General features: G+C 39.5%; 1 protein-coding gene and 1 non-coding gene across 2 annotated transcripts; one reads left to right on the top strand and one right to left on the bottom strand.

Annotated features, from left to right (window-relative positions):
• Positions 1-12,177: 12,177 nt before the first annotated feature.
• Positions 12,178-12,284, top strand: LOC140856795 (small nucleolar RNA R71). Its single transcript, XR_012140397.1, has one exon. It is a non-coding gene; the product is annotated as a small nucleolar RNA R71 (small nucleolar RNA).
• A 19,119-nt stretch (positions 12,285-31,403) lies between these two features.
• Positions 31,404-57,234, bottom strand: LOC105035057 (uncharacterized). Its single transcript, XM_010910451.4, has 7 exons — positions 56,986-57,234; positions 56,378-56,874; positions 51,656-51,839; positions 51,317-51,541; positions 51,034-51,150; positions 36,509-36,742; positions 31,404-31,711 (listed from the first exon to the last, which is right to left on the bottom strand). Exons 1-7 carry the CDS (start codon positions 57,064-57,066, stop codon positions 31,502-31,504), a joined length of 1,548 nt encoding a protein of 515 aa, XP_010908753.1. The 5' UTR covers positions 57,067-57,234; the 3' UTR covers positions 31,404-31,501.
• Positions 57,235-72,089: the final 14,855 nt, after the last annotated feature.

Here is a 72,089-nt window from a genome sequence, read left to right on the forward strand (position 1 = left end):
GAAAAGTCTCTAATGAAAAAGGATTTTCAATTCAAAATATTAGAAGTGATCATGGAACTGAATTTGAAAATCAAGATTTTGAAAATTTTTGTGATGAAAATGGAATTGGCCATAACTTCTCTGCTCCTAGGACACCCCAACAAAATGGGGTAGTTGAAAGGAAAAACAGAATCTTAGAAGAAATGGCCCGTACCATGCTTTGTGAAAGCAACCTTCCAAGATATTTTTGGGCGGAAGCTATTAACACAGCATGTTACATTTTAAATCGTGCTTTAATTAGATAATTTTTAAAGAAAACCCCCTATGAACTTTGGAAAGGAAGAAAACCAAATATTGCATATTTTCATGTCTTTGGTTGCCGATGTTTTGTATTAAATAATGGAAAAGAAAAACTTGGTAAATTTGATGCAAAATCAGATGAAGCAATCTTTTTAGGTTACTCCTCCACTAGTAAAGCATTTAGATTTTTCAACAAAAGAACTTTAGTAGTTGAGGAGTCCATACATGTTGTTTTTGATGAATCTAACGATCTTCCTTCAAGGAAGAATGAGGGTGTTGATGATGCTGAGCCACTAATAGAAGGTATGAAGGAGATCACTCTGAAAGACTCAGCAACTCCAGAAGACAAGGATCAAGAAGATAAACAAGATGAGAGAAGTGAAGAAATTCAAGAACACCCTCAAGGTACAAATGACCTACCCAAGGAATGGAGGTATGTTCACAACCACCCTAAGGAGTTAATTATCGGTGATCCTATGCATGGGGTAAAAACATGTTCTTCACTTAGAGATGTACTTAATCATTGTGCTTTTGTATCTCAACTTGAACCTAAAACTTTTGAAGAAGCTGAAAATGATCATTACTGGATTAATGCTATGCAAGAGAAACTTAATCAATTTGAAAGAAATAATGTTTGGACCTTAGTATCAAGATCTAAAGATTATTCAATAATTGGCACAAAATGGGTCTTTAGAAACAAATTAGATGAGCATGGAAATGTAATTAGAAATAAAGCAAGACTGGTTGCTAAGGTATATAATCAAGAAGAAGGAATTGATTTTGATGAAACCTTTGCACCTGTTGCTAGATTAGAAGCTATTAGACTTTTACTTGCATGTGCTTGCTTTATGAATTTCAAGTTATTTTAAATGGATGTTAAAAGTGTATTTTTAAATGGATATATCTCTAAAGAAGTATATGTAGAACAACCCCCTGGATTTGAAAATCATGCTTTTCCTAATCATGTCTTTAGATTAAATAAAGCTTTATATGGATTAAAACAAGCACCTAGAGCATGGTATGAAAGGCTAAGCAAATTTCTACTAAATAATGGTTTTTCAAGAGGCAATGTAGATACAACCCTATTTATTAAAAGAAATCAAAATGATATGCTAATTATACAAATTTATGTTGATGACATAATTTTTGGGTCTACTAATGAATCCCTTTGTCAAGACTTCGCTAAGCTTATGCAGGGGGAGTTCGAGATGAGCATGATGGGAGAACTCACCTTCTTCCTCGGACTCCAAATCAAACAATCAAAAGAGGGAATCTCCATCACCCAAAGCAAGTACACCAAGGAACTACTCAAAAGATTTGGAATGGAGAACTGTAAACCAATTGGCACACCAATGAGTCCCTCATGTAAGCTTGACAAGGATGATGAAGGTAAAAGCGTAGACTTAAAATACTATAGAGGTATGATTGGCTCATTATTATATTTAACTGCAAGTAGGCCTGATATAATGTTTAGTGTTTGCTTATGTGCTAGATATCAATCTAATCCTAAAGAATCTCATTTGAATGCTGTTAAAAGAATCCTTAGATACTTAAATGGTACTCAAACTCTAGGGTTATGGTACTCTAAGGACTCACAAATTAATTTATTAGGATATTCAGATGCTGATTTTGCTGGATGTAAATTAGATAGAAAAAGTACAAGTGGAACTTGCCAATTTCTTGGAGTTAACCTAATCTCATGATTTAGCAAGAAACAAAATTCGGTGGCACTGTTTACGGCTGAGGCCGAATACATTGCAGCCGGAAGTTGTTGTGCTCAAATCTTATGGATTAAGCAACAACTCGAAGACTTTGGAATCAAACTTAATGAAACACCAATAAGATGTGACAACACAAGTGCCATAAATCTATCTAAAAATCCAATTCAACATTCAAGATCCAAACATATTGAAATAAGACATCATTTCATAAGAGAACATGTTCAAAACAAAAATATAATTCTTGAATATGTTTGCACTGAGAATCAATTAGCTGATATCTTTACAAAGGCCCTTAGTGAGGATAGATTCTGTGAAATTAGGAGAAATCTAGGAATTCTAGATCCATTTGCCTAAAATTTTTCAATTTCCAAAGAATTGATTAGAGCTCAAGTTTCAACATCTATCCTGATCATAAAAGCTCAAATTTATCATTCTAAAAATTATCATTGAGCAAAATTCCTTCACTCAAAATTTCAAATTTTTTTGGAATTTATTCATATTTTTCCTGATTTTCTGAACTTCATAAGTTGACCCCCTTGAGTCGACTCAATGGCAAACTTGTAAATCCCACCAACTTTCAACGGGTTCATTGTTTTTATACTGAAACCCTGTTCGTGAGACGACTCATCTTCTCATCGTTCTTCTTCCAAAAGCCGTCTTCTCCAACTCTTCTTGCTCCAAATTCAAGGATTAATTTTGAGGCAATTCTCCCTCCTCCTCTCCACCAAAAATCGCCTCCTTCAAAAGGATTTTCTGTGCTTTCTCGCTTTGCTTGGCGCGGTTGGAACGTGCCCTAGCACTTTACCGAACTTCCAAAATCCACTTCTTTTCTCCACCAAAATCCTTCGTCACTCTCTTGTGATCCCTCCTCCACTCAATTCAAGTCTTCTTGTCTGCAACTTTAGTGGATATGGCTCCAAAGATGAAGCTTCCCCAAAGAAGGAAATAAATCCGTGAGCCTGAAGAAGTTGTCCGAAAGAAAAGGCATGCTCAGTCTTCAACTGCTCCCACTCCAGTTTCAGTACCTACTCAAGGTCCCTCTCAATCCTCCATAAGCCCCAGTGTAAATCCTCTTTCTGATAGAAAAGTAGAAACCGGAAAAAATATAGATTTTCGGTTCTTTGAGAGAGAAGGCTTTACTTTTGCAAGTAAAATTAAAAATCAAGGATGGAAACTCTATTGCTCTCTTAAGGAAGTCACCTATGTTGACCTAGTAAGAGAATTCTACCAGAATCTACATTATGGAAATGGGTCAGTGACTTCAATTGTAAAGGGAATTAATATCTGCATGGATTCTAGGATATTGGGAGAAATACTTCAGTTGCCTAGTGAAGGATATTCATATATGGAACTCTCAATTAAAGAAGAGGGGATCAGAATAATCTTAGGAGAAACTTATTCAGGAAGTTTAAACAAGTTAGAAGCAAAGATTTTGTCCATTGAGATGAGGGTGCTGCATCAGATAGTTTCAAAGCTCTTCCTTCCTAGGAGTGGTAGACATGACTTACTTTCCAGCAGAGATATATGTGTCATGTTTCATGTCATCACTCAGACCCCCTTGAACCTCCCTGCACTTATGATAGAGGCCATGAGAGAAACTTTGAACAGATCCAAGGCACACTTGCCTTATGGTATGGCCCTTACTAGAGTATTTAGGAGGTTTGGAGTTAGCTATGAGGGGGAGGCACCTACCAAACTCTCACATGTGGACACTTTCAACCAACACAGCCTGCACCGAATGAAATTACAAAGACTGTTGGTGGTTGGATCAAGGGCTCTGAAGAAAGAACTGAGGATAGAGCTGAAACAAGAGCTGAAGACAGAACTGAAGGCAGAGTAGAAGAAGAGGGTCCATCTTCTCCTGTACATGACTTCAGGGCAGCTTCACCAGATACCCAGTTCATTCCTGATACTGAGGCAGGCCCTTCAGAGTTTACTAGGATGCCCACACCAGTATATCAGCCAGAGAGCAGAGCACCTCATTCAGAGTTCAGACTGGCTGACGATCAGATCGAGCATATATCTCAGCGTGTGGCTTCTTTGCTGTCTAGTCAGTGGGGTAGTACTTCTTTTGCACCTGGAGCCACCTCTTCTGATCAGACCATTACTTTCCACATCTCCACTGTGTTTCAGATGATATCAGATCAGTCCATCAGGATCCAGCAGCTTGAGGACACAGTCTGGAGACTTACTGGCAGAGTTCTTGACTTGCAGGGGCAAGTCCTTGCTTTGGCCCATCCCCAGCCACAGGAGTCTACTATTGAGGTCACAGACCTCACTGCAGAGGCTGGCAGGCTCAGAGGAGCACTAGAAGGTGGATATGAATTACTGAGGAAAGAGATCCGAGGATCGAGTGCGCATGCTACCACTCAGTTCACTGCTCTACTTCAATCTGTTTCCAGAGCACTGAACGTACTTGATTCTATCAGACTCACCCTTTCTGTTCAGTCCTTAGCATCTTAGCGGTCTCAGCCACCCAGTTCATCTCGCTCTCCCACTCGTGGCAGAGGCAGACGGGGTAGAGGATGCACTTCTGATCCATCATCTCCTCACCCTATCTCTGATGACTCCGATCATTGACTTATCTTGATCTTTACTAGATCCTAGGTGTTAGTATCTTGTTCTAGGATCTATACTTTGGGGCCATGTATTGACAATTAGCTGGTTGAATTTTATTTTTAAGAATTATGTATTGAAATAATTATGATATTAATGGAATCATCTTTTACCTATATGATATTGATCATATTTTGGTTATATATATTCTCCTTGTTGAAATATTATCTTCTCCTTGTTGTTGTTTGCTGTTGATAATTGCTATATTAAGGGGGAGCAAACATCTGTGATATACTCTAAAAGGGGAGAAATTAAAGAATATTTCCAAAAAAAAAAAAAAAAGGGAATAGTTAACCATGTCTGATGATGTCAAAAAGGGAGAGAAAGTAAACAATTAAACAAAAAGCAAGCAACTCACTAAAAACAAAACCCTAAATTATGAAAGAAAAAGGGGGAGAAATTAAACAAAAAAAAAATTTAAACAAAAAGCAACTCATCAAAGGCAAAACCCCAAAAGCAAAATTACAAATTATGAGAAATTAATTGAAGAATTTAAAGTACAATGCTAAGTACAATGCAATTATGTAACTTTTAAATTACTTCTTTACATATGCTCTGATTTACCTTAAAAATTTAAATATGCTCTGATATATTTTAAAATTCAAACTTGCTCTGATATATCTTTTGAAATTTACCTTGATACATCTTAAGAAATTTAACTTACTCTGACACTCCCTAAAATTTTTTTTAACTTGCTCTGATACATTATAAAATTTTCTCTGATACATTACAAAATTTGTTCTGATACAGTGTGAAATTTTCTCTGATACATTACAAAATTTGCTCTGATACAGTGTGAAATTTTCTCTGATACATTACAAAATTTGCTTTGATACAGTGTGAAATTTTCTCTGATACATTATAAAATTTGCTCTGATACAGTGTGAAATTTTCTCTGTTATATTATAACATTTACTCTGATACATTGTAAAATCTTTTCGGATAACATTGTAAAAATTATTTTTTCTTGCTCTGATATATTAAAAAAATTTATTTTTCTCTCTTGCTCTGATATATCTTAAACTCAAAATGATCTAATACTCTTTTCAAATATTTATGAAAATGGATAAACTATTTTTGCATATGACCATTTATATCACATGCCAAAAGAATCATATTTTTCAAGCATATACACCTATAGTGCATTTTTTTTGAAATTAATGCATTCACATAAATGCTTTTGTTCAAGTGTTTTGTCATCATCAAAAAGGGGGAGATTGTTGCTCCTAGATTGATTTTGATGATTACAAAGCAGATTGAAGGGATACAAATAATTTTAAAATGAAAAAGTCCTTATGCTCTTCAAGGGCAAAATCATAATTTCACTAAAATCCTGATTTGATAGTACCATTTGGTAGAACAAATGATTTGAAATCTATTGGTGAAAATTTCATTGTGTTTGGACTTATATTTTTGAAGTTATGAAGGTTTGAAGTGCATGAGTCGACTCATGAGTCAACTCATGGCACTGTGAGCTGATTGGCACGCAAAATTTCTCCTTGGCACGCTAGTTTTCTGGCTTGGCACGACCTGTGAGTCGACTCATGAGTCGACCCACAAGGCATGAGTCGACTCATGAGTCGACCCCTGCTAATTTGAGCCAAGAATTTCCAGAAACGCATTCTCTGGTTTTTGCAACAGAGGTCGACTCATGAGTCGACCCCTGAAGCATGAGTCGACTCATGAGTCGACCCCTGCGATAGGAAATGTCAGCAACGGCTATTTTTTTGCCCGTTTTAATTGCCTTTTATGCTTCCTAAAATTGCTCTAACGGCTCTTTATCTGCCTAAATTGTTTTCTCTTGCTTCTAATGTCATAAAATGCTTTAAATGGTGAAAGAAATTGCAGATTAAATAGCAGATCAAACGTGAAATCAAAGTAGAGAAAAACAGAAGAAAGGATCCAAAATCTGCATGAAAAAGCCTGAGATCAACGAAATATCCAAAAAGAAAAAGAGAGAGGATCCACAATATACAAGAGAGATTGTGAAAGAGAAAAGCAAGAGCATTCAAGAGGATCTTTCAAGCCTATTGTTCAACCTTGATCTAGAGATCTTCCAAAGCTTTCAAGAGATCTTCAATCAACAATCAACCTCTTCTCAAGTATTTGTTCAAGCGTTCATCCACCTTGAGAAAATTCGAAAAGGGGTTCTTCATTTGAGTAAAGTTTTTATTGTTATATTAGCTCATTTAAAGGAGCTGTTATTGTATTAATCTGTGCTCAAAATTTTCTAACTCTTTGTGAGTTTTAGTTCTTGTTTTTGGAGGATTTCCAAAACAAGGAAAGGTTGATCCGAACCTGAAATCGGAGTGTTTTGGGTTTACTTGTACCCAGGAAACAAGTGATCTAGCTTGGGATAGCTAGTGTCGGAGTTTCCGACGTTTTGTATTCGGGTTGAATACAAAGTATAGTGGATTGAAATTCCCAAGTAGGAGCTTGGGGAGTGGATGTAGGTGCAAGGTTAGCACCGAACCACTATAAATCCTTGTGTTTGTGGTGTGCTTTATCGCTTCACTTTATTTCTTTATTATAATCTTGCATTCCTGCTTTAGGTAATTAATATTGAATTAAAGTCTTTGTTTTGTTCTTCATAAGTAATCAGTTGGGCTTAAAATTTTTAGAAACCCAATTCACCCCCCCTCTTGGGTTGCATAGCTGGGCAACAGATCACCTCACACCAGGTTGGATGGCAGGCTTCCATAGGAGGTGTGGTCTAGGAGGACAGTTGGGCTGGGCCATCTACAGGTACTTGGGTGCACGGCCTATGTGCACATTGGAGCTGGTGAGCGAAGCAAGCTAGATGCCAGATCACGCAAGATGGTATTTCTAGGCTATCCGTGAGGAGTCAAGGGATACAGGCTGTGGGATCCCTTTGAAAAGAAGGTCGTCATTAGTCGGGATGTGACTTTTGATGAAGAGTCAGTCCTACGGAGGTGAGCAGGCATGGAGGAGCAGGAGGAGGTCCAGCAGGGCACTGCTGGACAGCTTACCTCTTTGATTTTGCCTCTTGCAGGTACTACTGGAGGACATGACATTCAGACCTACCTAAGGTGTCTCCACAGGTGGAGAAGACTCAGATGGATGATCGAGGCGGAGAGGTCCAGCAGGAGCGAGCTGGATCGAGGACTGATATCAGTGTTGCCCTACATAAGCCCAAGAGGACCATCAGGCAACCAAACCGATATGGCTTCGAAGAGATGCTATCATATGCCCTGGTGACAGCAAATGGAGACCCATATACGTATCAAGAGGCTATTGAGAGCTAGGACAGAGAGCGGTGGGTCCAGGCGATGTCCGAGGAGATGCAGTCTCTCCACCAGAACCAGACGTGGCGATTGGTGCAGTTGCCACAGGGGAAGAGGCCCATTGGCTGCAAATGGGTCTACAGTCGCAAGGAAGGGCCTTCAGAGCAGGGAGGTATCAGATTCAAGGCGAGGTTAGTGGCCAAGGGATACTCCCAGAAGGAAGGCATCGACTTCAGCGAGGTCTTCTCTCCCATCGTCAGACATACTTCCATCAGAGTGCTGCTGAGCATTGTAGCAGCTCAGGATTTAGAGCTGGAGCAGATGGATGTAAAGACGGCGTTCCTCCTTGGACATTTGGAGGAGAGGATTTACATGGAGCAGCCACCCGATTTCAGGGATCCAGGATCAGAGGAAAAGGTATGTTTGTTGCAGAAGTCACTGTACGGGCTGAAGCAGTCGTCGAGGCAATGGTACAAGTGGTTTGACTCCTATGTGCGCAGCATTGGACTTTTCAGGTGCGAGTTTGATCCTTGTGTTTATGTTCAGTCTCTTGAGGATGGTTCTAGGGTGTTCCTACTCTTGTATGTGGATGACATGCTTATAGCATACAAGAGTAGGAAGGTTGTGCAGGATCTAAAGGCATCCTTATCTCAGGAGTTTGAGATGAAGGATTTGGGCCCTGCAAGGAAGATCCTAGGCATGGAGATTTTTAGAGACCGAGCCTGGAGGGTGCTGCATCTATCTCAGGGGGGCTACATACGGAAGGTCTTAGAGAGGTTCGGGATGGAGGGAGCAAAGCCGGCGGAGCTGCCACTTGTCGGTCACTTCAAACTCTCGAAGACCATGGCGCCACATACTGAGGTGGAGGCTCAGGAGTTGGAGACGGTTCCTTATGCTTCAGGAGTTGGGAGCTTAATATATGCGATGGTCTGTTGTAGGCAAGACATCACTCATGCAGTGAGTCAGGTTAGCAGGTTCATGATGCAGCCTGGCAGGGAGCATTGGAGAGCTCTGAAGTGGATATTCAGATACCTGATGGGTTCAGTTGGAGTTGGCATCTACTACAGACAGTGAGGAGGTGCAGTGGGATACTCTAACATGTCTAGGGAGGCTCAGGGGCTGATTGGCGGTTATGTAGATGCAGATTTCGATGGAGATGTGGATATCCGGAGGTCTACAACAGGCTTCATCTTTAGCCTATATGGAGGTCCTATTTCTTAGAGATCGATTCTGCAGCCTATCACGGCCCTATCCACTACAGAGGTAGAGTACATCGGGCTGACAGAAGCAGCTAAGGAGGCAATTTGGCTGAAGGGTTTGTTGACGGAGATGGGCCTTACTCAGGAGGCTATTAGAGTGCACTGTGACAGCCAGAGTGCACTTCTATTAGCACAAAACTCAGTCTATCATGCAAGGACAAAGCACATCGACATTCGATATCATCGGATCAGGGAGCTTGTGGAGGATGGCGAGGTGGAGCTGGTAAAGGTACACACCAAGGAGAACCCAGCTGATGCACTTACGAAGGTACTTCCACAGGACAGCTTTCAGAGATGTGTTGAGCTGATGCGGCTGATGGACAGAGTGGAGCTGGTTGAGGCCTTGGGATACCAAGATGGAGATTGTTGTGATCCAGGTGGTGTGCCCAAGGCCCAGGGGACCAAGGCTAAGGCCAAGGTCCATCATTCATGAGGGCTTCATGGAGGCTCTAGGGCTAGTTGGGCCCTAGGTTGAAAGGCTGTGGGCCTTTCGGGTTCTTGAGGTCTAGGTTATGTGGGCCTCAAGGGACCAACTCTTTATAGGCCAGGTCTGGGCCCAGGATAGGTGAGATTAGGTCGAGTCATGGGTGTATATGGACTTGGGTTAACCTAATCTCCCATAGAGTTGGTCAAGGGAGTTTTGGGTTTGGGTCACTTGACCCTGTATTTATATATACATGTACTTGTATAGGTTTGATCAAGCCAAGAAAATACATAACTCTTTCTCCCAAGTCTCTCTCTCTCCAGCTGCTCTCCATGCCCCAGGAGCAAGAAACCCTAGGGTTTCTTGCCGCCAGTCCATAAAAGGAAAGAAAAGAAGGGGAGGTGCGAGCCCCCTTCTCCTTTGTGCCGCCAACCAGATTTCTCTCTCCCTCTCTTGCAGCCACCCAAGCATCAGGTCCAGGACCTGGAATCCCTTGAGAAGAGGTTGATACAAGTTCCTCTTAGATTTGGAGTTGATCTGAGGTCGTTTGAGGCACGGGTGAGATCTCCATCAGCAGATCTACAGGAAAGGCTGCAGCAGGACAGATCTACGAGGTCTATCTTCATCTATCTTCTTTCCTATCTAAAATATCTCGATTTGAGATCTACAAATTGAGAGACCTCGATCTTGGCCTGATCTAGTTGGGTACCAGATCTTGAATTTTTTAGAGGTGATTTCAGAGGCATTCTTCATCTGAAACGAAAGGCTGACGAAGAAGACAGCAACCAGGCTGATTTCGTCAAGGGCATTAGATCGTGTCCAGAAGTCTCCAGATCTGTTCGTTGCTGGTTCTGCTGCACCCAAGGTCCGTGGGAGGAGCCGGGATCATGCTCCAACATTTACAACCTTTGCAACCTCCAAGTTCTCATCCTTAATTGTTGCTGCCTGTACTATACAAGTCTCAAGAGGTTCTTTAGGATGTTCAAGCTGAAAAATCTTTCGGATTAGCTCATCAACACAATCAATTTGATAAACACTATCAGTAAATGAAGGATACTTGGTTGTCCTACTCAAATTAAACTCTATATCCTCTTCACCCACTTTCAGTGTCAACTTATCATTTTTAGCATCAATTACCGCTCCAACTATGGCTAAAAATGGTCGACACAAAATGATAGGAATTTTTACAACTTCCTCCATTTTCAGGATAATGAAATCTATAGGAATGTTAAACTTTCTTACCTTCACTAAAACATTCTCCAAGATGTCCATAGGATACTTCACTGATTTGTCTGCTAGCTGTAAAGAAATGGTGGTAGGCTTGAGCTCCTTCAATCTTAGCTTTCTAGAAACAGACAAAGGCATCAGTGAGATACTAACACCCAAATCACATAAAGCTTTACCAAAGTCAACATTATCAATAGTACAAGGGATAGAAAAATTTTCTGGATCTTTAAGCTTTGGTGGAAGCTTGTTCTGAATTATTGCACTACACTCAGTCAAAGCTATGGTCTTATAATCCTCCAATTTCTTCTTATTAGACATATGATCTCCTTAAGAAATTTTGCATAGGCTAAAATTTGAGCCTAAGCATCTGTAAAAAGAATATTAATATGAAGTTACCTAAACGCTTACAAAAACTTCTCAAATTATTTATCTAGTATATTTTGCTTAAGTCTCTACGAAAAAGGAATAGGGAGAACATAAGGTTTGACAGGTGGTGGTGTAGACTCGATCTCAGCCCGGTTTGGTTCTTTGTCACTTTGTTCACCGAGAGCTGGGTTGTCAACTTCTTCATGCTCTATTTTATTTTCATCACCCACCATAGTCTCACCACTTACCTAACCAAGTTGCTTACCACTTCTCAATGTGACTGCTTTACAGTGCTTTTTTGGTTTCACCTCGATCTCACTAGATGGATTTTCTTGTCCACGTGAATTGATTGAACTTACTAACTGCACCATTTGTATTTCCAAGTTCCTGTTATAACCAGCCAACTGATCTATTTTGGCCTCCAATTTCTCAAATCTGTCCGAAGTCACATTGGCTAATTTTTCAATAGCCAATTCTCAAGATTGCTTGCTCTCAGGTTGTTGTACAATTCCTTAAGGTCTTGGCTGAAAATCAGGGGCATTAAGAGGTTTGAAACTGCTACCTTGATTATCTTGATCCTTCTAAGAGAAGCTGGGATGATTCCTCCATCCTGGATTGTAGGTGTTGGAAGAGGGATTGCCCTGCTGCCTGTTGAAGTTAGAAACAAACTGAGCTTATTCTACCTGCTGACAATCAAAACTCATGTGAGCTCCTCCACACCAATCACAACTAAAAATAGGGTTAGAAACAACATTAGCAGTACCAAGCTTAGCAAACATTTTTACAAGAGAATCAACCTTGGTATTCAACATATTGATACCATCAATATCATACATACCTGGTGCTCTTTTAGGCATACCTCTCTCATTTGACCATTGATAGTTATTGGAAGCCATCTCTTCCAACAACTCATAAGCTTCTATAGTAATCCTGATTGAATGCGTTAATCCATCAAGGCACCTCCTGCAGTAGCATCTATAGTAATCCTGACTGAATGCGTTAATCCATTATAAAAAGTTTGCACAATCAACCAATCAGGAAGATCATAATGTGGACACTTCCTCTGCAAATCTTTATATCTTTCCCAGGCTTCATACAAAGATTCACCATCTAACTGCATAAAACTAGTAATGTCATTTCTGAGTTTTATAGTCTTATCTGGGGAAAATACTTATGCAAGAAGGCTTGTGACAAGGTGTTCCATGTTGTAAAAGAATTTGAAGATTTGAAACTCAACCAAGCCTTAACATTATCCTTAAAGAAAAAGAAAATAACCTTAACCAAATTGCATCCTCACTAGCTCCATTGATCTTGATAGTGTCACATATCTCCAAAAAATTGGATAAGTGCTCATTTGGGTCCTTTGTAGTTCCTCCACCAAATTGTTCTTGCTATACCATCTGAATGAGATTAGGTTTGATTTCAAAATTGTTGGCATTGATAGTTGGTTTCACAATGCTTGTCTGAGCCTCATTGATATTAGGCATTGCATAATCATGCAAGGTCATTTGGTTCTCGGCCATGACTATTAGCTGTTCTTCCTCTAGTCTTCATTCTTTCCTTAGTGCGTGCAAAGTACATTTGATCTTTGGATCCAAATTCTCCAACTCCAGACTATGGCCTCATCTCATGCACCAAAAATAACCTGAAACACAAGAAACACAAAATAAATAAAATTAAAGCAATTAAAACTAACAAACAAGAACATAAAATTTTAACAAAACAAAGCAAACAAAATAGTCCAGATTAATAAGAAATTTTTTTCTCGTTGATATAACAATCACTCCTCTCTGACAATAATGCTAAAAACTTGATGTCCCTTAAAACTAATCCACAAGTGTATGGATCGTAAGTAGTAGTAAAGGGCAAATAAAGTATCGTTCCCACAAGAAAGAGGTTCAAGTACCAAAATTCTGATCTCTTATATTATCTAGCCAAGCCAAGTTCAAATGATTAAATTTGAAATTCAATTAAATTAACTGATTATTGGTTGTAGTACCTAAGACCAAATCGAATGCAAAGTTTTAAGGTTTAAGTTAACAATGATTGATGGGCTCCTAGAATATAGATTTCATCACTTGATTTCCTGGGATCATTTTAACATAATAGATTGGTCTTATTCTTGTTAGTAGTAATGACTACACTCCAATTTTATGTGATGATCTCTTTCAAGATTCAACACCTATACTCATATTAATCTTAAGCCTACTTTCGTGATCTTTAATTTTAATATGAGTTCATTAAGTTCTTTAGATGTCTTCAACAAAAGTCACAATGGGGTGCCCTTATTTCTAAATAACACTGCCAAGGTTTGATGTTTTTACCAATTAATATCACACTTTATTTTTCAATCCATCATGTAACATCTTAAACATGCAATTAATGGCCAGTTATTCACACGAATTAAATTCAAAAACACCAAATTATACCAACAAGATTATCCGATTAAGAGCATCAAATAATCATAGGAAAATCAAGGACTACATCTAAGTTCTAGGACAAAACATCTAGCTACTCATTGATAGAAAAGCACACATGATGTTCATTGAATAAAATAGAACAATAATCATCCTTTACCAACAAGAATTCAGCAAACTACAGCAGGGAGGAAGAAAGAAAGAAAGATCTATTGTAATGGAGAAGGCATGTAGATCTGATCCGGGCTCCTCTCCTCTTGAATGTCGGTTCTTGGATTTACAATCTTCACTTCCAAGCCTTCTTCCTTCCTCTTCGATGTCCTCATTCTTCCTTCTCTTCTCCCTACTCTCTAACTTCCAGATGATCCCTCTCCCAGAAATCTCTCCATGCTAGCTTTTTTTTTTCTTCTCAGTTGTCTGTCAAAAATTCCTAGTCATCTGCCAATTCCAACTGATTCTTCTTTAATTTCCCATTCTTTTCTACCTAGAATCTCTCCTTTTTTTTACAAAATCACTCAACTCATGGCTTTTAAATTTTGAAAACACATGGTCCAAAATCATGTCAGAAACTCAAGGTCGAAACAGGTTCATTCGTGAAATGAGTCAACTCATGCTGAAGTCGAGTCGACTCGTCTTCATTCCGCTATAGCATCCTGAAACTCAGCTCTCTGTCAATTTTCTCGAGTCGAAGTCTTAGTCTCGAGTCAACTTGCCTAGTTGACTCTACAGTAATCGAGTCGGCTTGGGATGAAATCAAGTCGGCTCGCCTGATACTCTTCCTAAAACTCTTTCTTTTCATGAATTTCCTTAGACCCAACTTGTTCCTTCTTTATTTTCTACCCATATTCTATCCAAGTAAATACCTTAACACCTACAAAATATAAAAAAAATCAAAAATTAAGTAAATACAAAATAAAACCCAAAATACTAACAAAGCAACTAATAAACATAGAAATCAACCTAAAACCAAGTACTTATGACCACAAAATTTATGCAAATTATTCTCCAATCAGATATCCATCCTTGAGTCAGATATCCAACATCTCCTCAAGGCAATGATCTTGAGCTGAAATTTAAGAATAAAAATTTTCTTCAATCCAACAGAAAACTTGATATATCATTATATTGTAAATATAATATTTTGATATCATATATTATATTATATTATATCATATTGATACTATATAATATATTTATGATATATTATATCAATTACAATATATTATTAATGATATTATTGTTATATTATTATTCAAAGATAATTTTCAATTACAACATAAATATATTATTGTACATTATAATTATATAATTAAATATTTAATAGATTCCTTATGTATGCCTTATTTTTCTAATCAAAATAAATATTAGTAATAAAAAATAATATATTATAAGTTGATTTTATAATAATATATAATTAATATATCTTTAGAGAATAAAGATTTATAAGACTAATAAATATACTTTTTATGAAATACATTAATAAATATATTAATATTTCACTGTAATATGTTTGATATAACTGATAAATATTTTTTTTGAAATATATCAAGGTATTTTGATATTTTTTAGAGTTCGTAATCTTGAGTTCCCATAAAATATCAAACATGTTACTCGTGGATATCCAAGAATCTTTAATCATTAGAATATAGCATACCAAATGCGATAATCTTAAATTATTGGAGATCAAATTATCCTAGGACAAGAATCATCAGTAATCTTTTATCATCTTGATGATCCAATTTGGGTCACCAAATGCCTCCTTAAATTATCCTCAATATGCCTATCATATAGCAGATTTCTCATTGACTATCAAATTTTGCCACCTTATTGTGATTTGTTACTTATTGTTGCAGCATTATATTGTTTCATATTCTTTATAGAAATCTGAAGAGATCTTACTGTCCCTGACTCTATCATATCAAGGCTCCATTATCATTTACAATCTTATCCTAATCTTAACAACATTGGCCGACACCAACTTACAAAAGATTGCCGGCATGCAATGAAGTGTTGCTAAACTTTTGTTGCTAGGCATGATTTTGATCAGAGGTGGTTACTAATTTACCACCTATGTTCGATATGTTCACCAATAAAGCTTGATTCGAGGCCCTTATTTCAGCAATTTATTATGAATAATATCTATAAAGTATATTCCCAACTTTTTTAATTGTTGAAATGCCAAGTGATTGTCCAATGCAATCTCATCCCCTTTCATCTCCTAACCGATCTTCCAGAACTACTAACAAGAGAGACAAATTAAACATACTAAATGGTTCCTTAGGACCTATTTGGATGTTTGGGTCCAAATCCTATTGATTTCATGACTTAACTACCAAAAGCATTAAATTGTAGATTGAGCTAAGCCTACATTAATAAATACCCAAGACTACCTTTTAGTGGGCTGACCCAACCTATAATGGTCATTTTTTTGCCCTAAGGAATTCGAGCCTGCCAACTCAAAAACTAGTCCTATATACTTATAAGCATAGGCTTAGCTCATTTTACAATCCAACATTTTTGGTTGTTATACTGGCCCAACATGCAAATATCATGGGATTTTGGACCCAACCATTCAAATATGCACTTAGTCTATTTTTTTAACTGTTTTAAGTTGCCTATCATATTATTTGTAAGGGTTTTAAATATTCTTAATACCAAACTTGGTATTGACTAGTCCAAAATGCACAATATGGAAACTTATCATCCAGCTGCTCTTTAAAGTGTTTGCTGACTATTTACCTTCTTGTTGCAGCAACAGTTCCAAAGATTTTTAGCTTCAACTTCAGTAATTTTGGTTTCTTTCAAATTTTTGTGATACCTAGTGTTGCTGCTGGAAACAGATCTGACTAGGCCATTAAGATGGCTAGTATATTGGAGGGCTCGATGAGTTGCTGCACAGATCAAGAGAGTTGGTTGGAGATCTTAATGCACCTCCTTGGCTGATGGATGATAATTGCCAAAATAGATGCAATCATAGCTAGGTTGATCATATCTAATCAGTGGCAAAGGAAAGGAGATTGAAGTCAAATCTTTAGTCCAACACCCAACTTAGTCCTAAAAAACCATAGACAAAGAATGAACTTGCTAGTGTTCGATGGGGGATCCTTTGATGTCTAAATCAAATAATTCTCAGGAAAATAACAAAAATACTATGTGAGTGGCAGAGAGATGGAAACTCAGCGCAGAGAGCTGAGAATTAAGGCTAAACTTCGAGTTTCAGTCTTAGAACTTGCCTGAAGGGTCCTCTCGAAGTCATTTATGTAGATGAGGATCGGTACCCATCACTATGGAATTTTAAGATGTGTGAATAGGCCATTTTGGATAACTATTTGCTATACGGAAGATATCGCATGGGTGATTCTCCCATGCCCAATTTCTATGATCTCATGGTTAGAGAGACCATTTGCCATTGTGGGCCAATTGTAACTAGATGGGCAGAGATTTGGGTATCTCCACACACCCCTAGACTAGCTATGTGGTGAAAGCTGATTGGCCAATATGAAGGCTCCATGGCAAGTTCTAGTTAGTCAATTTTGCCATATTGACTGTAGTTGGTTCTGAGGTGTATCACCTAGCATTTGATAGTTGGACTTATTGTGGGCCGTCATTTTTATAGTTGGTCCAATGCACATCACCTTACATGAATGGTATTTGGGGACCAATAGTATTCATTCCAACTACTAATGGTTTATTTGTTAAAAATAATCTTTTCTTACATTCTTGCATTTTGTAGACCAATTTTAAGTTGGATTTCCATCATCTTGCAAGTCCCAAAGTCGTAGCTATATTACCTATATTTTTGAACTTGTTCTATCCTTAGGATTTTGTGGCCAGGCTTTGAGACAACAATCATGCAAGTGTTATTATCTTTTACTTCATATGTTAAAAACATTTACAGGCTTATTGATTTTCTAATTTGTGATGTGAGTCATCTTTTACTTCACAAGCGCAAGCAACATAATCAGATTTGAAAGTTCTATTTTTGAAAAAAAAAAAAAGCAATATTTAGACTTTGACAAAATGATTTTCAAAACGAGAACAAAGATGATTTTGAATTTTCAATTAGGAACATAAGCAATAAAATGTTTGGAGAGGACGTCAAGAAATCATATGTCAACATCTGTAACTAGATTTATAAATTGGAAAATTTTAAAGGTAGTGTATTTATGATTTTGGAGGGAAGCCTAATGATTTGGTATGTTTGTTTGAGATTATTATCTTTTACTTCATATGTTAAAAACATTTACAGGCTTATTGATTTTCTAATTTGTTATGTGAGTCATCTTTTACTTCACAAGCGCAAGCAACATAATCAGATTTGAAAGTTCTATTTTTGAAAGAAAAAAAGCAATATTTAGACTTTGACAAAATGATTTTCAAAACGAGAACAAAGATGATTTTGAATTTTCAATTAGGAACATAAGCAATAAAATGTTTGGAGAGGACGTCTAGAAATCATATGTCAAAGTCTGTAACTAGATTTATAAATTGGAAAATTTTAAAGGTAGTGTATTTATGATTTTGGAGGGAAGCCTAATGATTTGGTATGTTTGTTTGAGAAGGTACATAGTCATGTCAAGAGGAATTTGGATATAGATCTCGACCATCTAGATCTATAAGTTTCTTCACCACCCTAATTTTTTTTTACCATGCATTTCATATAATATAATTTGAAATTTAATTTTAAATCTTGTTCTTAATTAGTGATGCCATCATATCTAAATGTCTAGTTTTTAAATTTGTGTTTCTTAAACAGCCATCATAGCAGTTCTTGAAAGTAAACTTATGGAAATTATTTATAGAATTTTCATGATTGAAATTAAATATTATGTTCAACTTGCATTGAAAAATATTTTTAAAATATTGAGCAAGCATGAAATACTAAATTTAAGTATGACATTGGATTTTTGGGTATCAAAAGCAAAATATTGGTTGATTCTACATGATGGAAATGCACAAAATAGCTATCAAATCTTATTTAGAAGTTTATGGATATTGAAAGCTCTGTATCCTTTATAAAGACTATGAGAGGGCAAAATTGTAAATATCTTTTTGAAAATTTTATAAAATAATATTTTTTTAATAAGATGCATTAATCTAGTTTTTGTACTAGTATTTTAAAAGGTAAATTACTAAGCGGATAAACATCAGCATGCCATTTATGAAAGTCATCCTTGAAATCTACAAATTATTTTCTTTTATGATGGGTAATGATACTTGTATTTGTAGAATATTTTTTCATATTTATATGCTTGATCCAACTACATGTGTGGAGACATAACTTGCTAGGCTATTAGCTTATTTTTCATTCTCTTATCTTTTTCTAGATATTGTGTAGTGCATGCTTAATTTGGGCATTGTACTAGAGAGATTAGAGGTCCAATTGTAGTTACCATATTTGAGATTTTAATGATAACTTGATCAAAATTTATGCATTATCTAGTAGGCCATGAAGATAGTATTAATGAAAATTCTTGGTTTTAAATGACTTCTAAATTTTTAAAACTTTATTTTTAAACTAATATGCAAGTGTGTAGAAATGCTATGAGTTATTCTACTTGTTTATATATTCTTGGAATTAATAAAATGTCCCGTAGAACCAAACTTCTCATGCCGGTGGGTCAGTGCATGACAAATGAACTGGTATCACTATCTAGTATATATTAGCGACAACAATATAATTCCAACAATTTACTATAACTCGAAATAGCTATATGATGATTGCAACCTCATAGCATTAAAACGGGTAGTTGCATAGTATTCTAAATGATTCACACCTATCAGCAAATGTCTGTCCCAACCTTTTTCCTAAAGGACACCATTTTCTTTAGTCTCCTATATCCTTATTCTAATGGTTTTATTTCTTCCAGAGCTGTTTAACAATAACTACCTTCTTCATTAACAATAAATTACAAAAACCTCTCTTGAGGTTTCCTTTTATTAAACTTATGCCTAGTAGTTTGAAAACCTACACTTATATCCAAATAAATTAACAACGTCAATCAAACTGCTTACATAATGTGAAAAGATGAAAATATCCACCTCTCTATTCAGCAATTAAGGAGCAATAAGAGATTTTTATCATATAAAAAGAAAAAAAACACACCTGAATGTGTTTGATCTATAAATCCTTGAAACCGTCCAAGCTTTATGGGTCCTCATCCCACAAAATTTAGCAATCGAAGCTCCTCCAAATGTAGCTCAAGGTTTTGGCCTAGTTCTTGTCACCGATGAGCCTTTCTTGGCACCACTGGGAGTAGTCATTGCTGGCAAGGATGAAGCTAAAGACAGCAAGACTGCAAAGGACAAGTATAGCAAGGAGGGACACTCAAAAGATGCGGAAGGTGCAGAAATGCACAGCGATCGTGGTAGCGAGGCATGCAACTATGAGGATGGCTGTGATGGTGATGATGTTGGACGATGTTACACTAAAGAGCCCAATGCCGCCTACAAGGATTGAGAGGAAGAGGAGGAAGGCTTGTCAAGATCCCTTTCTTATATTTACTAGTATTTATATGAGAAAATATTTTGTCTTTCACTTTGATACCCAAAACAAACATCAAGGTAACCACCATCGTAGACCCTATAGCAACAACACTACCTGCCCCTACCCATTGGCTAGGTAGACGATCATCTCGATGGACCTTGACAGTAAAGGGCTAAGCAAGAATGATCTTATGAGAGATAGGATATCGAACCAACCATAGAGGGCCACCACTGTGCCTGGCACAACTAGTTGGTGGAGTGCTACATTGGAGGCCATGCCTATATCACTAAGCACACAAACACCGCACTAGCGGTAGCAAGCAAGCTAGGCAATGGCGTTTGGGACATCTACCACCTACGATCTCCATGACATGATTGTAGAGTGCAATAGGGCTGTCCTAGGTTATAAAAATGAGGGGGCTTAGGCTTGTTCTTGAAACCTAGGGTCAGCCACGAGGCCTGCGAATGCTAGCCACGATGGTGCCTTTGGCTCACAGCTTGTCCCTCTCCTCATCATCGTTCGGAGCCATAATGCTGCATAATCTAGGGGAGGCCAGTCACAGTCTGGAGCGGGGCTGGGAACAAGGTGGGCAGCAAGGCCACCATCTATCCAGTGCCTAATCCAATAAGCATGGCCTTGGAGGTCTACTTCTTATCTAGAGCTGTCAAAATGGGCCGACCCGATCCTAACCCACATGGGCTGTGATTATAGGGACAGGGTCGGGCTCGGCCCACTTGTTAAAAGGGGCCATAAAAACCCAGCCCGGCCCTAGTCCACGTGGGCTGTGGTTTAGGGCCGTGCCAGCCCATTTTTTTTCTTTTCTTTTTTCTTTTTTTTTTCTAGGGCCAGAGTCTGCTCGGACCATTCCCCTATCAGCTGTCATCACCTGGTGCTGCATGCCGTGAGTCCACTCCCCTGTCACCGCCCGATGCCACTGCTTCTCTTCTCCAGGAACTGCTAGGAGGGAGGGGCACCGAGGATTGCTGAGAGGAGGGGCGGGGAGGGGTGCCGTGGACCATTGAGAGGACTGAGGAGGAGGGATGGGCGGCGGTATGTCGGGGAGGAGGAGGGGGCAGGCCGAGAGGAGGGAGGGCCATCAAGGTCCAAGAGGGAGAGGGAGGGGGGTTCTTGCGCTGGGGAATCGAGGACCGAGAGGGAGAGGGAGGGGTGGTTCTCACACCCGAGACCGAGAAAGAAGTTGGGGCGGCATGCGGGAAGGGGCACAAGGACTGTCGAGAGGAGGGGGATGGTGAGGAGGGGTGTAGCGGTACATCATAGAGGAGGAGGGGGGGCCAAGAGGAGGAGGGAGGGCCGTCAGGGACAGAGAGGGAGGGGGGTTCTCGCGTCGGGGAGTTGGGAGAGGGAGGGTGTGGGCCAGCCCATGGGCTGACTCAGTCCTAATCCAGTTTAGCCCATGAGCTATAAGGGTCGGGCCAAAAAGCCCACTTGCACAAATGGGCCAGAATTTTTTAACCCGGCCTGGCCCATTTTTAGGGCCAAATGGGCTAGTCCATGGGCCCTAGCCCATTTTGACATCTCTACTCTTGTCCCAAGTGTTGAGCTCTCCGATTCAAGGCTATTTTTGTTATTTTATAAATTTAATTTAACATGGCATTTGGGTCCATCTAAAATTAATGGTTTGTCGTCTAAATGTATGGGTTAAAGTGTAGGTTAAAAATAAACATCATCGATATAAATGCAAGTTTTTCAGGCCACTGAATGTAAATATAATCTACACTTAGCCTCTGGAGGATTTTTATAACTTATTTAAAAAATAAAGAAGAAAAAAGAAAGGAAAAGGACACTATTTTGTCCCTAGCTAGTGTCTATTAACTTAGGAATAACAGATCTACCAATAGCATAGAAACTTCTGCTAGCAATAAGAGTCTTGCTGAGGGAGTATATTTGCCTATGGCAAAACATACTATGGGTGCTGGCTATATTTTTGCTGATAGTATGCCGACAGTATTTGTTGCTCAGCAGAAGTATTATTGCTTGCAGCAGATCTCGAACCCCCTTCATTAATAATCAATCTTCATCCTAAAGCTCCATCCCTCACCGTCTCTTGTTGGCATCCCAGGAATCGAAGGAATCCATTGAATGTGGTGCCTTCCAAGGATGAATCCTTGTTGGGGGAGGGGCAATTAAAGCAACTGCATGGAGACTTGGGTTTCCGAGGGCATGCCGTGTTGTGGAGCACCAGCCTATCACTTAAAAGGGAATGAGAGGAGATAATGGCATAGGCCCCAATGGCCATGGTTGGGTTTCAAGAGAAGGCTATGGATCCTGGTGAAGGGTTGGCACTTTAGAGTCTTCTTCCTTTTTCATTTTTTAACTTTTATGTTAATTTTTATTTGATGACTCATGATTCGAGCAAACAATTACTATCTATATTTACTGTTTGTTGGATTTTTATAATTGCAAATATTGATTGTTACAATGATTTTTTTTTATATTTTCAGTCAAGCAAGTTTAAGAAAAATCATTACTTTATAATTTAAAAATGATAATGGAGGTTCTTCTTCCCTTTTTTTTTGTAATGACAAAAAATCATTATTCTAATAATGGTCAATTTTTATATCCAAATATTTCTAGTTCAACATATTTAAACAAATAATGATTATTATCTTGATTATAGTAATAAAAAAGGGTAAGGGAGCATCTCATTAATTTGGGATATTGGCGTTATTGAAACCTTGGTAGTCAAAATAAATTAATTATTACAACTAGATAGATGAAGCGTAAGCTAAAAACCTATCTGCAAGGTGTCAATCTCTCACGCACTGCATCCCAACAAATAAATAAAAGCACTAGTCAATGTAGATGCAATTGCACCGAACCAAATAGGATCAATTCCATCCACATGCAACTTAATTGCATGCTAATCCAGTTAAATGCATCTTGAACTGTGGTATAGAATGACCAATAATAATCATTATAAAGCTTGATATTTTATTTTGAGATATTTCTAGTTCACCAAATTTAAATACGTAATGACCATCATCTTGCTTGTAATAATAAACAAGGGTAATTAGGGAGGGGATTCATTAACTTGAGATATCAGCATTATTGAAACCTCTTTTGTATTCGAAACAAACTATTTATTATAACTCGGCGGATGAGCATAAGTCAGAAAATCTATTTGCAAGGTGACTATTTCTCCTGCACTGCTTCCCAACAAACAAAAGAAAAAGCTATAGTCACTGTAGTTCTAGTGGCATCTAAGCAAATAGGATCAATTCTAACCGCGTGCAACTTAATTGCATGCAAATCCAATTAAATGCATCTTGAGCTGCAATATATATCTTCAATCGCATGATTCCAAGCAGTCATGAAATATACATGGAGGCATGAAGGTGACATCCTTTGAGATTATTTCTGTTAGGCCTGCGGGTCCCTATGACCAGAAAATATAAAAGGGAGAAAACTCTTTATGTACAAAGTATGCCAGCCCTGCAGAGCAATAGCATCTGATTCCAAATTCAGATGATGCGATACTGATTGTCCTAATAGGCCCCTAAAAATGAACATTTGAATATGATATTAGAACATCATCGTTCACTTTTACATAGCCATTCCAGAGATCATTCTAATGGTTTTCTAAAATGAGATCCTTTGGAAACTTGATATCGGTCTCGAATTTTTTGACTTCATGTTAAGTGATAAGGCCAGTTGATCCTTCTTAAATTTGATCATGCCTCCTATATAGAAATGAAGGTGCTCACCTTCATCGGATTGCAAAACCTTCTACACATTAACATGTTAAAATGTGATCCAGATACACTTTTAATCAACATCCATCCTGCACAAAGTGCTGGAAATTCACAAGGAGGAGATACAGGAATTGTCATCATCCTTTGGTTTCCGATTCTGACCATTAAAGATGAACTTTTTGATACCATAATTAATCACATTATTTAAATAAAGAGCAAGACACAAATTAACAGAAATAAAAGATTCCAAAGTTATTATTAAGCAACATCCCAGATTGAGGACCTAAGAGAACAGCGCACTAGTGTCATTAAAAGTCGTGACCAGGTGGAGGTTGTGCAGCCCAACATATATGATAAAGAGAGAGAGAATATATGCAATGCCCAATGATGCTCCGATAATTTTGATGCACGAAATCAGCATGCTCCGTCTGCGGTTAATTGCAAACGATCTACATGCAGGGCAGAGCGAGGACGTATTCAACCATCGCGTGATGCAGTCTCTGTGAAACACATGCCCACAATATTGCAGCTGTCCCACCTGGTCTCCTCCAACGTCCAATGCCTCCAAGCAGATCATACAGCTTTCCTCGACAACTGCGACTGGTATATTACGATGGTGGATTCTTCTACGGTAGTTGGTGATTGGATGTCATTGGCTTGAGGATCCATGGTGAAGGGAGGGAGGAGGAGGAGAGGGGAGATTTGTTGAAGGAGGAAGAAGAGGAGAGGATCTTAAAAAGGCTCTGATTGGTCTATGATTTGTTTTGTATTTCCATCTGGGGCGAGGCAGATTCCAACTTCAAGTAGTATAGCTTGAGAGAGAGATTTTCTGAAACGTATCCCCTATCGAACACGTCTGGAGGATCCCGACTCCGTCTGTCCTTTCTAATTTAAACTACGACATATTTGGCAAGAAAATATCCCTCCTCGTCATCGCTCCAATCTAATCCTAACGCAATGCCGTGTCTCCCAATCCTGTTTAGTCAACGATCTCGCCGTGCTTTATTTTTCTGGTTTTGTGCTCTGCTTTTGATCAATAAAATTGATGGAGTTTCTTGAATTGATTTGGACAACATTGATGGAGTTCTCGCAGCCATTGTTGGGCCTCTTTACACTCGTTTAGGTCCAAGAACGAACTAAAGGGGCATTTGGTAGCATATAATCCCGATAGAATTATATATAATTTTGCAATAAGTAAACAGATTACACTGTTTATTTCGTTACCTTCACAGATAATGCTGTATTACATGTAACACAATATTACCTCAAAAAGATGTAATCTGATTGTCTATGAGGAGGTGGCTATATGATTACATGTAATCTTACAATCCTACAATCTTACAATAAGATAACTTCAAGACCAAAATACCCCCATCAAAATAAATTATGGGTAGTCCCAGTTGGTGAAAAAAAAAAAGAAACATAATGAATGATGTCACGAAAAATGATTGGTCTCTAAATTAAGTTATTCCTCTTAAAAATAGATAATAATCAATAAAAAAAGATGAGAATACTTTAAAAAAATTAGCTTATATTCCATGTAATCTAAATTGTATATTAAACACGGTAATGTAGGATTTTCTATAATTTTACAATAACATTACTGCACATACCAAACACTGCAATATAGGATTCTCTGTAATTTTATCAAGTAATCACATTCCTTCTGCAATCACATTGCCAAAGCAGCATTTTTATGTAATGCACCAAATGCCACCTAAGATTTACAGATTACCTTACTTTCTTACGCTCTCCTGGGTCTTGCATACTCAGACAGCGAAGAAAAAATTGATAAGGTTAATTACTTGCATACTTATTCATATTATGGCAGATCTTTTCCGTACAATACAATTTTTCATTCTAAATGCCAGTCTTGGCCGTCATTTGGATTTTTTATGGAGCATTTTTGTTAATTTAGCTCTGCATCTTGGTAAAATTTGAAGTTGTATCATGTAAAACTAATATAATAATGCATGTGCTAAATATGTAATTTATAATGAAGATGATATATTATACTACTAATTTTTTCTGCAGCTGAACAGCTTCCAGCAAACTTGACTTCATAGCATCAGGGTAGTGTCTCCTACTCAGGCAGCTCAATCTTTGAGTTTCTGAGCAATAGAGTCACCCCAATCGTATCCTCTGACAGTGAACCCCATCAAAAGATCCTCATAAAGCCATTTTAGCAAGCTTTTGAAAGCTGATGAGCAACTCCTATTGTCAAACTTTCTTATCAATGAATTCATCACAATCAATTCTACTTTGATTTTTAATAAATTAACCATTTTGATTATGGGGCATAACAACTGATGGCTGTCAATTATGCATACGGTGGACCACTTGCTAGCCAGATATAAGTGAAACATCTGTATAATCTTTTATCGATTGTTCTAGTTATGTCCCTGGATATGACATGCAGTAGGACTTCTAATGATGCTTACCATGGAATGAATTTGACCTCGTATATTAGGAAGCTACAGGAATAAAAACAATGAAACTAATGCACAAGTACTACAATCTGCCAAAAGAATTCAAAAAAAATTAAGACAATTGTCTACAGTAAACAGATACAGTAGTTATACTGTCGTTAAATATCAGATCCATATGATACATGTCTAACAATACTCCTTTATTAACCAACATATAAGTAATCATCAAAATAATAATGCGTAAACACAATAAGATGGTGCAGCTATCGTAGACCATCTAAAGTTGGTGGTATCTGTTGATCCTCAAAAGGACATTCCACAAGAACGGATGCAGCTTCCATGAACACACGATTATAAAAACTTTATAGGGCAATTAAAACTTATATGAAGATAAAGCCATCGAAACCAAAGCCGTCGAAACCATCTAGGATCTTCAAATCAGCCTGTCATCCTATCAGCCTGCAATATGCATCCACAAGAAAATCAAGTTGAATGTGCTCCTCACTGTTTGTCGAGCAGGCAGGATATCTATTGATCCTCGAAGAGACACATCCTACAGGTAGGGTAGAGATATGGCATCTCATCAACAGTAGATGCAGCTCCCATGGAACACGATTGCATGCCGTCATGCCCATCTCTTTCCCCATAGTGAACTCTTTGCTGCACACCAAGCAAGGCCCGCCTTCATCTATCATGTCACAGCCGGTAAAGAGTTGTCATTGTGGCCATGCACCTGACCTCGTCGAGCAGTAGGATTGGGATTATGGACTCCACGAGGTCCGATAATAAAATCACCACAACCACAGAACAAATCATAGATCCATATAACCATCGCACATACAACTAGCACTAAGATGCTTACTTTTTAGCGGTTGTTCTAGTTACATCCCTGAATATGAGATGCAGTAAGACTTTCAATGATGCTTACTTTTTAATGATTTTCACCATGGAATGAATTTGACCTCATACATGAGGAAGATACAAGAATAAAAACAATGAAACTAATGCACAAGTACTAAAATCTGCCAAAAAAATTAAGAAATTTGTCTACAGTAAATAGATCCAGTGGTTATATTTTGTTAAATATCAGATCCATATGATATGTCTAACAGTACTCCTTTAATTACTAATGTATAAGTAATCATCAAAATAACAATGTCCTAACTAGACATAATAAGATGGTGCAGCCATCAGCAGGCCATCTGAAGTTGGTGGTATCTATTTATTCTCAAAGAGACACATCTAGCTGGCAGGATAGAGACACGGCATGCTCTGTCAACAGCCGATGCAGCACCCATGGAACACATGATTGCGCGCTGTCATGCCTATCTCTTCCCCTATGGTGAACTCTTTGTTGCACACCAAGCAGGGCTCGCCTTCATCTAATGTCACCGCTAGTAGAGAGTTGTCATTATTGCCATGCACCTGAACTCATTGGGCAGTAGGATCAGGATTATGTACTCCACAAGGTCCAAGAATAAAATCACCACGACCACCAGACAAATCACAGATCCATAGAACCATCGCACATACAACTAGCACTAAGAAGGTAGATTATATAGCTAAAATAATAATAAAATATCCATGGGAGAGAGAGGGGGGAAAGTATGCTGTATATTAGAGTGGTTTGAAGGAACTTGGCATAAAGTTTCATGAAACTATGTGGGAGTGGTTTAAATAGAACTTCTTATAAAAGCAGATTCCGAATTGGAGTGGGCTTTTGATAGAAAACCAAGAAGGAAATCTAATGAGGAGAAGATTTCCGTTGCCAGATCAGTAGGAAGAGTTTTTTTTTTTTTTTTTTTTTTTTGCCAGATCAGTAGGAAGAAATTTTTTTTGTTGCCACAACATTAGCTTTTTCTTCATAAGAATAGAAGAAAACAGATTAGAGATGCAACCTTTGTCATATTCAATACCATTTAGTAATCCGCCACATCATTCGCTCTAAGTGATTTTCTATTCAAGGCAAAGTTTATGGCAGGCCAGATCGTTGTCCATGATGGATAGAGTAACATTGGTCCAGTCAGTTTTGAGTTCCATACCGATCTATCTTTTGCCAACATCATTTTGCTGAGGACCTCTCTGTTGAAGCTCAAATAGCTTTTTTGAAAATTCTTCTAAGGCTAGCACAGGAGTAGAGGGGGAGTTCGTCTTGTTGCTTCATATCAACTGGTGATAGGGGGTTGGGCATCCAGTCCTTGCTTGCCAAGTTGAAGGCCTTAATTATCAAGCATACGACATATTTCCTTTTGGAGCCTGAAAGCCTTTGGTGCTTGATGATGAAGGCTAAGCATGGCCCGTAGACCATTGGAGCAAACAATCCTGTCCTTAGAGTAGCTCCTTCATGTAGAGAGTTTCCCAAACTAGATGGTCGAATTGTTGATTTATTGTCTGATGCTTGGTTGTCTGACCTCCAGCTCCATCGATGGCTGATACTAGTCCGTATAAAGAAGGTGGTGGCTGGTATCTCTTCTACCCTAGAGAGCATGGGTGGAACACTGGCATTGATGATTTGCTAATTCCAAGATCAACTAGTGAAGCGGATTCTCTCCTTGTCGATCCTAATCTAGGCCTACCAAGATGTGTCTAGAGGTGAATGATGGTCAGGGATCTTTATAAGCTTTATAGAAGGGAGCCTGCTAAGAGATTGGATGCCAGTTGGATCTAGAGACTTAGGATCCACCCGAGAGTAAGCCTCCTTTTCTGAAAAGTGCCTTAGGGCCGATTGCCAACTAAAAGGTTGTTGAGGGAGCAAGGGATGGACATCTCCTTGACATGTCCATACTATGAAGATGACGTTCAAATTGTTGCCCATGTATTATTCTAGTGCTCGAAGGCTGTGCAGGTTTGGTCCCTCGCTGGTACTACTTTGACATTAATCGAAGTGGAGATGCCAGCCTAGGCATTCCTTGAGGCCCTGAAGACAAACTTGCAAAGTGAGGCTCTCCAATATTGAGGTATTTAGAGTGACATATATCGCTTACTAAATTTGGTTGGCTAGGAATAGATTGGTTATTGAGGGCAGTAAGCAGCCTATGAGATTTATCTTAAGAGAGAACTTTGATCTAATTTGCTAAGATCACTAGCTTTTCCTTAGTCAAAGTGACTTTGATAGCTCGAGATACTTGGCACTCCTCTACTCGTGGAGCAAATTATCTATTTTTATTACCTGGGAGGCCTCTCTCCTGAGTTTCTTTAAGATCAACTTTGATAGTGGTGTGACTAGTGGCACTGCTGGTGCCAAGTTTGTAATCTGTGGACCAAATATAGGCCTTATGGCCATAGGTGAAAGTCACGTCTTCAATACTTTGGTCTTAAAGTTAAACTAAGGTTGGCCTAGGTGGGCATCTTTTATTTTAGGTGGTTCTTGGGAGAAGATGAACAGATCATCGAGGGGCAATCCAAAGGTTCTTGATAGGGTACACTTCTCTAATGGTCAAGTATATCTATCGTGAGGCAAATAGTGCAATGAATTGGATGACATCCTTTGTGACCCAATATTCTAGGACTGATGTGGGAGCTACTCCACAGGATATTTTATTTTTTGATTCTTTTAGATGTATTTATACAGGACTAGTATTATCTATCCGTTCTTATCAAAAATAAAAATAAAAATCTATTTAAAGCAAAATTATGAGGCAGACCCAAAAGCCAATAACTTGCCCATTTTGTTGCAAGCAGCTTTAAACCCCTTGGACCATAAACTTTTGAGAAAATGATTTGCTTTAATCTATCGAGACTTGCTCAATCAAAAGGTTAATCCAAGTAACTCTCTCTGTCTCTCTCTCTCTGTGTATCTAGGAAACTGACACGTGATGAAGCATGTGTTATTGTTGCAGCAATGGCACGGTAACATGAAGCAATTACAGCATGACTAAAATGCAAATTGTCCATGGCGGGAACTGACTTTTTTTTCTGCATGCATCATTTGATAGCAGTATTTGAGTAATGTCATCCAGCCATGTCTGAGACGATGCCATTTCTAGCACCTATATTGCGAAGACTCCATAATAAAGATGAGAAAAAAGGCGCAGCCTTTGCTCTTCAGGACCGCATGTTCTGCAACCAGGTTTGATGTCATCCTTACCGAGGATTGACTACAAATGAAATGGCAACTCAGAAAACATCTAGTTAAATGTATAGGTACGTGGGGAGGCTGAAAAGATTGCAATATATAATTCAACTTACCCCTTTGATTAGATTCCTATGATTCCTCACGGCCTAGAGCATATGCCAACATATTTGACACATTATTGATGATTTCTAGCAAGAAGTTTCAATATCCAGGCACTTTTAGACACTTGGATGATAATTGAAAATCTTTCTCCTAACCATCATGCTGCTATAATTCTCGTATGATTCTTGTCACAGACCCCTTATGGACTAACTTTAGTATCCTTCGTAGAACTAAAAGTGACGCAAACAGTCCTATTTTTGATGGCACTAGTATTCTTGCTTCTCCATTATAATTTCCAAACCCACCATAAAATTATAATTCAATAAAAAATGGACCAGACACATTGATGATGGTACAGGTTATCATGATGTTAATTTGATATAGACTAAATTGTACAAGCGTTTCTTCTTTTTTTCTTTTTCTTATTTTTTTCCTTTTTTTTTTTTTTTTTTGATTTCCTTGAACCATGCAAGGCAAAAAATTGTCAGTACTTCAGATTTTATCTTGCAACAAAAAAGTTGATTTCAAGCATTTACTTCTAGGATCAGAATTGTTTTTCTTTGCCAAATGCAATAGAGAATGGATGCGAGAAACTGGATCTGTATGCATCTGACTCTATTGCATGTTTGCTTTCTTGAGTGGACTAATTAGCAGATCAAGATAAATAACAGGAGCTTAGATTTACAACTCTGGTATCAATTATTGATTTATATATTTTTCATTTACCTGTAGCTAAATATTTTTATCACATGGAGATTCATAATTAGTTCTTAATCATTTGTCAGCAGCATGGGCATCTCAGTTATGGAAGAAAAGTGACAACCGGAAATCCAGTGGAAGTACCTATAAACTTACCACCAAAGAATTGTAGCAGCACTGAAGGGAGATGGTGTGCAAAGTTTGTTGACAGTGGTGGACGCCGTAGTTTAGCAACTGCCCCATTGATTGATGAACCAGAACAGTCACCATCGAGCTAAAACCCATGAGAGCTAACTGGATGAACAATCAACACCATGAACCAGTGGGCATCTAAATACCACTAATTTTAAGACCTCAATTGCTAGCTCTCTTATGGACAAAAATAAGTTCTTCATATAAATGAATAAGAATGAGAACGTCTGTTTAGATCCAACATTTTTGTTCATAGAGGTGGTGTATCTGGCAAATGATCAAGCCTGCTGTTCATGACTTCTCTGGCTCGGGCACTTCGATACTGTAGCCGCTGGTGCAGTGCTTCTGCCATTTGGTGGAAGAATTCGGCATCCCATCTTTGAATTAGTGAGGGATCTTCTGCATAACATATGTATATTGATGTGACTGCACTTTCAACGACTACCACTGCTAGCCCCACCTGAAAAGCAAAAACCTGTTAGATATTTTCCTTTAACATAGAACAGAGGTCTAGCACATAAACCTGAATGTGCTTAAATTCTATTTAAACAGACTTATTTTGTTTTTCCCACAACATCTACAGTATGGAAAACCACCATTTTTCCCAATGAAATAACAAAACAACATCTTAAGTAGATTGCTATGGATTTGAAAACTCATCTCCCTCTTAATAAATGGCTACCAATGTGACCCACTATACTTTGTTTATTCCTCATGGAGAGCCTCAAGTTTGGACAGGTACACAAGAAACTGGCAAAAGTGAATCGTTTCATAATAAAAGAACAAAGAAAGAAAAGAAAAAAGCCAAAAGTGAAAGGAGTGGAAATGATTAGATTTGGAGAAGAAATTAAGAATTTAGCACCCCTTCACTCAAGGTGATTATAGCTTGCAGCGCATCACCCGACTTACTACTTTGCTCTGAAGCTAAGAAACAGTATCCATAAATTGCAAGGACTCTGCTTGCTTAGAACTAAAATCATGGATTAAGTTGATTGTACCATTGCAAATGACAGCATGATGGCTAACAAAGCAGATGTGATGGGGAAATGAAGCAGCCGTCACTGTGTCCTATATAGTTGCCATCGTTTCAAGGAATATTTCCCACATCAGTGGGCTCAGCAATGCGACACTGTAGCATACATAGTGCTTTTAAAAAGCAAAGATGCAAGGGATTTAGACTTTCAATGAGCTGAGGCATATCTCCATATTAGGAATATAGAAATGCCAACAAAAAATACTGAAAGTATAATAAAGGCAAGGGCTATGGATCTCTGAATCTAACTGAAATTTTGTCAGCATCAACCACTCCGTTCACTGAAGGTGCATAAACCTAATGGCTAGTATACAGTAACATTATCATATCCTGGGTTGAAAATGATTCCATATTAAATCACATGCAAACTTATCTTATGGCTGCATTACCTCTGTCTGGCTGTCAAGAGATAAATGCCTAAAGTATACACCTCCCATACAAGGTGTACTATAAAAATATACGATGTGTAACTCCTATGAACCTTGTACTCCACATCAACCTCACCGATGAGCTTCAAATCATACTTAAAAGGTCAGCCTCACCTCTACCAAGACTGGTTAAACAATGGGTTTAACTTCAACTTTATGGCTACAACTTCAAATCTTGTCCTGGGATCAACCTTTTATGAGTTGATGAAGTTTCTGTGAGCTCTAGAGCTTGTAAGCGGGGAAAACATGAGCATCATATATTTTCACAGAAAATTTTGATGAGTACAAGTATAAATAAGATAAATTACAATGTTCTGCAATACAAGGGAAAAGGTCAGACAACAATGGCCTGTTTGATAATGTTCTCTATCAAATTCAGTTTTCAAAAACCAGAAAAGAAAATTCAGCAATAACAGAACGGTTGACAATATGTTTGGTCACATCCTTTTCTTTTGGTTGCTGTTCATAAGTTTTTTAGAATTTTTGGTTTTCTTGTCTTTTTACTTTCAAAAGAAGAGAACAACAACAAAAAGTAGAAAGGGTTCGCTGCGAATGCAACCATCAAAGTTACAAAACCAACCAGCAATCCCATAGAATTCTGGAATAAGGAACTCACTCCTAGAAACTGTACAAGAATCTTCAACAGCATTATCATTAACATATATGATATCACAATTTTCAAAACAATAAAATATATGATATCACAAGAGTGCTACTTGTAAGGAATAGATGGTTAACAGATGAAACAAAGCTGAAGCTACAACAAGAATTTAAGCATGGATAAAGAAACAATAAGCATTGGCTGAGGATGACAAACAAAAAATTCCACCATATCATTTGATGATTTTATGCACTAATGTTGGAACCATCTCAAGGAAAAGGAACCAACTAGACAATATGCAGGTCTGATAAGATGTTAAAAAGCTAACACCTCTCTTTTTAGAATCATATACATCAATTCTGGAATACTGATAGCCCTTGTAGACTGAAGTCTGAAAAAATTGTGCAAGAACAACTCTCTGCTTCCAGTTTTTAGTTTAGGTGTTTACATAGAATGAGGCTGATGCATTCTTGCATGTACAGCCTGGAGAAGAAAGTGTGAAGGCAGGGCTTGGAGCATCAGAACAAAATTAAAGGCCGAGTGACAGGAGCACACAGACAAACTTCCACAACTAGATTATGATCAGGTTTCAAATGTCAGTAGCCATGCATGCAGGCATGCATGAATGCATAAAGGATGGATGGACGTGTGATATTTACATGAACAAATGCCCCAAAACATATGCACTCCCACAGGTTGACACAAATGGAGTCACAAATAGAGATGACTTCTCTTCCTAAGTGATGTATTTATGGTTTTCAAATACAAAGCAGATCAACAAAGCAACAACTCACCCTACTAATAATTATCAACGCCTAGCAGAAAAGAATAAATCTCTTGGAAGCATTTGACCCATTCATTTTCGGGTGATAATTGGACTTTTTTAATGATGGGAAGCATGATAATCTCTCTCTCTCTCTCTCTCTCTCTCTCTCTCTTCCTAGTGCATGGGAGAGGGGGGTTGGTACAAAATGGTGACATAGTTCATGATAGGGTTTTCAAAACTGTGCCGAACCATCTGGTACATCCCATACCGACCCGGACCGGCAAAAAATTGGGATGGTTCCCGCATTTAAGTCGATTCTCGGAGGGATGGAGAAGAAAGAGAGGAGAGAGAGAGGGGAGAGAAGGAGAGAGAGAGGGAAAGGGAGAGGAAGAAAGGGCCTCCGATTGTCTGACGTCTTGCCAAGATTAGTATGCGCGGAGGGAGGGAAGGAGAGAGAGTGGGAGATCCTTATCGGGCCTTCAAAGGCCGCCAAGGCCTCTATCTGAATGGATGGCGCCTCTGCCGTGAGATCTCCGATGGCCAGCGAGCCCACGCCGACAGGCATGAGGGCGACCGAGCCGGAGGAAGGCCTCTGTGGCTCCGCCCCCTTCGTTTTCGAAACAGGGGTTCTCCCCTGTTTCAAATTTTTTTTCTCTTGATTTTAACACATGAAGTCGGCAATCCAAGTGCCGACTTCGCAAATTTTTATTTTTTTTAAATTTTATTTGAAATTGGCAAACCATTTGCCAATTTCATCCATATTTTTTTTTTAAAAAATGATGAAATCGAAACACTGTTGCCGACTTCACATGTTACAAATCAAAAATAAAAACCGAAACAGGGACGAACCCCTTTTTGAATCAACCATCCTCCGCAGCCCTCGGCCACCCTCCCTCCCTCCGCACTGCCTCGCCAACCGTCGGAGAGCTCTCTAGTGACATCTCTTCCTCCCTCTCCCACCTCTCTTGCTCTCCCTCTCTTCCTCTTCTTCCCCCCTCTCTTCCTCTCTTTCTTCTCCTTCTCCCTTCTCTGGCCTGTCGGTTCACGCCGGTCCGGTACGGACCCAGGCCGGCACAATCTCCAGTACCAAGGCCGCAACCATTGGTTCATGATTTGAGCTATCAGAAAACAACAAAATTTTGATCTATGATTTTCCTCAATTTCGATGAACCACAATACGTATTAAACCAAGAACGGCCCATGAATACAGGGAGACCAACCATATTAGCCATAGTTAGCTCCTGCAACTAAAGAGCAAACCTTTGGATTCTCTTGGACTTTGAACTAGTCCGGACATAGAAATCACAAGCGTCGAACTGCTTTCAACTTTGATGCCCAAATAATAAGCCAAAGAATCAAACAAGAATCCATGGACATACCATCATGCATGTGTTCACATATGTAGTTGTTCATGTATTATAGATATAGACAATGGAGTGGATGGATTGGACCGTCTGAAGCTATTGCTGAAACAGAATTTTTTAGAAGTTCCTCTCTTTGATGGTAATGAAAACATACAATGTAAAATAAAGAAAGAAAATGACAATATTACAAATTATAATATAAAACACAAACTAATTTAACAGGTAAGGAAAAATGGTTATCTTTACTGGTTTCTTCAAGCAAAAGATGTAGCTTCCGAATAGCAACTTCCTCCAATCCATTAATGGTTAAAATCTTAAGATTTTGATAGCATAACTTGTGAAAGAAATCTTTGATAGGTTTACAAAGACCATCATGCCAATAATGAAACAAATTTGCAATTACATCCATGGATACGTTTAACAAGGACTGCTGCTGAAGAAATTAGAGGTGATGATTTAATGGAATTGCCAAAGAGAAAGACCAAAGGTTTCTGAAACAATGAGATCGTACCATATGAATCAAATTATATAAGATTCGTTTGAACCTATTCTAAAAATGTAGATGTCCTGGAGCAACTGGAGACAGAACTAGTAGAGCTGCACTGGTGCCAAGAACAAGAATGTTGAATGGGTTTAAAATGTTGATGGAAATGTCTTGTCTTATGCACATATCATGTAAATTAGTAAAAAGGCTGCCACTTACAAACCGCTATGGGAAGTATAACAGGAATCCAATAGTCATGCTCCCTACCTCATTGATTTAATCATTATAAGTCATAAATTTTCTTGTCACAGTCTCCTAATATACTTCACTTTTCAGATAAATTTCTATGCTGTATCTTTTCAGCTTAAGCATGCTATCAAATTCCTACCAACTTTTGGGAAATTGTTTAAGCTATTGGTTACTAGAAACCAGCTGATGGTTGGCAATAATCATCTGAAGTTGGACAGATAATTTAAATTTTAGGTTTTCTTGAGTTTTGTGGCTGCATATCTATAAATTTAGGTTTTCTTGAGTTTTGTGGCTGCATATCTAAAGAAAACAAGGATGCTAACACAACTCACCAAGATCATTCCCATCAATGCAGCAGTGGATCCAACCATAAGCACTTCATCTCTCTTTTTAAACCATGTCCAAATTCCTGTACATGTTCCAGTAATAAGCCCACCTAAAATAATGCCCATCAGAAGAACTGCACCTGAACAATCATAGGCAACAAGTGCTTCAATCCCAGTGGACTGGAATAACTCCCAAGCATCCCTTGCTGAACGATTGAAGCCCTTTCCATTAACTGCAATCTGAACAAGAAAATCACATAATCATTATGTAATCCAATACATTGTGATCATACCACATCCATGGACAAACAGGAATCAAGCTCAGGAAATAATGTAACATAAGATAAGCATATATATATATTTGTATGAATATGTACATTGCAATAATGATATGATAGCATCAGATTTATTATATCATTCATCAACTTGCATGATGGTACATAAGACATACTCATGCAGGCATGCACATATGATTACTTCCAGTAAGTCAAAGAGACCATGTTTGTTTTGTTTTTATGTTTTGGGTGAAAGTGACCATGTCTTGCTTTATTTGTTGGTTTCGCACCTCTAACATAAGCAATTGCCCCCATCCTTCACATCTCTCCTATCATTACTGCTCCAATATTTCAAACATTTTCGCACAATTCAGCACATACTGTCTGCTGTTTTGTAAGTAGAAATACATTTTTATATTATTCATATAATTTTAGATTTTTTAGTTATAACAAAAAATAACAAAACAAACCTGAGTTGTAGGTAAGGTTGTAAATGAGCCCAGCTTGAGCAGTTCAAGAACAACTTGTTTAAGAGACCCATTAAAAGTTTAAGATTATCTGGCACTTCCCTTTATATAATTTAGAGTAATATTAGTGATTATATTTTAATTTTATAGTCCAAACACATTCTACATTGCATCATCTAAATTAACTTAAAATAAATAATTAAAAATATCTATTTATATAGATAAGAATATATAATAAATTTAAATTTTATAATAAAGTATTTTGAGCTAATTCAAGCCAAGCTCAAACAAGCTAAGCATAGGTCTAGCTTGGCTTGCTTCTTAACCAAGTGAACCAAACTTAAGCAAGCTCACAAACTGTAACAACCAGTCTTGACTTGGCCGATCTCTCAATGTTTGACTCGGCTCAACTTGGTGCGAGTTGACCAAGTCAATTTTCAAAACCTGATATCATGGCTAAGAGCAAGAAACACCACCACACAAATCCGCCAAAAACCCCCTCATCTTCCTTCTCTGTTGCCCACCTCTGCTAGTGAGCAAATCTTCCTCTTGCAATTCAGGAAGGCAAGTGCGAGGAGATTGCAATCATGCCATTGCGCTTCATTTTTCTCCCCTCCCTGATCCATGGCCTCACGCCTTTTCTTTCCATTTTCCTTCTAAATCCTTGCCGCCACCATCCCAAAAGATGCCACCTCTTCTAAGCCTCCTCAGCCTCTGATCATCTTCGGCATCTTTGTTCTTCGCCAGAAACTAGAGATCAACAAAAAGCCATCAAGTTGTCCAATTCCTTGGCCAAGAAACTCTATCCATTTCTTTTCTTGTTGTGAGGTATCTAGTTCACCGACTCCTTGATAGATGCTACCTTGATGGCAGTCAACTCCTGAGGCTGCCACCACCACTAACGTTCACTCCCAAGGCTGAACTCCCAGCCAGCTAGATCTTGAAACAAGGCAACCCCTATTAGCAAATATTCGAGCCCTCAAACCTCAAGTATTCACCCCTCTGCCGTAGGTGCCATGCCATTTTGGTCATTCCCCAAACGGGCAACCCGAGAAGCCTCCACAACAGGTTGTAGCTGAGTTCTATCTATGGTCATTACACAACTCCTCTGACCCCTGTGTCTATATTTCTTCTCCTTGGGCCACTTGATCTGACCGACCATCGCAATTTTCGTCGCCATTAGTGACTTCGAGAGAGAGAGAGAGAGAGACACACACACACACAGGGGGAGAGAGCTATAGGCCAACAGTGGGCTTTTGCCTACCCAATGGCATCACCATAGGTCTGAGAAAAGGAGTCTCGGCCACCCGTTCTCTTGGTTTCCCTTACCCACTTTCATCATCACCCTTAGATCCATATAGTCTCAATCCCCGCTGTTCGATCTCCTTATCCACATGATGTAGTCAACATGATAGAGCTATTAGTGACTAAGATATTGAGGCTACCCATAGATTAGCCCTTTGCCATTGATCTAGTTGATCTCAGCTTAGATTTGACTAGATTTAGAAGCTAGGCATAGTCACCTAGCGAACCTCATCCCAAATCCCTCCCTGATGCTTTATTTTCCTCCCTAATCTAGTGTTGTGATTTTTGTTGGAGTGCTAGCATCTAAGCAGGAAACAACGTAGTGAGGGCTTTGCACTCAACCACTCAAACTATGGTAAAGGTTCTAATCCCTTATTTAGGGGGTGCTTGGTTCGTGATCGAAATCGAAATCGGAATAGGAATCGGAATGGCTTGGAATCAGAATTAGAATGGCCAAATCCCCCAAAGCGCTTGATTCGTGATCAGAATCGAAATCGAAATCAGAATCGAAATGAAAATTTGAATCCATAGAGGAAAGTGGGGATTGAGTTCTATGTAGATTGGGCCATTCCCATTTCATCCTGAAATCGGAATCGGAATGGGACTCCTCCCAACCAAACAGTTGGAATGGAAGTGATCCATTCCAATTCCAAAGCCCCACTCCCTCCAACCAAACACCCCCTTAATTGATTTGGATGAATTAAATTTAGTAAAGATTAAGGGAAAACATGGGGATCTTAGAGTCAATTAGAGATGTTTATTATAATAGTTATTGATATAAAAAAATGAATTGAAATTGATAAGTGTTCAATTGGATTTGTAGGCATCATTAGCTTGGTGCTCAGATTAGGTAGAAGACCCTGACATGTACGCCTGTTGTTACTATATATAATGTGCATTGATTATTTTAATTGCATATTTAGGAGGCAAAATTATTTTTGAGTTGCACGCATTATGATGTGGTCATATTTTGATGGCAATAATTGATTAAATGGATTAAAACCTAGCATGGGATAGATTAATTAAAAATGAGTATTGGACTAGCCACATTGATTGTGGATAGCCAGCCATGGGGAAGAATGTGGTGTGTGAATAGTCCACTATAGGCAGGAACGTAGTATGTAAATAACCAGCGGTGGACAAGAATGTGGTATGATTCACCGGTCACAAGTAGGAGAATGGTGTGGCTAGTCCAATACCAAAAAGTGATGAAAAGACAACTAAAAATACAACTAAGATAATTACTATTGTTAGCATATTTTGATGCATTTTTGGTTTATCAAATGACATCCATATTTTGATTATTGCTCATTTCATGATATATACGTCATGACAGTATGCTTGATAATTTCAATAGCTAATTAAATATTTTATGCATATCATTGCATTATTTATTAGTGTACTTGCATAGTGGATTTCTTATTGAGCTGGTTCGCTCATGTTATTTTCTTAACCATCTTTATAGAGCGCAGGATGCATAGGATTTGGTTAAGTTGGTCCACTAGTGAAGGATAGAAGATGAATAAAAGTCTTCTGCTACCATTGGATGAGCAAATAAAGCTATACTTGAACTGTTGGGTTAGTTAGCAGTATTGGAGTTTAAATGGTCTTATTCTGGAATGTTAAATTGTATCGCGAATATTATTTTTTTCCAGCAAGCCCAACATGTTTCGTTGGTTATGCCCAGTGGAATATGCAGCCATGTCACGTGCCAGCCTAAGTGGTGGGTCTACGGGGTGACATGAATAGCTTGCTCATTTGCCAGACCTAGTTGGTAAGGCATCCAGGAAAAACTAGAAAGTCCAATCTTCTCGCTTGAAACTTTATACACGCACACACACACACATACATACGTTGACACTTAAACATCCATACACATACAAATCCCTCTCCATACACATAGGTATGAAAAAATACAAGTATATTTTTAAGTGGAAAAATATATAACCAATTAAATTTGACCCTTCATTGGAAACAAGTTAACCAATTTATTAGATCCAAAAACCAATTCATTTCATCCATGTAATTTTAGGTCCTCATTGTTCCCTCACTAGACTAAAACAAGACACATCTAATTCCAATAAAATCATTTCACTAGATTGTAATTTTATATATAGCCCTAACATTGTGCTTGTCATTTCATGTGCAGTACTCTCACCAAAAGATGAGCACACTCATTGTATTCATGAGCAAATTCAGTTATTTGCCTTATGAAACATTCTTTACAGAATCCCACATGTTTCTGAAGTTCCAAAAGCATCAAAGCCCTCATATAGCCCATGGCTTTTGTTGAGAGCATGGAAGAAACTCCACAAAAAAAAAAAAAAAATCACAATTAAGTTTATAATACCATATGATTGAAAGACTTAATCACCCCACTTTGTACTCGTCCATGCACCAAACCCTCATCAAGTATAGCCCAAAGCCAACAACATGAACATCTTTCATAGAAAACTTACCGCATTCAGGAAAAAATTTAGGACCTGGAGCACATTCAGATTGCACTCTAGCTAAGACTTGTGCAGATGTTCAATAGGCAAACTGTACTTGAATTTCATTATTTTCTTTGCTTATTTGCATATCTTTGCATGTCATCATCCCAGTTAAATGTAATATTTCAACTGTCTTTGAGAACTTTATATATTACATCAGCTCCAAATTCTAGCTCCTGTTACCTTAGTCGCTTCTAGATGCTAGATTTGGGAAAGGGTGTTGATAATCCACAAAAACAGGCTGATTTTGATCCAAAATTTTGGGGTTGGGCTTGAAAAAAAAACACCATAAACTATAGTTCAGGTTTGGATTCAGTACTTAAGCCTAAAACTAGGGCAATAAATGGGTTAGGACACCTCTTGCCCTAGCCCAAATTGAAGAAATTTTTCAAGCTTTAATCTAGGCCTAAACCCTAAAAAAAAACAAAAAAAAAAAAATCCCTAAGTGCCGAGTCTAAACAGAGCTCAACCTAAAGGCCCAAATGTGCCCGAATAAGCTAGGGTTACTCAATAGTTAAATGCACTATTGAGGGAGAAAAGCGAGCCTTGGAAGGGTGGACTGAGGATGCTAGAGCCACAATAGACTAGCAAAAGGAGAGCAGGGCCATCAATTAATGAAGGGGTAGTGGAGGTGAGAAAATTGGAAAAGAGAGGAGGAAAAGAAATTGTTTGAAGAGATAGGGAGTAAGGCTCTGATTAACCTTTTTCTTTAGTATATGGGGTCTGACCATCCATCAAAAACAAATAATACACATAATCTTTGTATATTATTAATATAAATATACTACATAAAAATACTCCAACTTTGGGCTCCAGCTTTACGATCAGGCCAAGCTAAGGGCTGTCCAAAAGAGATATTAAACTGGAGGTCCAAGCTCTATCCCAGAACCCAAACTGTAGTTGGCTTGGTTCAATTTCTAGAACTACCTAAAACAGATGCATGCATAGATACACATATGCAAAAACACAAACTATTTATGCACGTGTGCATGTGCACACATAAGAAGAAATGAACTTTCCACTGATAGATCCTTCTAGCTCTTTTATTTAGCTAAATCTATGAAAACCGCTTAACTCACCAATATAGCATGGGCAATGAATCCCTCTCTCTTCCCCTTCTCTCACAAGTCTTCTCAATCCCTTAACATGATCAAAGCTGGCTACTCATGGCCCTTGTGATAACATAAGGACTCTACCTAAACATTCCCGCTCATCACCCATTTGCATCTTCTATCATAATCACAATCATCCAGCCTTGTTTTCAACTATTTGGGGTCAGGCTTTATGGAACCTCATTTGCGTATTCTATATCAAAATTATGTATAAATGAGAAAGGACCAGCACCCCATTTCTTTATTCCACTAAAAGATTGCAAAAAATGGGGACAGGTTAGACATCATTCTCTTATCTCTTCCAAGATGAGAGGGAGGTGGCAGCCCCTCTCTCTTCTATATCCTAGAAAGGAGGATAGAGAGGGTTCGATCTCTCCCTCTCCTTGTCATATGAACAATCCACAAACATCTTTCCTACATTACCATAGTGAAAGAGTTGCATAAATAAGATATATAATTATTTTTATACAATCATTGATGTATATTTTGTACATATTTTTTATTAGCTTTCTTTACATTCATTCTATTAGTATTACGAGTGGCTAAAAGTCGGGTTTGTGTTCAAATCTAGCTGCATCCTTACTCAAGCCTAAATTTCATGTGGCAAATCTAAACCAAAATTTGAACTTGAGTAGCAACCCATAACAATTTTTAGAACTAGCGAACCACTGACCTAGCCACCCAAATTCAACCATGTATTAACCACAGCCAACTTAATCCTCATCTTTCCAAGTCTTCCTCTCATATTCAGCACACTCTCACCATACCCACAAATCATTATCTTCCCTCCAACCATCCCTCACCAGAACCAATCTAAGAGAGGCTAAGGCATTGGACAACACTCCCACATAGGGAGGAAGGTAGAAGAGGTTAAAGAAATGGACATCTTATGGTTGTAGTCTCAGATGATCTATGTCAATCAATGATGATGCCGATGTCATCTCCCTCGATCAACAATTCAAAAGATCTCTCTCTTAATCAACGCCTACGTTCTCTCCCTCTATCCGACACAATTCTCAGGCCCGTGAAGGACACCAACACCTTCGCCCTCGATCGACATCAATATTGGTGCCTCTCCCTTGGTGCACCTCCCCCCCCCCCAATTTTCCTCCCTCTTCTCCTTCCGCGCTCCCTCTCCCCTCCGCTTGTCCCGATCTTTCATCTCCAATACACCTCAACCCATATAGTATGTACTAATATTGTACTAGACTAGTCGCTGAACAATTCGAGACCTGATACCTACTCAGCAAACCTTACTCCATATACTGATCGGATCTCCATCTAACCTACCCTCCTTCAATTCTACTTCAAATATGTCAAGAAACTTTATCCCACATTCAATTGATAGATTACATATTTAATTGCATCCAACTAAGTCTAATTTTAGCAACTAATAGACTTCCTCCAATTTCTACCCAGAATTTCCGCCTCCCCCCCCAATCCTATTCACCCGAACCCGCTTAATTCAAATTTCAATTCACCCATGTTCCAACCTAAATTCAACCACCAGTTAATCGATTTTAAGCTCAATCAAGCAAAATTTCTATCAAGTTCACTATTTTTCCTCAAACAAGCTAACTTGATTCACTCAGATCGGCCTAATTTACCAATTCTCCTATAACTAGCCTCATTTCCACTTCCCCTCTACCCCAATTTTTGTCCTATGGGGACAACTAGACTTAGTCATGCTTAATTTGATCAGGCTCCCACACGTGCAAGTCAAATAGAGCTAACCTAGATTAATTGAGACTAATTTTGGTTATTTCATATCAAATGAGCTTAGAATGGGCTCAAATCTGAACCATGGCCGCCCTTCACAGCCTGGGTCAAGATTTACTTTCATAAAAATTTGGAGATCTTTACCCCCTCCCCCCCTCAATCAACACCACCACAAAAATCACCAAAAATCCTCAAAAAATAGAAAGAGTGTACTAATATCAAATAGATCCACTTAAGCCAATGAGCATCTCTGCTTCTGACCCAAGGAGGCCTATCACTCAAAGGAGCTCAAGCTTAGGGAGATCCCTTTGGAGTATCCTTCAAGGAGGATAGTGTGTCGTGCGTCGAGACACCACCGAAGAAGAACTCTTCCCCCTTTCTCTTTTGCTTTACTTGAATCTCCACAATTCTAACAATTTCATTTAGTTCTCATATGACTGAAAAGTTCTACTCCTTGTTGATGAAATAGCTTGCCTCTTTTCTATTCTCTACTTCCAAGGGCTTGCTTGGGGGCTAGAACCTTTCCTTTCTAGGACCCATGCACCATGCACCTATTGAATAGATGCATGGTGCAAATGCCCTAGTCCAACAACTTGGATGACTAGGGGCCTAGATCCTCATAGCTAGGGCCAGAGTACCTTGTTCATCAAGCCTTCCTCAACAATACCCTTAAGTCTTAGCAAAAGACTCACGTTCCATGTGATCAGCCTTATCCACAACTTCCCTTTTTGTTTCCCGATTTTTCTCCCAAAGGACTGGTGACACTCTAAACCCTCCCCAAATTACTTTATCCCTCTCTACATGGGCATCCACGGGATTAAAGGAGACTAAGAAGTGGGAAAAGAGAGAACAGAGGTCCTTTACATGAATCAACATGGTTTAATTCAAGCAATCGAACCACATAGGGCAACAATGACAGGTGAAATAGGTTGGATGTGTCCAACGAGATGGGTTTAAGAAAGTGGATTTGAAGTTTTGGTATCAAAGTTACTATTGGGTATTTGTTGCACTATAAAGGGCCCTATTTTAGCAGTGAAGTGGGAGGGAGAGATGTTGGTTAGGGCCTACTGGCAGCCTAGCAAGTGGACAACAGTGGTTTGGACTACTCAGCCATTGCAGCCAACATTGTGAGCAAAAGGGAAGAACTCTAGAGTACTTAAAAGGGAAACGGAGATGGAAGTTATTTCTAAGCAGACAAAAACTTGATATTCCTCAATTATAAAGCAATTGTGACCTAAATGTTCATAAGAATTATAAGAAAAATATGGTTCAAAAGTACTAAATAAGTATCAAATGAAATTTGAATAAACAAGTATGACCAAAGATTCAAGTTCCAACATGACATCCCACGGACACCGAGAAGGGGTACCATCCCATGTGTCGGGACAAGACGTCCCGCTAGCATCCCAACGTCCCAATTGGGATGCTTTAGGACATCCTCTGTCCCAAGTATCGGGATGGGGCGGGACGATGGTGTGTCCCGTTCCATGAAAAAACCGGGACAGCCCCATCCCACAGAATTTAAAACCTTGCAAGTATCTATTTATTATTTAAATTGCTCATAATTTAAGACCTGTTAACTAAAAAAGTAATAAACATAAATGGAAACATTGATATAAAAAAGACAATACTATTAGAGATATAAAGAAACTGAATATTATAAATATTTAGTAATAATTTTATAAAAATATTTAGTAATAATTTTATAAAAATAAATAAAATGGATATACATGCTTAACACCATCATAAGGATAACTACACGATGACACATATTAATTATTGACAGTAAATAGGAGAGTGAGAAGACCAAATGGCCACTCCTTTCTAGGATACTAGAAAATAACCCGCACTATGTAGCAGGATAAAATTGAATAACAGGAAAAGAAATAGCAGGGAGGTAGAGATAAGCAAAACTTATAGTTGTATTGAACATTAGACAATATACAAAATATTGATAAGTTTGTTTAGGATGATCATTCTATGAAAAGCTGCTATTATATCTAAATGTAGATGGTATCTAGACATAGAAACTACTTTTCTTGCAAAAATAGAAGTATAATTAATACATTTTTTTTGCAAATAAAAGGCTTTATTTGATTGTTATAAAAGAGAAACAACAGATGTCTGTTGTTTTGTCACTTCACTAATGAGAAGACAAATTAGAAAAAATAAATTATTCATTAGTTCCTACAATTCTAGTGCCCCTACAAAAAGGGCAATGATTGTTGAACATGATGAGTAGAGACACATGTCCCTTCCACCTTCAATAACTCGATATGAGAAGTATAGGAGTTCATGGACAAATGGCCAAGATCTAGGTCAAATAGGACCATTGGCCAAAGGAGAAAGAGAAAGCCAAGGTCTCTGGGCAAGCTTCGATAAAGGCAAGGTAGGTTGTGGCTTACTCATGAGCACGAGAGTAGAGAGGAAGAGAAAGGAAGGGGTATGGGGCTTACCGGTGATGCAATGGAGGGAAAGGAGGTCAGTAGGCAGCAGCGAAATAGGGGATGATCCTGTGTCATCCACCATGCAACCGAGCAAGAGGAAGAAGGGGAAAAGAAGAAAGAGGAAGGGGGTTGGGGCTTAGGGATGGCAATTTTAACCGATCCACCAGGTATCCTACCCGACCAACACAAATGGGGCACATTTTCCCCAACCCAATTAGAACCCAAGGCAGGTATAGGTTCTAGAAAAATACCCAAAGTGGATTCAGGTTAAGTATGGATAATAGTATGCTCCGTCCTGAATCTGACCTGATATAATCTTAATCTAATTTTTATATTATTTATATGATGAGGTTCTTACCTAATCCGACCCAAACTAACCTGCACCTTTACTTGACCCGACCCGCCCAACCCAACCCGAGGTGGGTACAAGGCGGCTATGGGTATGAGGTTTTTAATTGTAAGGCAAATATAAATATTAGCCGATCCAACCTACACCCAACCTGTTGCCATCCCTATTAAGGCTTATTGGTGATGTGGCAAAAGGATAGGGAAGAGGTTGGTGGCAATGAATAGGGAACGGTCTTGTGCCATCCATCACATGACTGAGCAAGAGAGAGAAGGGGATAGGAAGAGATAGGAAGGGGGCTAAGGCTTTCCAGCTACACAGTGGAAGGTAGCGGTGATCTCTATCGTACAAGAGGACAATGGCGAGAAAGAGTTAAGGAAGACCTTTGGCAGCTCACCATTCGAGCAGGAGGAAAGCAATGTTGAGCTGGGGCCCAACAAGGCCACCGACAACTGACATAAGGGAAAAAGTGAGAGAGAGAAAGTGAGGAGAGAGAGGAAAAGAGAAAACGGGAGATTGAAGAGGTGGGATTTGTGTCTGGAGGAAGGGGAGAAATAGGGGAGAGACTAGAGAGGCAACCATTCAAGCACACCTTCCCAATCCCTCACCGTGCCAAAATGACTGCAACCATGCCAGATAATCGACCTCAAGAGGGGGGAGATACACAATGGGGTGAGTGGAGGGTGTACAAGCCATGGTGGAGGTATTGATCCCCCCCACCCCAAGCTTTTCTTAAGATGGAGAGCGGGTCTAGCACGCATTCCTCACCAACGGGTGTTGACCAACATATGGCACACACTGGGGGAAGCTAAATTCCCTTTTAATATAGTTGTATAGATTAGATGAGAGGGGCTCAACCTTTCCACATCTCCTAAATTTTAGCAAATAAAAAAGGTGAGGTCAAGGCTTCTTTACCTCCTATCTTTTATGGAAAGAATGAGAAGGGGCCTCATCAGACTCATGAGTTATCTAAATTTATTTAATATCATCTAATATTAATGATATATTACTATGTGAGAAGAACACCCAATATTTTTGTTTTGTTATTTTATTGGTTCTTCTTGGCTATTTGTAAATTTTAATTAAAAAAAAAAGTTATTTCTTTCCTCCTAATATATACGTATATATGAAAAAAGTTAATTCTTTCCACCTAATACACATATGTATGATGTATATATGTAATGTATATATATATAAACTAAGAAATAGCATCCAACTCCCTTTCCCTTTCCACATTGCCTTACAGCACTTCCCTTCCACTTATAGTGGAGGCAGCCACAATAGTCTATGAGTCCAAAACCCCTCATTTCCCCTCATAATTTGCCCTTGGCCCCTCAAAAACACTCCTCACCCTCTCACCAATGCCCCTCTACCTTATCTCAAAGGAAAGATAGGGCCAAATAGCCTAACAAATAATGCATAACAACTAAAAAACCAAACTTACACTCAGTTATTTTGGGTCCACTACCAAGTACGCTTGCAGTGTTAACTGAGTTCACAAGTTTGGTTCTAGGCTTTAGCATATATAATTCAAGTTTAGGTATGGATATAGCTTGACGTCACCGGACCCCCCTCCCCATCATTGTTGCTCCTAATTCTATAAAAAAAGGGGAATCCTAGTAGAAGGCTCCCACTAGTACAGGTCTAGGGAGGGTCACATGCACACAACATTACTCCCACATGCAGCTAGGCTGGTTCCATGTTTCAAACCCATGACCCTCATCTCCCAATGGAGCAACCTCACCATCACACCAAAGCATGCCATCTCCCCTACTTCTAACCTATCTTGAAATAAATATTTTTCCTCTCACATTTTCAGCAAACTACATCTTAATTCAATAAAATTGTATCATTAGCTGCTTCGGCATGTTTTTAGCGTTTATATCTTAAATCTTTTTAAATACAACAAGCAAACCAATAAAACTTTACTATAACACAGTATCTAATGCTATTTCATACAAATGCTTCCTACGCACTTTCAATATGGTTTAGGTAACTAATTTTTCAATTTGACTAGCCTACCTCCTATACACTGTGTAGGCGTTAATTACATCAACCCTTTCACCAGCATATGTAAGGTTCTAACCATGACTCATCAAAACTTTGAAACCGCAAAAAATGTTTTTGGTTCTCATCAGAGTCAATCTGAAATCAGAGTCAATTTTAGAGTTTCAAACAAAACTAACTTATAAACCTGATTGCTTCTTCATATGGCAATTTATGTAGCTCTTTTTCTATTCCCTCATTTTCTTTTTGAATTTCAGAAGAAATAAGTCAAAATCAACTTAGACTTTTTCATTTTTCTTTGTAATTATATTTATTTGGGTTAAAAGAAGTAAATAAATAAATAAATAAAGTTTTCATTGATTGGCTATACTAGAGCTTAAATCTCAAAGTTGATCATATCATTATCAAACAGTATATGGCATATTACACACTAAAATGATGTAAAACATAAATTTTATCTTATTTAATTTTTAAACTAAAAATAATCTTTCAATTGCTATCATGAAAATAGTGAAATTGCCCAACAAAAAATTGCAGATAATACTAGTAAAATGATGAATAGTTTATTTTTTTGGCATGATTTTTTCTCTAGGTTTTCTCGCAAATGTCCTTCTGAATTTTAGATTTGTTTATCATTTTTCAGTTAAAACTACCAAAACTGAAATCAAAAGCACAACAACTAAAAATACTGAAAACCAAAATGGGTGTTCCAGCCAAAATCAAAACCAAAACCAAGTTTTCGAACCTTGGTTGAAGCATAAAGTCATATCATGAACAGCAATCTTCAAGGAACCCAATGATGCTTGAGATTAGGTTCTCACTAGTTTTGTATTAGTTTTGATTTTACACTCTTCTCTTCTATTAATTAATGCCTCCTCAACCTATAAAATCTTATACTTTCTATGACTAGAGCTCTGACATCTAATATTTGGATATAATAAGATGTCTCGTGTCTCCAGACTTTGCTTAAGAAGTTTGGTATTGGCTGCATGAGAACATGTACTCACATTGTCAATATGACCCAATTTTCAACCCTCATAGCTGTGATCATATTTTTTTCTAAATAGCCACTTAACAAATAGAACTATATAAAAGGTTTTAGTTTTTCAATTAAACGTCATAAGCATTTATTCTACAGCAATCTTCACATGAATTGATTACATGCACATTTTTAGGTCTTTGTTATCCTCAGCATGCATGTCATCTCTATCCACTATGCTATTCTCAATCAAATTTATGAGCTCCTGAATCTAGGTTCGAAAATTTTAGTCAGGCAGTTCCATCCACCAGTTTCATTTGTTCATCCACAACTAGTGCAAGCAAGACATATTTGTTCACACTTCTTTCAAGAACCAAACTACTTTTTATTCTCTATGTGTTGATGACATGCTTATCACTGTCAATAATGCTTCTCAAATTCAGTCTCTCAAGCAATACCATTGTCATTGCTTTAAGATAGACAAGGTCCTGTTAGCAACACACAAATCCCTAAATTTGCCTATAATTTTTGGCTTGCCAACTATCCCAACATGTAGAATAGAATAGATTAAGCTCCTTTCTTTTATTACATTTTCCATTTTACTTAAGGTGTTTGCTTGGTTTTAGTTGCACAATAATTCTAGTATTTCTTAAACGCAACATAGAGGTTGCAATGCAAGGTTTTTGGACACCCACTATCAAGATAACCCAACTTCACATCACATTAGGCCAGTTAAATTGCCAATGTACTTGGCTAAAAAGTACAAACACCATCTGCTTTTTTAGATAGGTATTATCAATGATACATACCTTGTGATGACAGATAGTATGCTCTAACCATCAACTTTGAAGTGGAAGTGACAATCCTCAAATAAGGTACTACCACATTTCTTGTTGTAGCAAACAAGATTTTGAACATCAACATAAAAGCGCAACATGATGATTTAAAAACATTATTGCAACAAAAATGACTAATACAGAGTCATGAAGACCCAAGGCTGCAATACAAGTGGAAAAAGGAACAATAAGCAGACAAAAGTGAGCTTGCTTGTTATACAAGTTGGGTGCAACACATAAAATAAAGGATTCTTAAACAAAGATTTTCAGGTATAATCTTTGTTTACCGTGAAATACCTTCTAACCTATTCAAGGCACCAGTTATTACTAATACATATTTACTACTAACACATTATAGAAAAAAAATTAACAGAAAAACAAATAATCAGCAACAAGCACTGCAAAACAAAGATATGTATACTAATAACTATAGCTAAATAAATGAATACATGCATTTACAGGACTACTTAAGTCGAATAATACTAGCATTCCTTTTGATATTGTAGAAAAAGTAACCTAGAAAGAAAGATGCTAAAAGAAACTAACCTGGACATATGCATACTTATTGAAGAAACGAACAAGTGTCTCCACAAGATGAAACAAAAAATCAACACAGCAAAGCAAACACTCATTGTTGCCAATTTTTGAACGAACTCCCCTGATCTGAAGCATTAGCATGAAAATAAATGTATTAGGAGACCTAGTAGATAAAGAAAAAACCAGTAAATTCATGATCTGTGACAAAATGAAACATTTTACAAATAATATAAAACCTAACAGGACCTAAAAACTAAACACAACGAAGTTCTTTTTACAGTCAAGTATATACCTCCCACCGTAGTGTCCGGATGGCAGCTGTAAAAAGTGAACCATAGCAAATGCTACCAAAAGAAGTTGTCATAGCATACCGTAGTGACTTCAAAATTGGCTTTGAAGGCATTGATGCCGCTCTCCGACCACCATGAATGAGAACAAGGAATACCATACCAGACACTATAACATGAACTGTATTACAAAGCACAGCACCAGTCCAAAATAAACTCACTGAGAAAACCTGAAATTAGAGAAAGAATATATGCACATCAGAAGCAGCATGATTTGTGAATGCAGTTAAGAATAACATCATATGAACATTGGTGGACTGAAGAGTAAAAACTTGCCAGCTCACCACAAGAAGCCACCAGCGTCCACCATCATCTAAGCTTAAAGCAACCACACCAGACACTCCAAATGACCACAAAATCATCCAGCAAAGCATGATTAACATAAAAGCATAGGCCACTCCCATCACTTCAGGGACGTCCCATACCATCTTCACAGCTTTCTGCAACACTAGCATTGTGAAAGGAAACCTGCAGAAGAATGTCCAGCATATTTGTTAGGTCAATTCATTGAAACAGGATTTTCATTTGATGATTCTAGAAGTTGCATCAAGATCCTTCAAACCTATTTTGTTCCATCATCAAAATAAACACTTCTTCAAACAAGCTTTTATTATAAAAAGTGCAAGATAAGAAAGCAAAAAATGAGCTGCAAACAACTTCCAATGGGTTTAACAAGCCATTTGTTATGTCAAAATATTAAAAAAGTTATATTCCACTGATGCATGACCACCGTTGTGTTTTATGAAGGTCTGGATTACACAGCCAAGTGCCAATGTTGTAATCAGCTAGTACGAAAAAAATCTCCCTGATCTGCATTTTAATATAGTGGCACTAAATTAACTTTTAGAAACACCATCAGTTACATATGTGCAAACCAGCCAAAATATTTCTAAATAATTGGGCGACCAAGATCAACCAACAGCTGCTTGCAGTGTCATCAATGGTACACTACTTCAAAAGTGATAGCAAAGCCAGCATCAAAAAATGAAGATCCACATGTACATAGCACATGATGCATTTTGGCAGGTTGTTTCCCATGAATAGCACAATCAGAGGTTACTCCATTTAGGAGACTCATCTATTTCAAATGAAGCTATCCAATCAAGTTAACCAATGTTCATATGATGCTGTAAATAATGATGCAAACAATGTTGTTACTTCAAATTTAAGAAACAAATTCAAATACCAATTGGGGTCAGAGGCAAAGGCCTTTTTGCTTTATGTTTCTTTTTGCATAAACTTTCAAGAATGGAAGCAACATGGCACAAATAATATGGCTGCTATATTGACAAAAAAACAAAAATTAGTTAAAACAGAATATTTCTTTTGTGTTCACTGCAAAGCATGTCAGTCTATCCCAAGTTCCTAACAAGGCTCTTCCTGTATGCCTACATCTTAGCCCACCCAACAACCAGCCCCTCTTCACAAGCCTCCTTAACCACCACAAACCAAACCGCCTACAATTTGACCATTTCCTTGCCTAGCACAACTAAAATCTAATCACTGATATAGTACAATATCTAGAAGCAAACTCAAATTAAGAACAACAAGCTCAATTAGTCTTCTATTAACACTTTCTTGGTTCAACTCTCCTCATGTAACATGCATCTTATCTTCCTATATCACAAGACAATATCAAATATAATGACTTCAAAATAGCTCATCTAATTATGGTCATACTCATAATCACAATCATCTAGCCTTTCCCAACTATTAGGGATTGGTTTATGGATACTCATTAGCCAAGTATTCCTATGTATGGCCACCTTTGAAGTTATCCCAAGTATCTCCATATCCCTCCTCACAACTTCTATCCATGTTAGTTTAGGTATTCATCTTCCCTTTTTACAATCTTCAACACAAACTAAAGTAACTTTCCTTATAGAAGCCTTCTCGGATCTTCATTGGACATGTCCATACCATCCCAATCAATTTTTCATCACTCTATCCTTAATTTGTGCCACTCCTATAGCTCCTCTAATATATTCATTCCTTAACCTATGCTTCCTAATTTTACCATACATCCATCTTAACATTCTAATTTCTGCCACACTTATTTTATTTTCATGTACTTTTTTAATGCCTAGCACTTTGAACCATACAACATTGCAGGCCTTACTATTATTTTATAAAATTTTTACTTAGGCCTCCAAGATATGCACCTATCACATAATATTCCAGATGCACCTCTGGACTTCATCCAACAGCTCATTCTATTACATGTATCTTCACCTATCTCCTGTTATGCTGTATAATATTTCCTAAATAATAAACCGGTCACCTAGTATCTCTCGTCCACCAATTTTAATTGGTATAATGTCATCAGTTCCATTCTATGGTAGCTCAACCAATTATGATAAGAATAAATTTATCAAAATTTAAATTATGGTAGAAGATATTTTAGTAGGTACTATTAATTATCCACAAGGCAGTGAATACCTAATTGTTGTTGGATTTAAACCCATACATAGCTCTTATCCTTCATTTGGCAGTGATTACCTAATTGTTGTTGTATTTAAACCCATATATCACTCTCATCCTTCATTTGGCTTCCCAGTCAAAACACATGATAATATATCTCAGCATGACACCAAAAACCTGTTAAAAATACAAAATATATTTTTGTGTCAACAAAAAGTAATAAGACCACTTCTACTAGGCCCACAACATTTCCGACATAATTCACACCTCTGCCTCATCGGCCTAGATGGTATATTAAGTAGAAATACCATGATACCAAACACAAATTACCAATATTTGATTACGGCCTCTCTGACATTGGCAGCTCCATCATCATTGATTCTACTTTCAACGTCAATCATTGTTAACAAAATTAATTTTAATTGTGATGACCTTCATTCTTCCCACATTTTTACTTATATAAAATTTCATACAAACCAGCACACATGACTATTTAAAGGACTCAATAGTTAGTTTGCACCTAACATGTTCTTAATCTGAAAGTTTTAGTGAATTTAACAATTGTAAGACAACTTTGCATTCAAATGTTTACAGTTATAATTTGGATAAGGCATAAGGGATTTATTCTGTATTTTCTAATGGCTCCACTAACCTTGCCATTAATTCCGCTCAATTGAGTTCACTCTCTCGGTTTGGCATAACAAAATAGGTGAAGTGTGAATTAGCAAAATGTGATAAATGATAACTGGTAAGATTCAAAAAAAAGCTTGGCTCCGGAGTCAAATTAGCTTCTACTGCAATTATTGTGGTGAATTTGTCTCTAGTTTTGGCATTTAACCAAAATAATAAAGACTCTAAAATGTACAGAGATGCAAGAAAAGATATATATATATATATATATATATATATATATATATATATATATATATATATATAAGTTAACTATGAAAGTATCATACTATTAGACATTTGAATGTATCACTCTAGTGCCTTGCACTACACTTATAAAAAAAAATATAATTTTAAAACCAAAAAAATGAGTGAAGATGTCTTGTGAATTTTTTGATGAAAATATAACAGAATACAGTTTGCATATTAAAACATTTGTGTTCTAGGATAGCCAAACCTATAACCAAAATTCAACTTTTCTCTAATTTCCTCTAGAACCTTACAAGTCTCTTCTTGAAAATCATGGAAAAAAAGAAATGAATAAAAATTAACTCAAATAGACTAGAAGAAATTCAAAAACCAACCCCAATTTTACAACCATTCTTGCCACAATCAAAATGATCCTTTTTTTTTTTTTTCAAAGTGTCAACTGAAATATAGAACCACAACAAGTGGATGCTTAGATGAATGAGTTATAATGTCTCTAGACAACAAAAAATGCCATTTAATTAACACAGGAGCATTTCTATGTTTCCTGGTCTAATACATTTTAATGATCGGAAACCTGTTCTAGAATCTAGAGGGAGATAACCCTACTTTTGGTTATATCTACAGATAATTCTTGTTGCATCTTGATCCATCAATCATGCTCCATGTCCACCTTTTCCAAGATCTACATTCAATTAGCCACATGGGTGAAGCCTGATTTTTGACTACAACTGCAAGTGTTCTTTTTTATTTGAAATCTATTTAAAATCCTAAACATTTCAAGTTTCATGGCACAACTATCAATTTATTTTGCATGAAAATGCCATCATACAATAATCTTTCAAAAACCAAAGCTGTCATGTGATGAAAATATCAGGGTTTTTGTCCTTTCTTCATTCACTCCCAACAAATTCTAAAGAGAAACTATTTGCACCTTTTACTATATCATTAATATGCTCCACTTGTACTAACACATCTCTTCTTTCAAGCAAATTAATTGATATGAAGTACTCTGGGCTTTGAGCTGTTGGCTCAAATTAGTTTCTTCTTCTTCCCAAAAGAAAACGATTGTCCAAATTCCAAAATGCATGCCATCTTATGAAATTAGAGCACATCTTCAAACAACAATAAAGGGTTGTATCCTATTGCTCCATTGCTGTCAAACTGCTTAGGCCTTGACTCAATTCAGCCTCTAAGCTTCTTAATTCTTAGTCAAGTTTGCTCATCCCCCAATACATGACTCTCCTCCCTCCTTTTTTTTTCTCAAGGTTCTTTCCATTAGATTTTGAACAGCAACTGAGGAGCCTATGTTCGGTCACCTTACGTTAACAATTTTTGTTTTCCTTATCTTTTGTAATAAAAAGACTTGGTAAGAGTCGTGCTATCCATATCCTAATCCAATTTAAGGTAACCCCTTCAATCACTTCATGAACTGTTTCGTTAGACCCTAAATATACTACAGGATCACCGTTTCTGAATCTATTTTTATAAGTCGCCTTCAAGCATAAAGAAAAATGTAGACAGCCCTAGTGATGTTCAAAGTCAGTGCCCAATTGTTGAATCGTGACTGTTCCTTGGTTATTCCTAATTCATATACAGCACTTTGAAAATGCCATTTTGGGGGCTATTTGCTTAAACCAAAAGCAATTCCTTTAAAGAGGGAATTAGAGGGGAAGAAATTGCAACGAAGAGCATGAATGAAGCAATACCTATCTAACACCGACATCACATACAAGAACTGCAGGGCGGCGCCGACCGCGAAAGCAATCCCCCAGAAGACGTGCTGACCCCAGAAGCACAACACACTGATCACGGCCAGATAGGTGGTAAGGCTATGGATGGAAACCTTCATCATCTGACTTGCCTTGGAGCCCAGAAGCGAAAGCCACGCCCACGCCAGCACGGTCCCGACCCCGCCCGCAACCCCGTAGAAAGGCCAGAACGTCTCCGTCAGCTCACCCCGCGTCTGCGCCTGGGGATGGCTGGCATTTCCCATGCCGGTGATGTTGGTGAAGCGATCTATATTGAGGCGGTCCGCCTTCCTGAACCGGTTCATCCCGAGGATGGCGAGCACCGAGCCGAGGGCGGCCAGGTGGACCAAGAAAACTAAAAGCCAGAACACGTCCCGCCAGTGCCTCGACGGCTCCGACGCCCTCACCACCCCCAGCGACGATGTCTCGCTCCCGTTCCTGCTCCGTCGCCCGTCCTGGATTGCGATCGAAAGAAATAACCACAAAAATAGAGAAAAAAGAAAGATATCAAGAGGAAATTTAATGCCTTTGAGGTAAGGGAAGAGAAAAAAAGAGAGAAGCAGCACCTCCTCTTCTTCTTCTTCGATGGTGGGGGAGGAGGCGAGATCGGAGTCGGAGAAGGTGGCCTGGGGGTCTCTGAGGCTCATGCTTGGTCTCTCCTTGCTCTCGTGGAATGCGAGAGGAAGTCGGAGGGGGGTTAGAGGAAGACGGAGAGAAGGGGGTCAATAGGGGAGTGCGTAGTGAGAGGAAAAGAAGGGGAGGAACTAAATAACTGCAGCAGGGTTTGAATGGGAACGGCCCACTTCGATGCCGAAGTGGGAGTTATCATTCAACGGATGGGAACTTACGCATCAAAAATAAATAAATAAATAAATAAATAAAAGAAGGAAGGAACTTGTGGAAAGATTTGGAACGGACCCATACATGAGGGCTGAGAACCAAATGGATGGTCTTGGCTGCAGACTGCAGAGGGAGTAGTTTATTTTTAGCAATAAGAGTATGTGGGATAATTTTATGCAAGTCTATCGGATTCATAACAACACTCAAAGCCCATTTCATAATATTTAAAGAAAGTTTTCAGAGTGGATTTTGTTTTGGTGAGAAGTTTTCAGGGTGGGTTGATCCGAATTTTATAAGGAGAAAGAAAATCTTTCTAGATAGTTTAGCACCGGAAGGGGTTCAATTGATATAGACTGGATCGGACCTCATATTTTATAATATTAAACTTAATCTATCCATTTATGTTGAATGGGCCATACTTGATTTATTTAGGATTTTTAGTCAAATTTATAGAAATACCTAAATATGTCCTAACTTTAATTAATTGGATCGTTGCTAAAATGGATGTTGCCAGGGTGATTTCTGCTATAAGTTGCTAGTGCAGGGCCGCAGGCCACATGAGTTTCATGTTGGACCAAAATGGTATGAACATAAACCCTATCATGTTGCATCACCAAATGGAAAGCATTGCAAGTTTTACATATAAAATATTTCCATTGGAATGGCATATTTTCAAAGTTTTCAAAGATTATCCAAGAATTATAAAACACCATGAAATCATGAGTTGTTAGGACTAATGATCAAGGTATTGATGGCTTGGGCATCACGAGCAAACTGCGACAACGGATGAAAAAGGACATCCGCGTTTGCTTTAAACCACTCGAAACTTCAAAATAGGGGGTTGCCATTAAACCCATGTGGTTTTGGTGTAACGGATATCCATCATTTTGACACCGTTTTCGAGCGTATTCTTCCAAAAGCAGCTCTCGCTCCAACATAAATCATTCCCAGCCTATCATAAAGATTAATTGGAACAGATTTAGCAAATTTATCCATAAGATTGGGGCAGCAATAATCCAAAAAAAAAAAGAAAAAAATAGTGTGGGGTCAACTCTGACAAATTATAAATAAGCTACATTTCTAAGGGCCTATTTAGATGGATAAATAGGCTGAAATCCCATTGGATTAGTGGATTGCACCAATAAACTCAGTTACAATAATAGGCTTACAAGCTGGGTATACCTATATCCATCAGGCCAGCTCATTCTAAAACCAATTCTGAATGGTTATAAGCTTAGCTCAATCTGGAAGCCATTATCTAACTGATTTTATTGGTCCAATCCACGAATCTGATGCCATTTCAGCCCATTTATCAAAACAGACCTTTAGTTTTTTCTAAATCCAAGTTGAGAAGGCCATGATCAGATCCGGAATAGTTTTTGCTATGTAGCATTCGAAATGCAAGCGGTGCAAATCTTCCCCCTCATCTTGCTAATTTTGAATTGCTGGGTCAACATCATCCTTAGCCTCAAAAGAAACCGATTTGAAGAGGCACCTTTCACAAAGAAGCTTCCCAAAAGAACTTTGGTATGGACCATAGATCGGATTCCTCGAGGAATATTCCAACCCTTTTTAACTTTTCATGAACCTCGATGTTTGTTTCCTTCCAAGAAAAAATAGTTGAATCTGTTCTTCACCAATCCTATACTTTTCTCCATGTGTGTACATATAATATATATATATATAGAAAAGCAAATGAATGGTTCAACGCAGAATGGAATATCTGGGCTCAGGAAGTCGTTACTTCCGGGCAATCGGATAGAATAGTCAAGTCAACTAATAGTAAAATATTCTAACTTCCATGTCGAGTACCAGGGAAAAGGAGGTAACCCAGAAAGACCTCAACCTTTCTTCTTCTTCTTCTTCTTTTTTTCTTCTTTTCTTCTTTTTTTTTACATGTTCTCTCGGGATTAAAATTTAAATAGATAGAAAAAATTGATCAATTTTTTTATTGACTAACTTACCTATATTTTTATACTTCTTTCAAAAAAAAAATTATCAAATTATTTTTTTATGAACAATATTTATCCATCATGATGTATTTGGATGATCAGTTATAAAATTTTATGAGATTCATAGATTGCACTAATATAACTATTGAAATCAGATTGAACTATATTTATATTTATAAATATTTAAAGTACCTTTAAAATGGGCCGGCATGAATCCCATTGATATCTTTTTTTCTTCCTAAGAAATTTGGACCGGTCCACTTCAAAGGTACTCTGTATATTTATAAATATAGGCCAGTTTCATCTAATTTTGATAATTATATTAGTCCAGTCTAAAAATCCTATGAGATTCCGAGTTTAACCATCGAAACAAGTCTTGAATTGGGGAAAATACTTATCTACCTTGAAGATGGATAAATTAGTTTTAGAAGATGACTCTATTTTTTATTCCTAAAATATCCTCTCTATAATGATACACTAACAAACCCTCACACATGCTACCTTTATTTATAACGAACCCTAACCCATGCGACACTGCTACAATCCCAACCAATTTCAATAGCAAAATCGATGGATCCCAATGAGTCTTTCATAGTTTTTTTCTTTTTTATTAAATTTATATGATTGGTTTCATTAGATTTCTGCGTGTTTTATTTGAAATTCGTGTTGATTAGCAATAGGAAAAGAAGGATTGCTTTTAGGAAAGGCAACTCATCATTCGAGCCTGGGATTTTACAATCTGTTATTAGGCATAGTAATTTCTTTTAAAAATCTTATCTTTTCTTTTATTTTTTTTCTTTTGGTTACAAGGGGCACATTTTTCAAAAGTAAAACTAGAATCTCAAGTACTGTATAAAGTAAGCATCAACCAACAAAATACAATGAAAATCTATAGAAAGAGCATCTGAACTCTGATAGGAAACCTATTGTTCAAGTACTGCTTGAGCTACAAGCTAGTCAGTGGCCTGATTGGCTTCTCTCAAAACATGAGAAGCTTTAAAAGTAAGAAGAGTAACCCTACTCCAATGCCAAATGTCTCTAACCGATGGGTTAGAAAGAAACTTGGCTATAGAATGGGAGTTAATTCACGAGATAGCAGTAGTGATATCCCCCTCCACCCATACTTACCGAGCTTTATGATGACGAATGGCCACATAATGGCCCTATCAGGCTGCAAAAAGCTTAGCATGTCCCGTTGAAATAAAGGGTATAGAATTGCCTACGATAGAATCAAGCGACCATAGCTCTGAGAATATAACCTATGGCTGCCATATGATGATGCACTGAAGCATCGAAGTTCACCTTTAAAACACTAAGGATGTGGGGTATCTAGGAAACAATAATCGATGATGAAGTCAGTGCAGCAAAGGTTGTTGTGATCCAGGTGGTGTGCCCAAGGCCCAGGAGATCAAGGTTAAGGCCAAGGTCCATCATTCATGAGGGTTTCATGGAGGCTCTAGGACTAGTTGGGCCCTAGGTTGAAAGACTGTGGGCCTTTCGGATTCTTGAGGTATAGGTTATGTGGGCCTCAAGGGACCAACTCTTTATGGGCCAGGTCTGGACCCAGGATAGATGAGATTAGGTCGAGTCATGGGTATACATGGGCTTGGGTTAACCTAATCTCCCATAAAGTTGGTCAAGGGAGTTTTGGGTTTGGGTCACTTGACCCTGTGTTTATATATACATGCACTGTATAGGTTTGATTAAGCCAAGAAATATGAAAACCCTTTCTCCCAAGTCTCTCTCTCTCTTCTCCCTCTCTCTTCAGCTATTCTCCACGCTCCAGGAGCAAGAAACCCTAGGGTTTCTTGCCGCCAGGTCCATAGAAGGCAGGAAAAGCAGGGGAGGCGCTAGGGTTTTGAGCCCCTCCCCCTTTGTGCCGCCAACCACATTGCCTCTCCCTCTCTTGCAGTCATCCAAACATTAGGTCCAAGACTTGAAATCTCTTGCTACGAGGTTGGTACAAGTTTTTCTCAGATCTGGAGTTGATCTGAGGTCGTTTGAGGTACGGGTGAGATCTCCATCAACAGATCTACAGGAAAGGCTGCAGCAGGACAGATCTGCAAGGTCTGGTTCTATCTACTTTCTTTCCTATCTAGAACATCCCGATTCAAGATCTACGAATTGGAAGATCTCGGTCCAGGTCTGATCTGGTTGGGTACTAGATCTTAGATTTTTTAGAGGTGATCTTAGAGGCGTTCTTCATCTGGAACGAAAGGCTGACGAAGAAGACAGCAACCAGGCTGATTTCATCAAGGGCCTTCGATCAAGTCCAGAAGTCTCCAGATTTGTTCGTTGCTGGTTTCGCTGCACCCAAGGTCTGTGGGAGGAGCCAGGATCGTGCTCCAATAGTTGGTATCAAAGCCACAGTGGTGAGGAAGTGGTTCCAAGCACGAGAAGTTGAAGATCCCAAGTGCTGAAAATTTTCAGCAAGGTACCATCAAGGTATATTCTACACTTCTTGTTTTTATATTGCTTATTTGGCTTGGATCCGGTCATGGGCAGTAATATGAAGGTCGATTTGAGAAGTTTGATGGCAAGAAAAATTTTTTCATGTGAAAAATTCAGATGGAGGACTTCTGGTGCAAGCAGATCTGGATCAGGCTTTGGATGAGAAGTCTGAGGGAATGACAGATAGACAGTGGGCATCGTTGGAAAAGAAAGCATGCTGGTGATCAAAGGATGTTTGGCGGATGCGGTTGTATTCAGTGCTGAAGAAAAGACTCCGAAGGGCTTTGGTCGAAGTTGCACACCATATATATGGGGAAGAATATGTGCAACAAGCTAATGCTGAAGAAGAGGTTGTACAGTCTTTGGATGCAGGAAGGATCTGATGTGATTGGCCACATTAAGAGGTTCGACTAGTTGTGCACGGAGTTGATGAATATCGGGGTGAAGCTGGATGAGGAAGACAAGTCCCTGTTGCTTTTGTGTTCGCTGCCAGGATCATATGACTCTTTGGTGACTACACTGCTCTACGGTAAAGAGACTCTGGAATATGAGGACATGGTCTCGGTGCTGAGGTCTAATGAGCAAAGAAAAAAGTTGACCAGAGATCGGGCTCCCCAAGAGGGTTTGGCAGTAGGGGAAAGGATAGGTAGAGGCAGAGGCAGAAGCAAGTCCAGGGGGCGGTCCAAGTCCAGGAAGGGAAAGAAAGAGATGAAATCTTCAATTGCAACGAGTTCGGGCACTTCAAGCGAGAATGTCCACTATGGAAGAGCAAGAAGGGAGAAAGAAGTGGCTCAGAATCAGTGTGTGCAGTTGCTGGGCAGCAGGTAGAGGATGATCTATTGTGGTATCAGATGGTCACAGGCATTACACAGAGGAGTGGACACTAGACTCTGCGTGCTCACATCACTACACACCACACAGGTCTTGGTTTGCGACATACACCAAGACAGATGAGGGATTAGTGACTCTAGGTGACAATCATCCTTGCAAGGTGGCTGGGATAGGGACAGTCAGGGTGAGGATGTTTGATGGGATTGTGAGGACATTGACAAATGTAAAGCACGTCCCGAAGCTGGAAAAGAATCTGGTGTCACTAGGCTGCTTGGAGCGTAGTGGATACAGCTTCAGCAGTAGGGCTAGAAGCAGGAGTATTAAACATCTCCAATGGAGCTATGGTGGTGATGAGAGGTAGGAGGTTGGACAATAATCTCTATCGCATGGAGGGATCTGTGGTATCAGAGAGTCTGATGCAGCAGCTGCAGCACAGGACCAGCAGGGGACTTACAGGATGTGGACTACCGCTAGGCCATATGGGTGACAAGGGGCTGAGGGAGTTGAGCAGGAGAGGACTCATCTCTGATCTGGAGGATGGTGCTATAGGGAGATCTGTGAGCCTTGCCAGATGGAAAGCAGAGGAGAGTTCAGTTCAACATCAGTACAACCCACAGTGCAGCCCCTCTGGAGTTAGTACACATGATGTGTGGGGACCAGCACCAGTTTCAGCTAGGAATGGGGCCAGATACTTCATGACCCTGATTGATGATTTCTTAAGAAACTCTGGATTTACTTCATGAGAGAGAAGTCAAGGTCTTCACCAAGTTCAAGATCTGGAGAGCTGAGGTGGAGAAGGAGCAGGGGAGGAGGTGAAGTGTCTGAGGTCAGACAATGGTGGGAGTACACCAGCAGAGAGTTCCAGGACTACTGTGAGGAGTGTGGGATCAGGAGACACTTCTCAGTTAAGGAGACTCCACAGCAGAATGGGGTGGCCGAGAGGATGAACAGAACACTTTGGAAAAGGCACGATGCATGAGGCTGCAGGCAGGGCTTCCAAAGGTTTCTGGGTTGACACAGTTGACGCAGCGGGTTACTTGGTCAATCGTCACCTCACACCAGTTGGATGGCAGGCTTCCAGAGGAGGTGTGGTTGGGAGGACAGTTGGGTGGGCCATCTACGGATATTTGGGTGCACGGCCTATGTGCACATTGGAGCTGGTGAGCAGAGCAAGCTAGATGCCAGATCACGCAAGATGGTGTTTCTAGGCTATTCGCGAGGAGTTAAGGGATACAGGCTGTGGGATCCCTTGGAAAAGAAGGTCATCATTAGTCGGGATGTGACTTTTGATGAGGAGTCAGTCCTACAGAGGCGAGCAGCATGGAGAGCAGCAGGAGCAGGAGGAGGTCAGTAGGGCTGCTGGACAGCTTACCTCTTTGATTTTGCCTCTTGCAGTACTACGGGAGGACATGACATTCAGGTGGAGAACCTACCTAAGGTGTCTCCACAGGTGGAGAGGACTCGGATGGATGATCGAGGTGAAGAGGTCCAGCAGGAGCGAGCTGGATCGAGGACTGATATCGGTGTTGCCCTACACAAGCCCAAGAGGACCATCAGGCAACCGGACCGATATGGCTTCGAGGAGATGCTGTCATATGCCCTGGTGACAGTGAATGGAGACCCATATACGTATCAGGAGGCTATTGAGAGCCAGGAAAGAGCGGTGGGTCCAGACGATGTCGAGGAGATGCAGTCTCTCCACCAGAACCAGACGTGCGATTGATGCAGTTGCCACAGGGAAGAGGCCCATTGGCTCAAATGGGTCTACATCGCAAGGAAGGCCTTCAGAGCAGGGAGGTATCAGATTCAAGGTGAGGTTAGTGGCCAAGGGATACTCCCAGAAGGAAGGCATCGACTTCAGCGAGGTCTTCTCTCCCGTCGTCAGACATACTTCCATCAGAGTGTTGCTGAGCATTGTAGCAGCTCAGGATTTAGAGCTGGAGCAGATGGATGTCAAGATGGCTTCCTCCATGGGCATTTGGAGGAGAGGATTTACATGGAGCAGCCCCATTTCAGGGATCCAGGATCAGAGGGAAAGGTTTGTTTGTTGCAGAAGTCGCTGTATGGGCTGAAGCAGTCGCCGAGGTAATGGTACAAGCGGTTCGACTCCTATGTGCACAGCATTGGACTTTCCAGGTGCGAGTTTGATCCCTGTTTTATGTTCAGTCTCTTGAGGATGGTTCTAGGGTGTTCCTACTCTTGTATGTGGATGACATGCTTATAGCATGCAAGAGTAGAAAGGTTGTGCAGGATCTGAAGGCATCCTTATCTCGGGAGTTTGAGATGAAGGATTTGGGCCCTGCAAGGAAGATCCTAGGCATGGAGATTTTCAGAGACCGAGCCGGAGGGTGCTGCATCTATCTCAGGGGGGCTACATACAGAAGGTCTTAGAGAGGTTCGGGATGAAGGGAGCAAAGCCGGTGGAGCTGCACTTGCCGGTCACTTCAGACTCTCGAAGACCATGTGCCACAGACTGAGGTGGAGGCTCAGGAGATGGAGACGGTCCTTATGCTTCAGGAGTTGGGAGCTTGATGTATGCGATGGTCTGTTTAGGCCAGACATCGCTCATGCAGTGAGTCAGGTTAGCAGGTTCATGGCAGCCTGGCAGGGAGCACTGGAGAGCTCTGAAGTGGATATTCAGATACCTGCGGGTTCAGTTGGAGTTGGCATCTGCTACGACAGCGAGGAGGTGCAGTGGGATACTCTGACATATCCAGGGAGGCTCAGGGGCTGATTGGGGTTATGTAGATGCAGACTTCGTGGAGAGTGGATATCCGGAGGTCTACGACAGGCTTCATCTTTAGCCTGTATGGAGGTCCTATTTCTTGGAGATCAGTCTGCAGCCTATCACGGCCTATCCACTACAGAGGCGAAATACATCAGGCTGACAGAAGCAGCTAAGGAGGCAATTTGGCTGAAGGTTTGTTGACGGAGATGGGCCTTACTCAGGAGGCATTAGAGTGCACTGTGACAGCCAGAGTGCACTTCTATTAGCACAGAACTCAGTCTATCATGCAAGGACAAAGCACATCGACATTCGGTATCATCGGATCAGGGAGCTTGTGGAGGATGGTGAGGTGGAACTGGTAAAAGTACACACCAAGGAGAACCCAGCTGATGCACTTACGAAGGTACTTCCATGGGACAGCTTTCAGAGATGTGTTGAGCTGATGCGGCTGATGGACAAGTGGAGCTGGTTGAGGCCTTGGGACACCAAAGTGGAGATTGTTGTGATCCAGGTGGTGTGCCCAAGGCCCAGGGACCAAGGCTAAGGCCAAGGTCCATCATTCATGAGGGCTTCATGGAGGCTCTAGGGCTAGTTGGGCCCTAGGTTGAAAGGCTGTGGACCTTTCGGATTCTTGAGGTCTAGGTTATGTGGGCCTCAAGGGACCAACTCTTTATGGGCTAGGTCTGGCCCAGGATAGATGAGATTAGGTCGAGTCATGGGTGTACATGGGCTTGGGTTAACCTAATCTCCCATAGAGTTGGTCAAGGAGTTTTGGGTTTGGGTCACTTGACCTGTGTTTATATATACATGTACTGTATAGGTTTGATTAAGCCAAGAAATATAAAACTCTTTCTCCCAATCTTCTCTCTCTTCTCCCTCTCTCTCCAGCTATTCTCCACCCCAGGAGCAAGAAACCCTAGGGTTTCTTGCCGCCAGGTCCATAAAGGAAGAAAAGCAAGGAGGCGCTAGCCCCTCCCCCTTGAGCCGCCAACCAGATTGCTCCTCCTCTCTTGCAGCCACCCAACATCAGGTCCAGGACCTGAAATCCCTTGAGAAGAGGTTGATACAAGTTCTTCTCAGATCTGGAGTTGATCTGAGATCGTTTGAGGCGCGGGTGAGATCTCCATCAACAGATCTACAGGAAAGGCTGCAGCAGGACAGATCTGCAAAGTCTGTTTCATCTACCTTCTTCCCTGTTTAGAATGCCCGATTCGAGATCTATGAATTGAAAGACCTCGGTCCAGGTCTGATCTGGTTGGGTACCAGATCTTGGATTTTTTAGAGGTATTTTAGAGGCGTTCTTCATCTGGAACGAAAGGATGACGAAAAGACAGTAACCAGGCTGATTTGTCAAGGGCTTCAATCAAGTCCAGAAGACTCCAGATTTGTTCGTTGCTGGTTTCGCTGCACCCAAGGTCCGTGGGAGGAGCCGGATCATGATCCAATAAATATACTTGGAGGGAGTGATACTAATGTTACCTATACCGATGATCTTTCTTTTGTCATTGTCTCCAAAGGTGACCATCCCTCCATTTTTAGCAACAAGTATGATGAATTGGGATTCATCACCAGTCATGTGTCTTGAGCACCCACTATCAAGATACCATCTCCGGTTTATTCCTTGGGATGCAAGACACACCTATACACAAGAATCAAGTTTTGACTTTTGGTACCTAAGTTTTTTTGGGTCCTTTTTGGTTAGTCATAATGGTTCCTTTTGGAACCTATATTTTCTTTACATTAGAATTTTCAGATTTTTTAAAAAAATATGAGTAGGATTTGTGTCCTGCTTTATCATATTTAAAGCAAGTTATATTTGAAAACTTGTTGTATGATGAGTTTACAAGGATATTTTTCAGAAATTTTTGTTTCTTTAAAGGATTATATCCAAAACCGACTTTATCATAAATGGCTTTTTGATTGTCAAGTATCATGTGAAGTTTATTTGAGCTTAAAGTGAATTTTTTAATCATTGGTTTTAACTTGACAATCTCATTCTTTAAATTCAGATTTTCTTGAGACATGGTAAATTTTTCATTTGAAATGCTCTCAATTTTTTTAGTAAAGATTGATTTCTTGACTTTAATTCTTTGTTCTTTACCCCTAGCTTCTTTAGTTCATCAATCAGATCATAAAAAGCTTCATGAAGTTCTTCAAAGATAAAGTCAATAGGAGTTTCAATATTTACCTCATTTTCATATGCCATAAGGCACAAGTTGGCTTGTTCATTTGACTCTTCTTCTTCGGAGCTTGACTCATCACTTCCGCTCTATGTAGCCATCATGGCCTTCTTCTTGTACCTTTTGGGATCCTTCTTCAGCTGTGGGCATTCAGACTTAAAGTGTCTCGATTTCTTACATTCATAACAAATAAGGGGTTGGTCTTTATCCTTCTCTTTGCTATGTTCCCCTTTTATAGGTGGCCTCTTCCTCATTTCTTGTCTCCTTTTCTTCAAAAACTTCTTAAACCTTCTAGTAATGAGAGCCATTTCTTCATCTTTCTCTTCATTTTCTGTATCATCAGTTTTCTTATCAGGTTGAGCAGTTGATTTGAGGGCGATTATCTTCTTTTTTTTGACAGCTTCTTCTTGATGTTGTTTCATGCTCAGCTCGTGAGTCATCAGCGATCCTAGAAGCTCTTCCAAAGGTAGGATGTTTAGATCTTTAGTTTCTTGGATTGCGGTCACTTTGGTCTCCCAAGTCCTTGATAAAGACCTAAGAATCTTCCTCACGAGGTCACTATTAGAATAAGGCTTACCAAGACTTTTTAAACTTTTAATAATATCAGTAAAATGAGTAAACATTTCAGTAATTGACTCATCATGCTCGATTTTAAAAAGTTCATATTTATGCATAAGCATGTTAATTTTTGATTCCTTCACTTGGTTAGTTCCTTCATGAGTTACTTCTAATCTATCCCAGATTTCTTTAGCAGACATGCATGTTAAAATATGATTGAATTCATTAGCATCTAGAACACAATACAAAACATTCATGGTTTTTGCATTTAGTTGAGCCATTTTTTTCTCAACCTCATTCCATTCTCTTTCGGATTTGGTTGATTCCACACCATCAATTATTTTAGTGGATATATGTGGTCCATTGACTATGATACTCCACATATCATAGTCAAGTGCTTGAATAAAGATTTTCATCCGAGCTTTCCAATAGGTATAGTTTGACCCATTGAAAAGTGGAGGTCGGTTTGTGGACTGCCCCTCGGCTAGAGAAGTGCCAACTTGAGTTGCCATAGATCTTTAGCTCTTTGATGGTTAAATCAAAGTAGGGCTAGAGCATCGAGCTCTGATACCACTTGTTGCCCAGCTATGCAACCCAAGAGGGGGGGTGAATTGGATTTTTGAAAAATTTAAACTTAACTTACAACTATGAAGAATATTTGACAATGAGCAAGATAAGTATGGAGAGTATAATTTATGCAAAGTGTAGAAGTTGGATGCAAGAATGTAAAATTTAAAAGGAGAGAAAGTAAGCACAATATAAACAAGAAGATTTATAGTGGTTCGGTGTCAACCTTGCACCTACATCCACTCCCCAAGCTCCTACTTGGGAATTCAAATCCACTAAACTGTATTCAACCCGAATATAATGTCGAAACCTCCGACACTAGCTATTCCAAGCTAGAACACTTATTTTTCGGGTACAAGCCAATCAAATACAACGTCAGAACCTCTGACTCTAGCTATTCCAAGCTAAAATACTTATTTTTTGGATACAAGCCAACCCAATATAATTCGATTCAAGGTTCGGATCAACCTTTCCACATTTTGGAACCCTTCCAAAATAAAATATCAAGACAAAATAGGGTATGTGAGTTAATCACACGAAAATACAAATTCAGCTCCTTTGATGAGTAAATAAAGCTTTAAATACACTTTACACAATAAGAAGCAAGCTCTTCTGATTTTTCTCAAGGTGGTTGAAGACTTGAGTGAGCTCTTGAGGGGTTGGTGAACTTGAAATAAAAGCTTCTTTAACTTCAAGAGGGCTCTTTGTTTAGGGCTGAAATGTATGCTTGAAATCCTCTTCAAAACCTTTCTCTTATTCTTGATTCCCTCCTTTAAGTACTTTTTATAACTTTAAATAATGGTGGAGAGTAATCTGGGCTGAAATAGAACCATTAGAGCACATTAAATGAGCATTAAATGCAATCGAAATGGGTTAAAAACTAGCCATTGCGAAAATTTTCTGTCACAGGGGTCGACTCATAGGGTCGACTCATGCTCATGGATCGACTCATGGAATCGACCTCTGTAGAAAAGAGCAGAAAATGACTGTTCTGTAATTTTGGCCTGCAGAGCAGTAGAGGTCGACTCATAGGGTCGACTCATGCCAAGGGGTCGACTCATAGGGTTGACTCACAGAGTGTGCCAGCTAAAAATTTTACGTGTCGTTCAGCCTTTTTAGCCATGAGTCGACTAATGGGGTCGACTCAAAAATATAAACCTGATTTTCTTACAAAATACACTTCCAAAAATGTTGAAATTGCCTCCAATAGATTACACATCTTTTGTTCTTGCTCTTGAGGCTTCCGAATCAGATCTGATAAAATTATGATTTTGCCCCTGAAATACAATAAATCTTTTTTCAAGCCAAAATCATTAAAAATCCCCTCAAATACTTTGTAATCATCAAAATAAATTTAAGGACTGTTGGTGCGAAAATCTGCTTGCGCCGGAGAAGCTGGAGTCGGGGAAGCCGCGGTCACCGCCGGGACCTGCAAAGGAAGTCTAAACCGGAGGTGGGGTTGCTCCGGCAAGACCCTCCGATGCTCAAGTCAGTTCTCTGCCTCAACAAGAATGGAGTGCTCGAACGGAGAATTTAGCAGAGTTTCGAGATAAGAAATGAGCTTAGAGAATAACGTATCTGGGTTCTCCCTTTTATAGGCGGGGGAGGTAACGGATTGATGGCGACGTTTGTAACCGCCAGGTAATGGGCCGCCCTTAGTCAGGAGGAATCTACTGCGAAGAGTAGTGGAGCGGAGCCGTGGCCATCACTGGGGCGTGCCACGTGGAATCTGCTGTGGGAAGTGGGACGCAGATGCTGCGGCGTCTTGCCAGCGGATGGGAGAATCGTGCGATATCTGCTGCAGGAGGTGGAGCAGGATCGCGGCTATTTATCATGGCCTGTCAGGCAGAAATGGAGCCGCGTGGGCGCGGGATCCGCCGCAGAGAGTGGAGCAGTGTTGCGACCGTTACTGCGACCTGTCAGGGAGTGATGGAGCTGCACGGAGTTCGCCGCAGGAAGTGGAGCAGGATCGTGGCCGTGATTGTGGCCTGGGAGTGCAGATCTGCCGGCTGAAGCTCGACAGCGGTTGGAGTTCGGCCCTCGTATGGATCCGGGCGATGTCCTCCTTGCGATTGGGGTCGTGGGTGGAGCCCGGCTCCCGTGGGAGTCCGGGCGGAACCCTCTCGGAGCTGAAGTTGCGGGCGAAACCCGGCTCCTGTAAGAGTCCGGGCGGAGTCCTCTGCAATCAAATTTAAAGGTGAAGCCCGGCTCCCGCAGGAGTCCGGACGGAGCTTACCAGCAGTTGATACTGAGAGCGAAGCCCGGCTCCCGTAGGAGCCCGGGCGGAGTCTGCTCGCAGCTGAAGTTATCGACGTAGTCCGGCTCCCGTAGGAGTCCGTCCGGCTCCCGTAGGAGTCCGGTCGCAGTCTGCCTTGCAGCCGTTGGAGTCGAGGACGGAGTCCGACTCCCGTAGGAGTCCGGACGAAGTTTTCCTGCAGTCAAGGTTAAAAGCGAAGTCCGGCTCCCGTAGGAGTCCGGACGGGGCTTACCAGCAGTTGACGTTGAGGACGGAATCTGGCTCCCGTGGGAGCCCGGGCGGAGCTGTCCTGTAGTCGATGTCGGCGGTGGAGCCCGGCTCCCGTGGGAGTCCGGGCGGAGCTGCTTGCGGCTGAAGTTGTTGGTCGTCGAGGATGAAGTCCGGCTCCCGTGGAAACCCGGGCGGAGATTTCTTTTGAGGTTGGCCTTGTTGGCGGAGCCGTTGATTCTGTGGAGGACTTCGGCTGGGGGTATTTTTTACCCAACACCAGTCCCCCTACTTTCGAGTTTGAATTTCAAACGAAGGAAGTACAGAGAGATGGACACAGCCGAAGTCGCCCCTTCGAATCCTGCGTACCGCCGCCCCTAGATATTTGGCATTTAATGTGTGTACGTCAGAGCCCGCTTTTCGGTGAAGGTGACCTGAAGAGTCTTTTCGAAACCCCCGTCAAAACGCGATCCCAAGCGCCGTGCCATGGGAATTTGTGAACGATGAACCCTCGATAGCGATGAAGGGATAAGCGCGACACGTGGCACGCACCAGTTGGCCCAGGAATATCCACCGCCATAACTGCGCCAGGATCCGTCGGCTATTTAAACCCCCTAGTCCTTTCATGGCTTCATCCTGGCGCCTTTCTTTCGCCTGAGAGCCTTGCTTCCCTCGCACCAGTCCTTGCCTCCTTCAGCCCCCCAATTCTTCTCTGAGGGTTCCTACGCCATGTCCTCTACCCCGGAGGCCGTTCTTGAGGGGATGTCTAGGGCTTGGAGGAAGGTGAGGAGGAGAACGACGGCCGGTGAGAATCTCCGTCGCTTTAAAGGGGGCTCAAGGAAGAATTCCTTCAACAACAGGGGTTTAATAACGGGGGCAGCCGGTGAAGTTATTCTGTCCGAGAATTTCGGAGCAGCAAGGCGGGGTGATACCGGTCAAGAGGACAGAGCTGTCGTCACAAGCTATGGCGGGATCCCTAATACTGTCAGGGCCAAGGGACCAGAAGCGGTCGGCGTTGACGGTGGGGCAGTGGAACTTGTTGCGGGGACGGTGGAAGTAGCGCATGCCGACCTTGTCGGAGTATTTTGGGTGGCGGCTG

This window comes from Elaeis guineensis, chromosome 3, assembly GCF_000442705.2.
Source record: "Elaeis guineensis isolate ETL-2024a chromosome 3, EG11, whole genome shotgun sequence".
Lineage (NCBI taxonomy): Eukaryota > Viridiplantae > Streptophyta > Magnoliopsida > Arecales > Arecaceae > Elaeis > Elaeis guineensis.

What these genes read in the sequence shown, in the direction of transcription:
- LOC105035057 (XM_010910451.4), bottom strand. Translation starts at nt 57,066, where the DNA reads ATGAGCCTCAGAGACCCCCAGGCCACCTTCTCCGACTCCGATCTCGCC. An exon ending in GTGATGTCGGTGTTAGATAG is followed by an intron (nt 51,840 to 56,377) that starts GTATTGCTTCAT and finishes ATTCTTCTGCAG; the next exon opens with GTTTCCTTTCACAATGCTAG. An exon ending in TCCGGACACTACGGTGGGAG is followed by an intron (nt 51,151 to 51,316) that starts GTATATACTTGA and finishes CTAATGCTTCAG; the next exon opens with ATCAGGGGAGTTCGTTCAAA.